Genomic DNA, 72,089 nt, shown 5'->3' with positions numbered 1-72,089 from the left:
AAGTTCTACTCTTCCTCTCTTTCTTAGGAGACATGTTCCTTCTCGAATTGGGATAATTGTTAGGGTTAATTTCAATATTCTATCACAAACAGGATTGTTAGACTTGAATATTTCAACTTGTTTTGTCTAAAAGTGAAATTGATTCATAAACTCATTCGTATGTTCATTTAAGCACATCTTTCTCTCCCCTCCTTTAGTTAAGCTCATGAATATAAACGAATCTCAGCTTCTCAAATATAATTGCTACTAGGAGTGAAAACCAAAAAAAATAGAGGAAGGTATTTCCATCGGTACCAATTCATACAAAAAATTAATAAAACATGAATTCTGAAACTCATTACTCAACATTGAATCTCCTAGGTTCATTTTTGCTTATATTTAGATTTGCCACTAGGCTCTAATCTGGAATAGCCGAATTGGCAAGCATGCGTTTGATGGCTAGTTCAGAATATTAGACTCTGCTATCTGAAATTATCGTAGACCGATGGTATGACTTAGATCACATAACCAAGGTCATTCATATAAGTCTATTAGATGTACATATAACAAACACTACACACCATTGCCAAACACATGATGATATGGAGTTATTTGGTAACACTCCAAAGAAACCAAATATTGTGGCAATCATCTTAGTTTGCACATTTAATTATCAGTTTTGAATTGGCAATTTTACTTAAGGGTTTATGTGCATCTTAGTTTTCATATATGAAAGTATACTACTCCAGAGTTTTATTGTTGGTCTTAATCCAATTACAGATATAATTTTTCAATTTTCAATTCGATATAGAAATTGTATTTAAATAAAAATAAAAATAGAACGATTTGAATTATTTTTAAAAACCCTATATACACTCCTTTCCTCCTCTAATGGTCAGTCACGAGGAGGCCTGCAACAGACTAGACAAATGCCAAAAATTACCTTACAAAACTTAATTAAGCCAAGTCTTCAAAGTGATCTCTACATCAAGCCTCAAATGAATCATAACGGAATACAAACACCAAAAAATGGTCATATTCTTGAAAAATTACAAAGTTTCACCTTGCATATTTGATTAAATTGGTAAGTGGTTGTGCAAAAAAATTATAACTCATGAGTATCATGACTTTATGTGTTTCAATTCTGTAACCTTCTCAAAATACTGAGGATGGAAGTTTCTTTCTACCTCCCAAGCCAATTGTTACATACAATTAAATGTCGACTTCGCACCTTTTTCATCGGTGACTTCTCTAAGGAAATGAATGTGGACCTAGAATAAGCCGTAGTTAGGAGAAAACACTCGCATATCCAAGCCCAGGCGATCCACCCATATCATCTTAGCTTCTGAGTCCTACAATGGGAAACCAAATGCATTAAAAGTTAACACAACAAAACTAACTTATTGGTCCCCAATATTGTTTTGAAGTCACGTTTCTATTTAGCAGTCACATACATCAAGTAATTTCTATCTGGATGTTGCATAAACACGGTTAAATAGCTACATCAGGCGCACTAGTTAAATAACCGGATGATAATGAAATAAAAATGGACAAAATGTTGTTGTTCATGGCATGCATGAGATGAAAGAGAAAAAGCAAGGGTAGTTTAGGCATGCGAAATCCACCCAAAAAAACAACAGAAAGGAAAAGTACCTGGAAATTCAAATCAACAAAGACATTACAAAAGCGAGTAATGTCTTTCATATTATTGGTGTTAATTTCAGCGAGTAAATTCTCCGCAAACTCTCGAAGGGGGTCAGGTTGAGCATTTTTGTAGTCTAAAGAGGTGAACCACACACCGTCGTGAAAAATACAGCCATAGTCAATTTTATATCAGAAACCACCAACTTGCAAGGTTAATAAGCAACTCAACCGGGTCAAGTCCCCACCTCCTGGACTGGAAGTCATCCAAATGCAGCACCCTATCTACAGCTATAATATACGTAAACCTCTTCTTCCACAAAGAAACAAGCCGCTGCATAATGGCAGTAGAGCTTTGGTTAAACAGATGTAAACAGAACACAAAAGCGTAGATGGTTAATATTGTTGTATGCAGTTACAATTTACAATTGAGTGATGCCACAGGGCCAGGTTTTTGAGTTTTTCATACACAACCACATTTGCCAATCGCATTTGTTAACAAACTTTCATATTGTCAAGATTTCATCGTATTCACAATTGCAATGAGTAAATGACCAGTTTTGCCCTTGAAAATGTATATAATTAACAAAATTCAAAAATTGAAAAACCTCAATCACATTAGCCCTTTTGAGTTAGTCAATAAGATTGCTGCAGTTGTCCAAGACAAACTAATGTGGTATATTTTTGTTGTCTTAACCCTCTGATTCCTAGAGAAAAGGGGCTCTGGATATCCAAAATTCAGTTGGACGGTAAGTAAAGTTGGGCCAGAGATTGTTCCAGTCAAGATTCGACCTTAAAAGAGGTAATTAACCACTTGAGCTGAACCACTTTCAAACTAATGTGACATATTTTGTAGATCAAGTTGAAATTTTGTTAATTTAAGAGATCAAATTGTTTGAAGCCTACAACTTCAACGACTAAGTTGATCATTCATTACAATCACAATTCGAAAAGAAAAGAAAAAAATAACTATTTATATACCTATACTGACACTAATTGATTACAGATCATTGAAATTCTAAAATGATTCTAAAATCGAAAATCCTTAATCACATTAGTCCTTTTAGTCACTCTGAAATTGTCCAAGACAAACTAATGTGATCTGGTTGAATTTTACATATCATTTTAGAATATCATAAATATAAGAGATCAAATTGTCAGCGACTAAAATGATGATTAATCACAATCACAAGTTTGACTAAACTAATGACGCCAACAATTTTATGTGAATTGTGGTCATTCATTCGTTGTTCGTGTACCAACGAGCTACTTCGGAGTTCATCTGCATTCATGGAATCTAGATCATGAGATTATTCAATAGAACATACTACATAATCGTACCTGGAGGTTATTGAGCGAGAAGAATCTTTTCGATAACAGTAAGATTCGACATTTGTTCACCATGCATTCTTATCTTGTTTACAATTGTGACAGTTCGAGCAAAATAGTCGATAATTGATTCTCCATTCTTCATCTGTAAAATCTACCAGTCACGTCACAGGGCCTGAAGCTGTGCTCGCTTCCCTCTAGCAGTGACTTGGTATTACTTTTTCAAGGAACCTGATCTCCTTCGATGTCTCGTTTTTTAAAATTGTTTCAAGCACAACTCGATCAATTGCTTGAAAGAGGTGATTTTTTGCCTTAAAAATCTTACAACTTTAGCTCATCCAATGTTTTCTTCTCGTTCTCAGTCAATACAACACCGACGGCTTGTTGAGGAATCCCTGGATATATAAGATTCCAATACTCCTTTGATGCTAGATTAGCTATGATGCTAGATGTTAACACAGAAAACAAATTGGAAGGGAAAATGCTTTGTTTTCACTTATTGAATGAAAAGGCCAAGTTTATAGACTTAGCACTACAACTGACTGGCTACAAAATAGGAAACTAACTCACACACATCCTAAACACCCGTTTCATTTGGCAAAAAATTCGTCAATAAATATAAACCTTTTTTTTATTTTTTTAAATGCATTTATTATTTTTTTCCAAACATAACCATAAGTAATACTACTGAATTCGTTTGAAATATGAAAAATCAAATTTGAACTACAAAGGACAAAATAGTAATATTTCGACACAAAATGGACGCATTAGTTATGCTACAAACTTTTTGTAATATATGTGAAATTTGCAGTGGAGACTTAGGCTTTGTTTGCGAGTTTGGAGGGGAAGGGAGGGAAAGGCTTGGTGAAAAAGGACTAAGCAAGTGGAAGAAATAGAGGAAAATAGGAGAGAAGGGCTTTGGGGTTAATTTTTCTTCATAATACAAAACCCTCCTCATTTGGGGGAACTCAAAATTGTATTGAAGGAGGGTTTTGGGGGGTTTTGGAGGGTTCATAAGAATTTTTCAAATTTAATTTATGTTGTTATAATATATTTAAAATTAAAAATATAGTAATCAAATGCATTAATTTATCATTCTCTAAAAAACTACTCTTTTAAAAATTTTGAAAGATTTCTCAATTTTCCCTAATATTTTCCACCCTCCCAAGCCTTCCCTTCCCCTCCAAACTACCAAACAAAGCCTTACATTTAGGGATGGAAGAAGTACTGTTTTTTAATGTGTGTAAAATAAACAAGTGTGTCACTCATTGTAGAACGGATAAGATAAATATTTGTCATGATATGATTTCAACTTGAATAATTGATATTGTGAAAACTAGTTACTATTGTACGAACTAATAGTTGAAGCTCCTGCTGTGAATTCATAACATAAAGCACAACGAGTGCTAGGAGCAGGAAGTACATAAAATAAAAAATACCCAACATAAAAGGTTTTATAGAAAAATAAGTAGAGCAAAACAGAAAGAGTTTAGAAATCACATAGCCAAACAAAACTTCAGAAAGCAATAAATCGAAACAACAAACGCTGCCACCTGCCAAATTCTTTGACATCTACATTCCCCTATGTATGTAGCATGACTCACAATTCAGCAAAACCAAACCAAAGTTGCATTTACATCTTAAACTCCATTTAGCCTCTTCAAATGTCTTCCAATAAATTTTGAGTCCCTGCACTCATGTCAAAGGAGTCTTAAATTTCGAGTCAATTAATAGAACATATTATTATGAAAAACCTCCCAATAACAGATATAATATGAACAACAATCACCACTAGTAGGCAATGAATGATAACAAAAATAGCATAAATGAGAGACCTCAACAATCCAGAATCAAGTTGCCCCAAGCAGAATCAACAAGCAACAACAAAGATTAATCAGAATCAAACAGAAACAACACTTAGTCTGGCACACAATAAAATATGATTTTTTTTAGTCCATAAATTGAACTTTTGTGGACTGCAGAGAAAATAGAGTAGAAACAGGTTAATGAAAACATAATCAATTGTGCCCCAGAGATAACAAGAGAAACTACAAGAACCATCCCTCATACTGTAAAAAAAAAGGGGCAAAAAGGGCAACCCGGTGCACTAAAGCTCCCGCATACGCAGGGTCGGGGAAGGGGTCCCGCCATTTTTTGGTTTATTGTGCGCAGCCTTACCCTGTTTTTTACACAAGAGGCTGTTTCCAGGACTTGAACCCGTGACCTTTCAGTCACATGACAAAAATATTCTAAGGTATTTTTGTTTGTAACTTTAATCTACAGGTCTTGTGTTCCTGATCAAAAGATAGGCAATCCAGCACAACCAGTAATTGTAGATAAATAGTTGTAAGTTGTTTGAAACATCCCCACATTCTTTTCGCATATGGTACTGCCTCTGCAAGTGAGGCTTTTGTCGACTCAACTCATTAAAATATGTCTTGAGAATTTATACAATTAATTCAATATCAAATATAATCTTTTATATTCACTTGCTTATAGACTTCGATGGCATTTCTCTAAGAAAAAGGTGAAGTCTCATGAGAAAGTTGTGTCCCTCTCTAATATTACAGGCATATATAATCATATTAAGACATACATCGGAACATGTGTGAGGCTGTACTGCTGTAGTCATATACTTGAGCCAGTTAGTTGGTTGCATTCCTTTAAGTGTGAGGCTGTGGTCGTATACTTGAGTCAGTTGGTTAGTTGCAATCCTCTAACCGACTCAACGCGTATTTAGGGAGAGGGAACTAACAACCTAACTAACTCAGAAGCTTTTATAGAGAACTTTAAACTAGTTGACTTGGTACAAGTCTAGCATTCTCCCTTACAGGTGGAGGGTGTCTCAACCAAGCTAAGCTTTTCCACTGGTAAGAGCATGGACATGGAAAACAATTAAACTTTTGTTGAGTACTTTCTCTCTCAAAAAATATCAAACTCTATGTTTTGTACGACTGTGCAGAATTGGATAATGAGCTAGATAAACAGTGCAAAGATTATCACAAAGAATCTTAGGTGTTTTGAATTTGCACTCTAGCTTAGTAAGAATTAAGAAGTGACTGAATTTAGAGCATTTCTGCTGAGAGATTAGCTAAACTCCTATACACACCGCCTTGGCACTGGAGTGTGCTATACCAGGGTCTGCTTCTTTGACCACCAAGAAACTAGATTAGGACCCAAGGTAAATGCAGGTCCATGCAGCATCAGAAAAGCCAATTGAGGAGAGGGGATAATGCACATGAGCTAACTACAGAAGTAAACCACTTGAGCATGCCACAAATTATATAACTAGTGTGTGAGACACGTGCATAATTATTTGAACTCGATGCATCAACTGTTATTCCGTATTGCAATAAGTACGAAACAAGAATTTTATCCAAGTTATATAATACAGGGCAAAGCGATGAAAAACATTACAATTTAAACTTAGGCAATATAATACACAAACCGATGAGCAAATACACATTTGTAAGTTGACATTTAAAAGAAGTAAATTAACTTTCTCGAAGAAGTAAATTTGTAAACAAAAACTTCTTACATTTTAGAATTCAAACATCAGGAAAGCTTTTCCAGAATACTAGTCAATGATGCATCCATGACGTAAAAAGAGTTCCCTCCTTTTGGCACTGGAAAGATAACGAGGTGGAGCAACTATTGGAGCAACTATCTTTCTCAATGATGGCCTTGAAAATACCATTGGGGCAACAACATTATAATGCACTTTATTACAACCTCTTAAATTGATCTCTCTCAGTCGTGTGCAGTTTTTCACCACATGCTTCACTCCCGTCTCTGTGATACCTTCACAATTTTGCAGTAATAGTTGCAAAAGCCCACAGCAACTCTTCGAGATCACATGAAGTGCTTCATCGTCGACTCTTGTATCTATTAAGCTCAACACCTCAAGTTTGAGAACTCTAATGTTCATACCGTACAACTTCACTCTTGAGCAGTGGGCTAAGTTCAAATGCCTAATCTTAGACCATCTCTTTAAAACTTGACAGATACTTTTGTCAGATATGTTATCACAATAGCTCAAATCAATTAGCTGCAAATTCGGGAAAATTGAAGCAAACATTATAAGGTTTTCATCTCTTAAGCATGAATTGTGAGCCAAATAGAGAGATTTTAATTGAGGGTTCACAACAAAGTCCAACAAAGAATTGGAGTTCTCTACACATTGTTTCCCAATACTTGTGTAATTCATTTTGATCTCACTAAGTGAAGGACAGTTCTTAACAAGTGCAAACAAGGATAAATGTGTGAGCATTGAACATTTGCTCAAGTTTATAGACAACAAATGACCAAGAAACAATGACAAATCCACAACATGTTGATCATTGAGGAAAAGGGCATCTTGAAGATTCAAATGTTGTATCCATTTACATTTGGATAACAAAGAAAAGATTCCATCATAGCCGTAGCCGGTACAACTACGGAGCACAAGTCTCCTTAAAGGAAGACCTTGAATTGCAACAGAGGACAACAAGTTATCAGAGACATTAAAACGTGACAGCTCGAGGCATGTCAAACTCATCAAACACAACAACGAGTCAATGAAACATGAAGTAAAAGTCTGATCGTTGGGAAAGTCGTCGGAAAAGGATATAGAGGTCAATGTTGGTCTCTCACGGAGAGCAGAAGCAATACCTTGTTTGGTTATGCGATCGCAATTAAAGATGATAACCTCTTGAAGAAGCTTACAGTTTTTGAACAAGTGGAAAAGCGATTGGTCATCCAAGTGACTATGAAGAGAGAGATCAATCTTGCGGAGTTGGAAAAGTGAGTCTGAAAGAGCCTTTATCCCATCACCATCAATTAAGTCACTGCAAAAGCAAGGGCCACTGAGGTCGAGTTCTTCAAGCAAGGGGAAACAGTTGGCAATGAGAAATAAGTGAGAGGTCTTGAGGGTAATAATTCCGTAAGAAATGAGAGAGGTCAAAGTTGTAATCCGTTTAGAGAAATCTCGCAATCCCTTAGAGGGAAAATGAAGTTGATCGGAGATATTAAGAGTTGTGAGTTTCTTCAATGGGAAACAAGCAATTTGACGGAGAAGAGCATCAAGGTCGCCGTGTTTGGAGAAGCGCTTGAGGTCGAGGTAGGTGAGGTTGGTAAATCTACGGAGGAGGCGAGGGAGGAAAGGGAGGGTTTGAATACGGACAGTGAGAGAGAATCGGAGATTGTTGGTGATGGAGAGTAACTGTTTTGAGACGGCGGAGAGAGATTTCAAGCAGTTGTTGTTCTTGTAGTTGCCTTCGACTGATACATCAGTATAATCATTTTCATCATCAAAATCGAAGAATTTGATGTAGCGGCGGTTGTAGTCTCCGTCCTCTTTGAGGGATCTGAGAACAAATTCCCAACAGCCATCGGGTAAATAAACATCAGCCATCCGCCGGTGAATGATTGGTAAAAGGCAGACTTCAAGGGTAAGGGTTAGGTGTTTGATGTGCGTCGAAAAAGTACTCCTGCTTCCTTCCTTTTAAATATAACCAAAAGTCAAAATGTATTTAGACCAAATTAAGACCCAATACATTTTGAGTTATGTTAAGCTACTGGGTGGGTTTATTATTGGGCTTTTTTTTATTTTAAACAGTATGATTTTACTTTTTCCACCCTATCATCTTCTTTCGCGTCCTATTTTTTTTTTACAAAAATATTCATAGAGTTTTTAGATTTTATAATCCGAATTGAGTTTTTCCTTTGTTATGGGATGAAGAAAATGAATTTTTCACTAATTCGGATCTTATAATCCGAAAACCCTAAAAAAATTAGGGCGGCAAATAACAATTCGGATTATATCATCTGAATTGTATCAACACAAATTATGAACATGTTGTTGGAACAAAATGTGTTTAACAATAAACCTTAAGATTTTTGATGATAACAAGCTATTAAAAATTGACAATTGGACAAGCTAATATTTGTTCAAGTGTACATGACCATAGACATAAATTTAACATCTTAAAGAATTTCTGATTGGACAAAAGAGAGCTAAGGAAACTACAAAAGGAAGCTTTAAAAGTGCTCCTGAAGATGAACTGCTTCTGAAGACAAAAGCGCTCCTGAAGACAACCGCTCCTGAAGAGAGATGACGTCATCAGAAGCTGAAGCTAACCAGAAGCAAGTTCATCATAAGCTGAAGATCACCAGAAGCTGAAGTTCAACATGGATTCAACATCTCAAGTTTCAAAGGCTATTTTATGGATTCGAAATGTTCATAGAGTTTTTAGATTTTATAATCTGAATTGAGTTTTTCCTTTGTTATGGGATGAAGAAAATGAATTTTTCACTAATTCGGATCTTATAATCCGAAAACCCTAAAAAAATTAGGGCAGCAAATAACAATTCGGATTATATCATCTGAATTGTATCAATACAAATTATGAACATGTTTATAACATGGATAGTCATTTTAAAGACCATATTAATATTCATAACTCTCTTCTAGGGATGTAAATGGATCACCAAATGTTCACATAGTCATGTACACATCATCACATATAATCACATAATTGAATACATAATTCTCATATCAATCCATATGCATGCAATGTTCTAGACACGGTTCTACATGCATGTGTACCATTTTTGGATGTCGGAGTTCTATTATCGATTGATCTCATCGTCACTTATAGTCACTTAACATCATCACTTGGACTTGACCATGCATGCATGAACATATGACTCAACAATGTATATATGCATACACTATAACACACGTCATCAACATCGTCACTTTATACATATATATATTTTCATCGTCACTAGTCAACATCATCATTTTTCATCGTCACTTTATATATGTATACTCGTCATAAAAAATCACCATCATCACCGATTATCATCATCAAAATAATCATCATTATAATCATCATAAAACATATACTTCATCAAGTAGGTAACATCACTTCATTTAGCACAATTAGCCTTTGAAACGATTAATCATTTACGTCTAGCTAATCCACATTTCAAGTATGCATATCATAGCTAAATTAATCATCATTCATCATTCCATCAATATCACGTAGTCATTTTCAAATTATCATAGCATATATCGTTAATTTCCAAAGTCCGTCTATTTTCTACATTTGTCAAAGTTCGTTTATTTTCACAATTTCAAAACATTCAATCCAATTCCAACCTAAGCTAGGTTAAACCAATCGTAAGTACTCAATTACACCTCAATTAACTAAGTTTAGGTGTTTGGGACCCATTCGTATGCGTTAGGAACCTTAAAAATGAGAAAAAAATTGGAGTTTCCTTACATAGTATGGGTTGCACGGTCGTTCCCACTGGCCACTCGGTCGTGCTGACCAAGTGCGAGTGGTACGAACGGTCCGTGCTCCCCAGGAGCATGGTCATGCGTGACCATCAAGTGGGGGAATTCTGCAATTTTCGTTTTTCACGCGAAACACCGTTTTTCAATATCGTTTTCGATCCAAATCACGCCAAATTCATCCCAAACACTTAAACCACTTATACTCTACCATTTAACATCATTTCTAACCCAAAACAATTCAATTCAACTTATCACAACATAGTTTATTTCACTTAATCACTTAAAACGGTTTTAGCTTAAAACCCCATTTTTCTCCAGTTCAATCCCACTCCCAAAAGTCCATAACCATAACAGAATTTCTTATCCATTTCATCACAATAACAAATTCCCCATCACAATTATATAATATAATTCAATTCATCACAATAACAGGATTTTCCGCTTGAATGATTAGCTCCCATTCCTCAATAGACATAGTTCTTCCTTTGATTTCATAAGCAGGAGTATCTATATCCATATTCGATGAAGAACCACCGGCAGAACTTGAAGATGCCATTGATTTGAAGTAGAATTAGGGTTCTAAGGTGTTTTGAGAGGTTGAGAGAATGTGCTTACTTACACAGAGGGTTGAGAAGAAATTAGAAAGTGTTTGTTGTGAAGTGAGAAGTGTGTGAAATGACTTAGTGTTTTTATTAAAACGTTTGTAATTCAGAGGGGACAAACAAACACAGCATTAATGACAAATTGGGGGCGCGTGTAAGTATGTTAAAAAGCGAATAAAAACATCATTGCCCTTTTTGTTATACTCCAATACAAATAGACCACGTCAGAGACTCTTCAGAAAACTACCTTTTGGGTAATGGGACAGCTGTTACATAAAGTAACTGCCAACGTTCCCACTAGCCAAGCTATTCAGAAGCAAAGAATAACACTTCTGAAGTTTTAGTGCTGACGTCATCTTCAGAAGCACATTTTCCTCAGAACCTCAGTTAAGAGCTTCTGATGAACCAAAATGCTTCTGAATAAACTTCAGAACCAAACTTCTTATTCAGAGGCAAGCAATTTTTCAATCAGACACAAAATGCATGTTCAAATTTTTCTTAATAAAATCAAATCTTTCAACAGACAAAGGTTTTGTAAATATATCAGCCCATTGATGTTCAGTATCAATGAATTGTATATCTAAAATCCCTTTTTGAACATAGTCTCTGATAAAATGGTGTTTGATTTCAATATGCTTGGCTCTTGAATGTAGAATTGGATTCTTTGACAAACAAATAACAGCAGTATTATCACAGTAAATGGGAATACTGTTAGCATTAATCTGATAGTCTTCCAACTGATGTTTCATCCAAAGTAGTTGTGTGCAACAACTTGCAGCTGAAATGTACTCTGCTTCTGCTGTAGACATAGCAATAGTTGCTTGTCTTTTGCTTGCCCAGGATATCAGATTCTCTCCCAGGAATTGACAATTTCCACTGGTTGATTTTCTTTCAATCCTATCACCAGCATAATCAGCATCACAGAATCCAATCAACTTATAATCTAGGGATTTCCTATACAGGAGTCCAAGATTAGTTGTTCCTTTCAGATACCTGAAGATTCTCTTAACTGCAGTTAAATGAGATTCTCTAGGATCTGATTGAAATCTTGCACACAAGCATACACTGAATAAAATATCAGGTCTAGATGCAGTGAGGTATAACAGAGAACCAATCATACCTCTGTATAGCTTCTGGTCTACTACTGTTCCAGTATCTTCTTTGCTTAAGGTGCAGGTTGGATGCATTGGAGTGTTCATCACTTTACAATCTTCTAGCTTGAACTTCTTCAGAAGCTCCTTTGTATATTTTGTTTGATGAACATATACTCCTTCTTTACTTTGGTTGATTTGAATTCCCAGAAAGAATTTCAATTCTCCCATCATACTCATTTCAAATTCATCCTGCATTAACTTAGAAAATTCTTTGCAAAGAGATGCATTAGTAGAACCAAATATTATATCATCAACATATATTTGCACAATCAAAATATCTTTCTTAAGAGTCCTTCTGAAGAGTGTTGTGTCAACTTGTCCTCTTTCAAAATCATTTTTAATTAAGAAATTACTTAGTCTATCATACCAAGCTCTGGGAGCTTGTTTCAAGCCATATAGTGATTTCTTAAGTTTATAAACATGGTCAGGATGCTTAAGATCCTCAAACCCAGGAGGTTGTTTAACATACACTTCTTCTTCAATGACACCATTAAGAAAAGCACTTTTGATATCCATTTGATATAATATTATGCCATGATTAATTGCGTAGGATAGAAGTAACCTGATTGCTTCCAATCTTGCAACTGGAGCAAATGTTTCAGTGTAATCAATGCCTTCTTGTTGACTGTAGCCTTGAGCAACAAGTCTGGCTTTGTTTCTGGTTACTTCTCCTTGTTCATTCAGCTTGTTTCTGAATACCCATTTTGTTCCAATAATGTTCTTCTGAGAAGGTTTGGGTACCAGATCCCACACATCATTCCTTTGGAATTGATTTAGCTCTTCTTGCATAGCTAATATCCATCCATCATCTGAGAGAGCTTCTTCAACAGTTTTAGGCTCAATTATTGAAAGCAGTCCTATTAAAGACTCTTCTTGTCTAAAATGTGATCTTGTTCTTCTAGGACTATCTTTGCTTCCAATGATTAACTCCTCAGGATGTGAAGATTTGTGCTTGAATTTAGGTTGAATAACCTGCTGAGTGTTATCTTGAAAGTCCTCAGAAGCACTTTCATTCTGTACTTTTGGGCTAGGTTCTGCTTCTGAATTAGACTCAGCTTCTGGAGTGATTTCAGCTTCTGGACAAGATTCAACTTCTGTATACTTTTCAGAATCAGAAGGTTGATCAGATTCTGATGCATCTTCAGAATCAGTTGTACCTGCATTACTTTCACTTTGCTCTGAAGTTTTACTTCCAGGCTCTCTATCATCAAATTTTACATGCATAGATTCTTCAACACATTGTGTTTCTGAATTATACACTCTGTATGCCTTTGACCTTTCAGAGTAACCTAAAAAGATTCCTCTTTGAGCCTTGGCATCAAATTTCTTCAGATAGTCTTTAGTGTTTAAGATGTAACAAGTACATCCAAACTGATGAAAGTAAGAGATATTGGGTCTTCTTCCTTTAAAGAGTTCATATGCTGTTTTCTCCAACATAGGTCTGATATAGATCCTATTTTGAATATAACATGAAGTATTGACTGCTTCTGCCCAAAAATGTTTAGCTAAGTTGTTTTCATGGATCATGGTTCTGGCCATTTCTTGTAAGGTTCTGTTCTTTCTTTCTACAACCCCATTTTGTTGTGGAGTTCTAGGAGAAGAAAACTCATGGAGAATCCCATGTTTTTCACAAAAAAGTTCAAATGGCTCATTTTCAAATTCTCCACCATGATCACTTCTGACTTTCAAAATTTTCAATTCTTTTTCAGATTGTATTTGAGTGCAGAAGCTGCTAAACACTTCACATGCATAGTCTTTACTTTTAATGAATTTTACCCAAGTCCATCTGCTGTAATCATCAACAATGACTAATCCGTATTTACTTCCATATAAAGATGCAGTGTTAACTGGACCAAAAAGATCAATATGGAGTAATTCTAAGGGTCTGGAGGTTGATACAATGTCTTTAGATTTGAAAGAACTTTTCACAATTTTCCCTTTCTGACATGCACCACAAAGTGCATCTGAATGATAATCAATGTTAGGCAATCCTTTGACCAGTTGTAACTTGCTAATTTTAGAAATTAATCTCCAATTAGCATGTCCCAACCTTTTATGCCATACCCATTTTTTATCATTCATTGACAGAAGGCAAACTACCTTCTGATCAGCCAGATCAGAGAAATTTATTTTATAGACATTCTCAACTCTCTTTCCCTTGAATGTAATGGATTTGTCATCCTTGTTGACTAGTGTGCAGTTGGTCTTACTGAACGTTACATCATACCCATTGTCACAAAATTGACTAATGCTCAATAGGTTATGCTTCAGACCATCTACTAGCCACACATTATTAATTGAGATGGAGGAATTACCAATAGTACCTGCACCAATGATCTTTCCAGTTTGGTTGCCACCAAACTTCACTTCTCCTCCATCTTTCATTGTAAGGGTAAGGAACAAAGCTTTCTCTCCAGTCATGTGCCTTGAACATCCGCTGTCTAGGTACCATGACCTTTGTTTCTCTCTTGCCCTTAAGCACACCTGCATTTTTGGCCAATTCAGATTTAGGTACCCATATCTTCATGGGTCCTTTTGGGTTAGTTTAGGAGGTTTTACTTTTCCTCCCTTGTACCTTAGGGTGAATGCTGAGTGGCTTCTGATCATTCAATACTTTAGGTTTGACACCTTTTGGTATTGTTTTCTCAGAAGCAGTAGCTGCTTTGTTCTTCTGATCCTTTTGTTTTGGAATTTTAGATTCTGGTTTAATCAGATTCTGATGAACAGGTTCTGATCTTTTCAGAATTTTAATCTTTTGACTCTTAGGATCAGATTTTGTCATTACCTTGATCTTAAGATTCTCTGGCTTTGATGTGATCTTAGCCTGTGAACCTGAAGCTTCAGGTTTTGACTGAACAACAGTTATAGCATTTGTACCTTCAGGCACAAAGGTGGATTTCAATCCATCCTTGATACAATCACAGTAGCTCTTGAGACTGTATTCTTTGGATTTCTCCTCAGAATATCCAATCCCTTTGCCTTTGTTCTTGTATGTGCTGTAGATCATAGAAGCAACTTTGCTTCTGTCTATTCCAGCCATAATAAAATCATCCAAGGCAATCTCATGTTTATTGCCTGAACCTTTATCACATTTTTCTTGTAGCTTCTGACAAAGACTCTTGAGTCTATCTTCATATGTTGTTGATATGAGGTTAAACCCTTTGAGTTCTTCTTCAGAAGCTTTCAGTTCCAATAGAGTTGATTTTTGTTGTTTCATCAAATCAACATATTTTTCTTTTAAATCTGTCAACTCATTGGTTCTGTGTTCAAACAGTGATAAAAGTTCTTTTAGAGAATCAACAAGTTCTTGTCTAGGGATTTTGGAATATACCTCATTTTCATCTTCTGAATCTGATTCAGCTTCTGATACTGCTTCTGATGATACTGTTGCCACTAACCCAACGGCTGCCTTAGCATCATCATCAGCTTCTTCTTTATCAGAACCAGATTCACTATCCAAATCTTCCCAGGTCGCCATCAAGCTCTTTTTGATTTGCTTTCTGAATTTACTGGAGTTGAAGCTTGATTTCTTGGATTTGCCTTTAAACTTCTCCTTCTGAAGATCAGGGCAATCAGCAATGAAATGACCAGGCTTCTTACAATTGAAGCATCCCTTCTGATCTTCTTTCTTGAAGTTCTTGTAGCTACCTCTCTTGCTCAAAAATTTCTTCTGCTTCCTTGCCAGATACTCAAGCTTGTTGGACAGCATAGCCATCTTTACAGATTGATCTTCATCAGAATCTCCATCAGGTGATTCTTCTTCAGATTCACTGGCTTTGTAGGCTTTGGAAGACTTTGAGGTCTTTCCTTTAGATGGTAAAGCAATGGATTTACTCTTCTTAGAGGTTTCATGCTCATTTAAACTCATTTCATGCACTTTAAGTGAGCTAACAAGATCTTCAACACTTAAAGTATTTAGATCCTTAGCTTCCTCAATAGCAGTTACTTTGGGTCTCCATCTTGAAGGTAAGCTTCTCAAAATCTTACTAACATGATCAGAAGCAACATAGCTTTTCTTCAGTATCTGCAATCCAGAAACTAAAGTTTGAAATCTTGAGTACATTTCTTCTATACTCTCATCATCCTTCATTCTGAAAAGTTCATACTGATGAACTAGCATCAAAGCTTTAGCCTCTTTTACTTTCTTGCTGCCTTCAAAGTTTGCACATAGAGAAGCAAACATAGCCTTCGCAGTAGATTTGTCACTCATTTTCATGTATTCGGTGCGAGGTATAGAAGCCACAATGATTCCTCTTATCTTGTGATGTTTCTTATAAAGCTTCTTCTGAGCAGGAGTATGTATTCTTCTGTCTATAGCAGCTCCTTCTTCATCCAAATCCAGATCATCAACTCCATCTTCCAGTATATCCCATAGCTCTTCATCCAATCCCATGATAAAGCTGTACATATTAGTTTTCCACCATGAAAACTCTTCTGGATCTCCATTAAACTTTGGAGCTTTTCCAGAGTCTGTTTTCTTGTCAGCAGTATCATAGTCATGCTTGACACTTGTGTATTTTGTAGTAACTGATTCCTCATCTCCAGACATGTTTTTCTAATAGATCTTGAACTGTAACACGGTTAAGTGCTGTGATAACAGAGCAAGCTCTGATACCAATTGAAGGTGAAAAACACAAGAAGGGGGGGGTTGAATTGTGTTTTCTTTTTCTCTTAAAAAAGGATTCTTCTTCTGATAAAACTTCAGAAGCAGTTTGATTGCTTCTGATGAAATGATCAGAGTCAGATTGCAGCGGAAAAGAACAGAGCAGAGAAAAGAAAGACAAAGACACAGGCAGTTATCCTGGTTCCTTCCACAACACGGAAGTAGTCCAGTCCCCCTTGCACTTCCAAGGAGATTTCACTATAATCACAAGATTACAACTGCTCAATACTTTCAAAGTATGAGACTTCACAAAACAATGCTCAAGCACACACGCAAGAGTCTTCCAATGCTCAAGCACTAAGCAAGAGACTTCTAATGCTCAAGCACGCAGGCAAGAGACTTCTAATCAAACAAAAATACAGAGAATTGAGTTTGAATTGAACACTTGATATACAATCAGTGGTGTTCACAATACAATACAGAAAAGACTCTAGACTTTGAATTTCTAAGATGTATCAAATCAGTGCAGAAATTCAGTGTGCTTTTTAGAATCAAATTGACAGAGTTTTGGCGCTTTTAAACTTATGTATCTCTCTCTAAAATCTTCAAGTCTTCATTCCTTTATATAGAGGTGTGAAAGAGACGTTGAGATAATCAGCACGTCTAAAGAGTCGTTTGAAATCCTTTGATTATCCACCAGTGATCCTTTGCCTGATTTGGGTGTAGTCCTTTGAAGAATAAACTTCAAATTCATTCCCATCTTGAGTGTACAAATTCTGCAGGCATGGCTGTTGTTTTGTCTTGTAGCGTAGACAGAAAACAGAGTAGTGGAGGTAGTGGTTGTACACTTGTACTTTGTCAACTCTATTAATGAGAGACAAGAGCTCAGTGCTATCCATATATCCGTTGATACCTCCCTTTCAATTCTTCGTTCTTCTTTGATAAGACTGAATTGAGAATCAGCTACTTTGAATCTTCAGTTTGATTAAAGGATCAAATGTAGCTTCTGGTGAAGATATTGCTTCTGATGAAAACTTTTGCTTCTGATGACTTTCTGCTTCTGATGACGTCATCTCTTCAGGAGCAGTTTAGCTTCAGGAGCAGTTTTCTTCAGATGCTCAGAATTTCTTTTTCTTTCCATTGTTCTTCCAAGACCTATTGAAATAACTTGAGTAGCCTTTGGTCCTGTACACTTGAACAATTATTAGTAATAACCAATTGACAATTTTTAATACCTTGTTATCATCAAAACTCAATAAGGTTCATTGTGAAACACATTTTGTTCCAACAATATGTTGCATTGGTCTAGTGCAAGCTATTCCTAACTCATGGTCCTTGGCTGTTGTTTTTGCCATATTTTTTTCATTTAATAATTCATCAACCACTAGACTATAATGTTTGGTATGTTTTATTAGTTGCAACATCAACATAATTTTTTTGGTGTACAAGGCGAAAACAAGAAGAAGAAGAAGAAAAAAGAACAAAAAGAGAGCTACTCTCTCAATAAGAAAATTCCAGCCGCAACCACTGTTTGGCATGTTTTATTAGTTGCAACATCAACATATATTAAAAGTTATTTTTAACGTAAATTACTTCGCTAAAATAATTTGCCACACTAGTAATTTTATCCCAGATCCGCCCCTGATTATAGATAGTCTTGTCTTGTTATATCGATGAAGTTATTCATGTCTTTAGTTAACCCTATCCTATCTAAAGTTTTGCTACATTTTATTATTAAAATAATCAACTTATTATCTAAGAAATTGTGCTGGAAGCTCCTCATCCATCATCATTGCTCATGGCTGATGCAGGTGCAAAGTTTTGGCTTACCAATGGTTAACTAAAACTGTTTTTGGTTATATATGCATTACTAGAAACTATCGATTTACCTGCTGATTTTTCGTGGTAGTTTAACCGCAGGAATACCTGAGGATTTTCATGCGGTTATCATTATACCGTGGTCATTTCCTGCGGCTTATCTTATGCTTCAATTTCAGATTTAAATCTTCGTTTTCTCTTGTGACCAATGTTAACTTCAATTTTCAAAATCTAGCGTAATCAGGTTGAAGCATTTATGTAACTTTTTTCAAAATTTATATTCTTGAGTAATCATTGCCTTCAATTTCTTTGTTGATTGTGTTTTTGTTCCTTCTTTTGATTTGCAGGAAGTTGATTTGGGCATGGAAGTTGATTTGGTTATGGAAGTTGAATTGGTATATTCAACAATGAAGTTTCTATTAAATAATTAATTATTCTGAAATGGAGTATCTAAAAGTTCTTCTTATTTGGTCTCGTGCTACACTAATAGAATTTGTCATTGTACCTGCGGATTTTCCTAAGGAAATTAATCAGAGGAATATATTAGGATTTTCCTGCGGATCCGTACCCACAGGTATAACCACAGGTAATTCTAACTTTTGCTGAGGCTTTTCCTGCGGAAGATTTTGGAATCTTTTTGCCACTTTGCCTGCGGATTTTCCTACGGTTATGTTTTTTTTGGTTTCTTCAAGAAATTTTTAAAATTAATTTTTGACGGATACTACTCACACCCCAAATAATCCAAGTTTCACCCTAAAATTACCAATAAACCCTTTAATTAAAATAAAAATTTCGCATTAACCTCTTATATACATACGTAAACTGAATTTACATTAACCTAGATTGAACGTACATAAACTTAATTCACACTAACCTCTTATATACATACATATACTGAATTTACATTCACCTAAATTGAACATACGCAAACTGAATTCACATACAATAACTTCTTATATACATACGTAAACTGAATTTAAATTAACCTAAATTGAACATAAGTAAACTAAATTTATATTAACCTAGATAAACTGAATTTACACTAACCTCTTATATACATACGTAAACTTAATTTACATTAACCCTAAATTGAACATACGTAGACTTAATTTACACTAACATCTCATATACATATTTAAGCTGAATTTACATAACATCTCAAATTGTACATACAAATTTACACTAACCTCTCACTAAGTAAAATCAAATTGCAGTTAACACAAGCATATCTCATACCAAAACAAACAATAAACAAATAGAAACTCTTAAAAAATGAAATTCATGAAATTCACTAACCTTAATGAATAGAGTACAAATCAATGGCAAAAATGTTGATTCTGATATTGGTTGCGCATCTATGGTGGGTTCAGAATGATCATAAAAGATGAGTTTTTAGAAATTTACATGAAGAGAACAATTTTGATATTATTGTAAAATTTTAAATAAATTTGGATGTAACTAGAATTATATGAGGTGAAACTAACAAGAAGTCTTAATTTTTTTGAGAAACTTATTTTTTTTTTCTTTTACATAGTGAAATGGACCCTATAGATTTAAATTTAAGTCCAAATGAAATGTTAAACTATTTTTGTCGAATGCAATTATTTCTTTTATACATATTCAATGTTAAAATATTTCTTGTATGTTCTTTTTAAAAAAGAATATATTTATAACTTATACAAAAAATAAAGAGTTTCATATGATTTTTAGCAAATTTTTATGTGACAAAAACAATGTTAAAAAATAAAATCCACTGAAGTCTAAAAAACACAAGCCTATTTCTCGCGCGCCCTATTTTTTCTCAAAATTACCCTCGGAGCATTTCGGATTTCATATTCCTGAATGGTGTTTTCCTTTGTTATAGGGCGAAAAATGGAGTTATGAGTTTTTCCGGATTTTGTAATCCAAAAACTTCAAAAAATAGGGCGCGTTACATGATGTTTCCGGATTGCATAATCCGGAAAACCCCCTAAACACCTTTTTTCAAGGTAAAACAGTTCGATTATATAATCCGAACTGTATAAGCACAAATTCTAAACATGTTTGTAAAATGGATAGTCATTTTATGGACAATATTAATCTTCCTAGCTCTCATCCTTCTGTTTTGGGTCATTGTTACATGTTTTTATTCAAAAATCATGTTTTCGGGCTACTTGATCGGATTGCTCCCATAGAAGGGACTTCTTACGGCACTCCGCCCCTCAAAATCCAAAATTCCATCGTTTAGACCAATTTTTAATTTTTTTTAATTTTTCATATTCTCAGAAAAAATCCGAAAAAATTTGCATTAGTTTTATTTGATTTTTAGAATTTTTTGGTGGTATTTTTATATTTTAATGACTTTATTTGACAGATTTTAAGCATTTTTTACTTAGTTTTTTTGTTGTTTATAAAAGCAAAACTTAAAACTGTTAAAATGTGATAGAGTCTGATGGCTGATTATACATAAGAATTGTCCAGATTATAAAATCCGAAATAGTAAACATCAATCCGGATTTTAAAATCCGAAAAGCAATGGCATTTTTGGAAAAATTACAGGGCGCGGGAGAAGGTCATAGGGTGGGAAAAGTAATAGTCTTAGATTCCTTTAACAAAAAAAAAAACACATGCCCATTTCTCTAAGCCTATTCAATTCCTTTAACAAAAAAAAAAAAAAAAAAAACACAAGCCCATTTCTCTAAGCCAATTTAGGAAAGTTCAATCTTGATTATGTTCCTTCCTTTAGCATATCGTGTGTATGATGCTGACTCACTGTTCTTGTTACGCAGTGTTGATTACACGAGTCTAATGTTACATCTTTATATCATGTCGTTTGAAGCAAGCAATGCCATATTATCTAATCATAAATCATGTTTAATAACGAACCATTTAACTCAACCTGGAATTACAATTCTGTAAGCTTTCTTACTTCTTGCCCTTCTTCATAATATCAGGAGTGTCATTTGTAGTAGTTTTTTCCTACTTGTGGATTCCGGTACATATCTTTCGTTTTTCATATGTTTTATGGCTTCTATTTTCTACACTTTTATATTCTAACTCAATATAATTGTTTAAACAACATGTACGAAACACTTCACTAACACCATGGTACCCTCCATTTATGTATGCTTCTTTTCTGCATTGCGTTGTCTATTGTTTCATTGTGTATGCCTCTCACCTAGTTATATTTTTTTGTCGAGAAACTGGTGCATTAAGTCAAACAATTGATCGTCGAAGCAGTGTAATAAATTTTATTCTCTCCTCTACGTTGTTCAACATACCCACCATATTAGAGGTATGCCTCAGTTTTCTTTTCTTGTTGCTTAGTTGTGTCATGCTTTCAACTAGTGTAGATCATTTAGGATCATGGAGGATATTTAGTGGAATTGTATCCTAATTTTGACTTCCCGGTATCTATGTTTTTCATTAACAATTTTCTGTGTTGCTTTAGCAATTGCATCTTAGTTTGTTGCTCCTATATAATAATGATTATTTGGCTAATATATATCAGGAGACACACATGATTCTGTTAACTAGCCTTTTTTTTTTTTCGTGTACATTATATTCTGGAGTTAACTTTTCTAACATTCTAGATGTTTAAAATGTAAGATTAAGAGAAATTAGGAATCTTTAGTTGATGGACTTGCTTCATATGATATGTTGAAACTATAATAGTTTGTATTTTGAATTAAATATCTTCAGGCTTTGGAAAATGTTTGGATGAGTTTTTCCTGAGAAAATATTGGTGGTGCAGGTAGTTATTTGTGTTAGTAATTTCAGACCTTTGAATTAAGATTTTTCTTGTTTGAAACACATTTTTTCAGGTTTGATCACCACACATTGGTAGTTAAAGAAATTGCTCACATTATACGCTCTCAATTAGAAGAGGGAAAACCATCATGGAAGCAATTACCAGGAAAGTAACGAGATGATTTCATTGACTCATTCATGGTAATTACCAACTACGTTTCTGATTATGACATGTTTTAGTCACATGATAGGTGAAGAGATGCGGTACCAACATAGTTGGGATGTCATTCCTGTCACATGATGCGTTTGCACTCTATTTTGTTAAAATAAAAAAAACTTTACGCACATCTGACTTCGATAATAAAATCTGCTTCCATGTGTAATGATTCTAAGTTTTCTGCTCATTACTTAATCTCCTAAGCATTTCACACTTTAGTCATCCAGTTATTGTTTCTGTTTATCACTTATTTCAACTTCAGAATGATAGTTAAGTTGTATAATTAAAGTGAAATGTGGTCAAATCACATGTTGTCTCTGTATCACGTGAAGTAGAAACTGTATCTCATTCTCTTTTTCTTTGTTAAGAATTGTACTTTTTTGTTCTAAGCTTGAACTTTATTTAGAAGATCTCAGCCTCTCTAAATAGTTTTCACATGGTAGAATATGAGATATAGTTATCTTACATAATTGAATTTTTCTCATAGTATTTTTTGTGTCTGATCAATCATATGGTTTTGTAGATTGAGTCAAAGTTGAAGGAGGCAACTACAAGGATTGAGAAACAATTGGCAGAACAGCAGAAGACAGGGCAGGGCAACTACAGTTGCTTTAGTTTTTCTTCTTTCTCCTGTTTCCTTTTTCCTTTTATTTTTTCCTTTTCACCTAAAAAAAAAAACTACAGGTCTGCAAGACTTTTCACCTAAAAAAAAAACTACAGGTCTGCAAGACTAAGAGTAGAAGTCAGGGCAAAATTACATTGTAGTTTCTTCCATAACATGAATCATGTTCCCTAATATAACTGGATTGTTTCGTCACATTTTAATGTTTGTTATGCATATTTTGCACCTTCATATTGAGGGAGACTTTATGTATTTTAAGACTAATCTTTTTGTTACAATAAGTAAGTTTATTGCCATTGGTTTTTTTTGAGTGGATGCTATATTTGGATCTTTTACATCTTATATGTTTAAAAAAAAAAAAAAAAAAACATATGCTATGTCCTAAATTTGACTCAATAATTTCTAATAAACATCATTATCAAACCAGTAATTAAAAATGACTTTTAATATGGCTTTTCGCATTCATTAATAGAAAATAAATAAAATTCCTAATGATCCAGTTACTTTCCTGCAGATTAGTTCAGTTTCCTGAGGATATTCCTCCGGACAGGGGCGGATCCACACTGAAACATGGTGTGGCAGTTGCCACACCAGATTATTCCCTTTTTTTTTTTTTAATATACTTGACTTAAATTATTATATATATAATATAAATCACAAACATATCAGAACTTCTTTCTTGGCTCAGTGGTTTGTGCGGATGGATAAATTGTGAATGTGCTGAGTTCGATTCCTGGCATGTTGCTATTTTGATGTTTTTTTTTAAATTATTTGTATCTAAAAAGGGTGTTGCTGGGAATCGAACTAGTAACAACAAGGTTAAACGCAGTCACCCAAACCACTTATCTATAGCATTTAAGGTATTAATGTTTTACTTTGTTAATATATATAGTTGATTTGAAAGTTTTGCCACACCAATATCATATGTCTAGATCCGCCCATGCCTCCGGAAACAGCTTTGCTTGGGATATTCACCTGAGTATTTGTCTGACGAATTTGCTGCGGAATTACCTGCGGTATCTTTGCAGGAAACATTCGCGGGCAGGGGAACTTCTCCCGCTCTGACCAAACTCTTTCCTGCGGATATTGTTTATTTTTCCTGATGAAAATTTCCACAGATAAGTTTTCTGCGGATCGTAAAATCCTCAGGAAACAATTACCCACGAAGGTTATATCTGGGAACCTAAATCCTTAGCAAAATCCGTAGGAAATGTGTTTGCTACGGATTTTAAAGCTAAATCCGCAGGTATTTCCGTTGGAAAATTGAGAGTTTCTAGTGGTGATGAGATCGAATGATGTTCTCATATGCCTCTTGCTTTAAAAGTGTTATTGAAAATTTACATGTAACACTGTCCTTAGGAATTGTGTGTGTAATATATAAAACAATGAGAATTGAGAATTAGCCACACCAATAAACTTTTACTATTTTTAGAACAAGTCAAAATTGAATGTATTTTAAAAGAACCAAATGTTCTGCCTTGCACAAGATGTGCCGGCAAGAACATCAAAAGTTAATTACATAGACTCTAAAAAGATTTCGCAGGAATAGTTAAAATAAAAGAAAAAATACAAAGTGAATCCCATATAGTAGGATTAAGCCACCAAACATGATAATCAAAGTAAAAAATAGGATTCTTCATCTTCAACTACCAATAAGATTGTAGCTTAATTTTATCGAACAATTGAGGCAGCTGAGCTTCTTTATTGTCGAAAATTATACTATTTTTTCTTCCATATTGTCCAAACACAAGACAAACAAATCAGATGCATAAAAGACCTAAACTTTTGCTCTACTTACAAGTTTAGTTGTGATTAATTTTCATTGTATGTGGTGTTGAAGTATTATTCATATTCTAATGTTAGTTAGTTAGTAAGGGTTAGTTTAGTTAGTATGGTTAGTGGTTAGTTAGTTAATAACTAACTATTGCATAGTACTATAAATAAGAGTCATGTAAAGTGTAATTGATATAACTCATATCTCTCTCAATAATAAAGAGTTTTATTTTTCCTTTGTAGTTTCTTCTACGTGTGAGTGTGTAGAGATCATTCTGATCATAGTACAGAACCTTCTGAAGTAACCAGAACATTCTAATCTCTCTCAATTATGTGTGTGCATGTTCTACCATGTAGATGATAAATGACAAAAAATTCTTCAAGATACCCAAATAAGCCCGGAAAAAAGAAGTATTATCGTTGAAATAATAAAATTAAATATGTTAGTTAGTTGAAATTCATTTGTATTTGAGGTCACAAAATATGATTATTTTGTCAGTTACCAAAGAAAAAACAAATACGCTAGAAGTCATGACTTCATGACTATCATCACTTTGTTACAGCATGCAAAAAGGAGTGAATTGATTACCTTTTATCAATCTTCCTATTCCACTTCTTTCTACTCTTCTACTAACAATATATGAAAGTTGAGTACAGTAAAATTTCATAATCATCCTCTTTAAAACTCATTATCTCCTTAATTTTATGTGCATAATGGTCATTTTGCAAAATTTAATTATTTTTTTTAAATTATCTACTAACAATATCTGAAAGTTGAAGTACAACAAAATTTCATAATCGTCCTCTTCAAAACTCATGATCTCCTTAACTTTATGTGCATAATGGTCATTTTGCAAAATTTAATATTTTTTTTAAAATTAATTATGGATAATGATAATCACAATGTAACAAATTTCCACATCCTCTAAAAAAAAACAAATTTCCACATATAACTATGAAATTAATTAATTTGTTAAAAAAATTATAGATAATGGTCAACACAAATCTAACAAATAGAATCTATTTTTTTGTTTTTTTAAAATATGACTTAAATACAAATACTATGGAATTATCCACGTATATAACAAATTTTCACGCATATTTGTTTTTTGGGATGCAAAATTAAAAAGTCTTTGAAATACTTTTAAAATTAATTTTTTTAGCCAGTTATTTTTTCTCTACAAAAAAAAAATAGTAACTAATTTACACTTCCACGGATATGTGAAAAATTAATAAGTCTTTTAAAATATTATTTGTTTTTTCGTTCTACTAACAATATATAAAAAAATTATTTTAAAAAATAATATATAAAAATCAAAATCCAACAAAATTTCATAATTGTCCGTTTTAATAGCCAATATATTATTATGATAATTACGGATGTCTATCTTTTCATTTGATTTTGAATATATAAGCAAGTAAGTTGTACAATGAGTGCGGTGTATATATATAATGTTGTTTTGGAGAAACAATACAGTAATGTTGACATTTTGAAAATAGTCATTAGTTTTTCAAATTTGATCGTATTGACTATCACATATAGTTGCATATTTTTTTTTTGCATATATAAGCATTTTAAATCCTTAACGAGTGTGGTGCAAATATTTAACGGTATTTTAAATATAAAATAAAAAGTTATTTAATAGAAACACTACATTGATGTTGATATTCTGAAAATAATCGAGTTTCAAAAATATGATCATATAGATTTTATCATATATGTACATAAAAATTTATTAATGCATATATGAGCACATAAGATCTACAACAGGTGCGGTTCAAAAATTGAACAATGTTTTGCATATATAAAAGAAAAAGTTATTCAATAGGAATACTATTTTAATGTTTATATTTTGGCAATATTAGTCAGTTTCCACAATTTTATCATATCAATTTTCTCATATATTTACATTAAAATTTGTTTCATCAGGGGTGCCGTGGAAACTTTGAACAAAGTTTTGCATATAAAAGAAAAAATTATTTAATATAAACACTACGTTGATTTGATATTTTGAAAATAGTCATGAGTTTCTAAAATTTTATCATAATGATTTTCTCATATATGTACATAAAAATTTATTTATGCATATATAAGCACAAAAAATCAGCAACGGGTGCGGTGCAAACATTGAACGGTGTTTTGCATATAAAATAAAAAGTTATTCAATAGAAACACTATATTAATGTTTATATTTTGACAATATTAATGAGTTTATACAATTTTATCATATCAACTTTCTCATATATTTACATAAAATTTGCAACGGAGACGATGCAAACAATAAACAATGTTTTACATATAAAATAAAAAGTTATTTAATAGAAAACATTACATTAATTTTGATATTTTGAAAAATAATCATGAGTTTTGAAAAATTTATTTTATTAACTTTCTCATATATGTATGTAAAATTTTGTTTTCCCCGTACATAAGAAAATAAAATCCACAACATTCGCGATTCAAATATTTAACATATTTTTCTTTATATAAGAAAAAAATATTCAATCGAAACATTATATTAATGTTGATAATTTTCATTTAATATCTTTAAACATTTGACAATATTAACAATGAAATTATTTTTTATATGATTACCGGAATGTTATGCGACCTATGCGGAAGCACGGGTCTATTACTAGTTATTAAACAAAATCAAGAAAAAACATTCGTACGGAAAAACTAGAATCAGGAACAAAGCAAAAGACACTTGGTGCTTTGCTCAACCAAATTAAGAAGAAGCCACTGTTTATTTATTTTTCAGGTTCGTTATTTTTCTTCAATCTTTTCAATATTGTTTATACTATATTTTGGTGCATTATATTAGATAGAAAGTTTGTATTGTATTTCTTATCTTTAAAATGTTGAGTAAGACATACAATATATACAACAGAATATGATAAGCTATAAGAAAACATAATTGCTAATTATGTATAAGATGTGCTGACTTGATATGCAGATAATTGTTATTTATAACTTGATGTGTTGACTTGATATGATCCAATAATTAAGGGATTGTGTCTCTAACACCCCCCTTCAAACTGGTGGTGAGTGAATCACACCAAGTTTGTGTCTTAGTTGACTGAAACGTGTGTGACTTAATGGCTTGGTGAGACAATCTGCAATTTGATCCGTTGTAGGAACATAAGCCACAACAACCTTATTTTGTAGTACTTGGTCTCTGATGTAATGAACATCAATTTCAATATGCTTAGAACGAGCATGCAATACTGGATTAGAAGCTAGTGCCTTGGCACTCAAGTTATCACACCATAGTATGGGCTTCCTTGGCAATGGGAGTTTCAGTTCAAAAAGTAGTGAACGAATCCATGCTATCTCAGCAGCTAGGTCAGCTAGTGCTCTGTACTCTGACTCTGTGCTTGATCTTGATAATACTTTTTGTTTTCTTGAGGACCAAGAGATGAGTGTTTCACCAAGGAACACACATTGACCAGCCATGGATTTTCTGTCATCAATACTAGTGGCCCAGTCTGCATCAGAAAAACCTGTTATATCCAAGTCAGTGGATGGCTTGATGTGCAGGCAATAATTGATGGTGCCTTGGAGATATCTCAAGATTCTTTTTATACCTTGCCAATGGTCAGTGGTAGGTGAACTCATGTATTGACTGAGTTTATTAACAGAAAAGGCTATGTCAGGTCTTGTGTGAGTTAAATATTGCAGCCCTCCTATGGCTTGTCTGAACACAGTTGGATCTTTCAATTTCTCCCCCTCAACTGTGAAATGTCTTCCTGTTATCATCGGTGTTGGACATGGTGAGGCATTTTCCATCTTGAATTTCTTCAGCAAGTCACCGATGTATTTGGATTGTTTAAGGTACATTCCACTTGCATCTCTTTGTACTTCTATGCCCAGAAAGTAGTGTAAACGACCCAAATCTTTGAGAGAGAAGACATCATTAAGTTGTTTGATGAAAGCTTGAAGGAAATTGTTGCTGCTGCCTGTGACTATTATGTCATCCACATATATAAGGAGAAATGTGATATGATCTTTACCTTTTAAAAGAAAAAGAGAAGGATCACTTTTTGTGTTTTGAAAGCCCCAATTTAACAATGCAGTTTTCAGACTATCAAACCAAGCTCTCGGTGCCTGCTTCAGCCCATAAATTGCTTTAGATAGTTTGCATATGTGATTAGGCTTGGTAGGATCAACAAATCCTTCGGGCTGATGCATGAATACGGTTTCTTTGAGGTATCCATTTAGGAACGCATTGTTGATGTCTAGTTGCCTAACTTCCCAATTGAGGTGTACTGCAATTGAGAGGATGACTCTGACTGTGCTAGCTTTGACTACAGGACTAAATGTTTCTTCATAGTCGATTCCAGCTGTTTGTTGAAACCCCTTTGCAACTAGTCTGGCTTTCCTCCTTTCTATGGAACCATCTGACTTGTATTTGGTCTTGAAGACCCATTTTGAGTCAACTATGTTTTCTTGATCTTGGTAAGGGACTAGTATCCACGTCTTGTTGGACATGAGAGCTTGAAACTCCTTTTGCATTGCTTCTTTCCATAAGGTTCTTGTGAGAGCTTCCTTGACATTTGCAGGTTCCACTGTGTCTTTGTAAGTCTCAGTGATTCCAATGTAAGGTAGCTTCGGCTTGTGAATGCCTGACTTACTCCTTGTGTGTATTGCATTACTTGTATTTGTGTCCAAGCTTGATTCACCCACATTTTGCTGCTGAACTATGTCTGGTGTCTCTTCATGAGTGGTGTCACCTTCTAATGAACCATTGTCAGTTTGTTCTGTGTCACTAGTAACACCTTGAGAGTCTTCTTCGTTTGTCTCATCTTGATTTTCTTCTTCAATGATTGGTATGCTAGCATCATTGATAGAATTACCTGCACTGCACAAAGGAAAAGAAGTAGATGGATTGTTAATTGTTGTTTTCAAAGGACTTCTTGTATTGAGAAACCCCTCATGGAATGGAAAAAGGTCTTCATTAAAGATGACATGTCTTGATATGAAAGTCCTTCCATGAGAGTTGAGACATTTGTAACCTTTGTGGGAGTTGCTATATCCCAAGAACACACACCTGGTTGTGTGGAATTGTAGCTTGTGTTGGTTATACGGTTTGAGGCAAGGGTAACACGCACAACCAAATGGTTTTAGCAACTTATAGTCAGGTTCTTTATGAAATATGAGTGAATAGGGACTCTCATTTTGAGTAACTTGGGATGGTAGTCTGTTAATGAGGTATACTGCAGTAGAGAAGGCTTCCCACCAATAATGTAAGGGCATTTGAGCTTGTGCAAGTAAGGTTAAGCCAAATTCAGCTATATGTCTGTGTTTCCTCTCGGCTCTTCCATTTTGTTGAGAGGTATATGGGCATGACATTCTAAATTGTATACCAGCATCTATTGCAAGTTTCTGCACAGGTTTGTATTCACCACCACCATCACATTGAATTACTTTGATTCTTTTATTGAACTGGTTTTCAGTTAGGTTTTTAAATTGAGTAAAAGCCTGCACAGTTTCAGACTTTTGTTTCAAGGGATAAATCCAGGTAAACCTACTGAAATCATCAATAAAGTGCACATAGTATTTAAAACCAGAGGAAGACATTATTGGTGCTGGACCCCATACATCAGTATGGACCAACTCAAGTGGTTCCTGGGCATGAGAAGAAGAAGACTTAAAAGGTAAAAGGTGCATTTTGCCATATTGGCATGCCTCGCAAAAACTAAAATTATCACTAGGTGGTACTTTGACATTACAACTTTTCAAGACTTTGTCTAAGACCTTATTATTAGGATGACCAAGTCTCCTATGCCAGCTTTCCTTGACAGATACAAAAGCATATGGGTTTCCTTTGGTGCCTGAGAGCTGGTATAATCCATTTTTAAGTAGCCCTTTTAGTATTACCTTCCCTGTCAATTTTTCCTTCACAAAGCAACAATTTTTATCAAACTCAACAAATATGTTGTTGTCAGCAGCCAATTTTGAAACACTTAATAGATTTTTGGTAATGTTAGGTACATATAAGACATCATCTAAATTGAGTGACTTAAGTTTTGAAGAACCTGTGGCCACAATCTCTAATTTATCACCATTACCAACAACCAGAGAATTCTTACCATGGTGCTCAGTCAAGTCTTGGAACTTGTCAGTTTGATGTGTTACATGATTGCTTGCACCGCTATCAAAGTACCAGTCATAGTCTTCGACTGAGTTCTGAGAGGCTATGAAGGCATTGTGAGATCCTTGCTTGTCACTGTCTGCTGAATAATTGGATCTTGAGTAGTTTTTGTCAAACCTGTGAAAGCAATTTATTGCAGTGTGATTAGTCTTGCCACAGACTTGGCATGGTGCTTTGGATGACCTGCCTCTTCCTCTGCCTCCTCTCCAACCTCTGAAGTTGGAACCTCTCCAATTGTTGTTGGAATTGAACCTGTTGTCTCGGTGATCAAATTTGTTTGCAACATTTGCTGTTGCATTCAAATTAAGATTGGTGAGGTTATTCAGTTGCTCAATTCTACTTTCAAAAGTTAGTAATTGAGCTTGTAAATCCACCCAGCTGAGTGTAGTATGATCGGACAATTTTACAACTATAGGATTATATTCAGAATCCAAACCATTAAGAGTTTGAATGATCAGATCAGAATTTGAAATCGGATTGCCGGCAAGTTTGAGTTTGTCAGCAAGGTTCTTCATTTTGATTAGATAGTCTTCCATTTTCATTTCCCCTTTTCTGATGCTGTGAAATTCAGACTTGAGATAAATGATTTGAGACCTTGTGTGTGCTCCAGCCAGACTTTGAGCCTCATCCCAAAGCTGTTTGGAGGTCTCACAATGCAGCAGCTGAGTTGCCATTTCAGTAGCCATCGAGTTGAGCATCCACCCAAGGAGGCGTTGATCATTGGCTTGCCATTCTTCAAAGGCAGGGTTGTTGCTCTTGCTTGAGTCCGAAGAGGTAATGAATTCTTCAGGACACTTTTTCGTTCCCAACATATATCCATCGAGCTTGCATCCTCTGACCACTGGTAGAACTAGAGATTTCCATAGGGGATAATTGTTTCTGTCCAGCTTGACAGATACAGATGATGGTAGGTCATTTTTGTTGTTGTTGGCAGCGGAAGCCATGTTTTTCTGATGGATCAAGAGCTTTTCAGCTTAAGAGCTCTGATGCCAAGATAGAAAGTTTGTATTGTATTTCTTATCTTTAAAATGTTGAGTAAGACATACAATATATACAACAGAATATGATAAGCTATAAGGAAACATAATTGCTAATTATGTATAAGATGTGCTGACTTGATATGCAGATAATTGTTATTTATAACTTGATGTGTTGACTTGATATGATCCAATAATTAAGGGATTGTGTCTCTAACAATATTTGTCTATGTTTGATTGCTTATTATTTTTGCGCATTTATAATCAAATTGATTATTTCCATAATAGAAAAATAATCAAGTTGATTTTTTGGTTACAAATAAAGAAATATGTGGTTTCATACATGTGGTTTTATACATGTGATTTTGTAATCAAGTTGATTACAAAATAAGAATATCCGCCAATTAAAGTGGTTCAGATGGTAAGTAGTCTCATACATGTGGTTTTACTGCTACATGATGACTTCTTTGGTGTATAATTTAATATTGAGGAGTGGTGAGGAAGCCTTCTTGATCTTCAATTTTCTTTAGGTCACATGATATAAACTTTTTTAAATAGACGAAATGCCAATAACAATTGGATACCTACATACAAGTAGAGGAGTAGAAGTTTGAACCCTATTTAATTAGTGGGTTTGATCTATCAATTTTGACATTTTTGTTAGTTATGCTAGGATTTGTGGACCACATGGTATAAATTTTACTCATTAAGTTTACTAAAAATTAATCAAGCCGTAAATGATGTCTATGACGGTTGGCTGGAGTTGGCGATATGCCCTGGAGCTCAACTCACCTAAACTTTTTCTTATAAAAAATTGATCAATCTTTCGAAAGTATTTAATATTTATTTTTGTGTTTAATATTACAAAAAACAAATTATCTTGAAAAAGTCTCTAATTTTGTTGTTAATATCTAAAGGGTCTCTTTTCCAAATTTCATTTAAGGCCTCTAGATTTGTTGGGCCGACGGCTTGGTGATGAACCCGACTCAAGTCAATTAAAATTCGAAACCCTCACTTCAGCTCTGTCGCCGCAGATACAACGGTATGCCCCTCCTTGTCTTCCTTCATTGTAATCTTATTTTCATGTATTTTATTTTTCATTGTTTTGAATTAAACTGAATTTTTCTTATTTTCTTAATCATGATACCTTTCAAGATGAAGAATCTCTCCCTTGGTGATGCATTAGGGTTATTCTCAGCATTAAAACGTAAGTTTGGATATGAGAAAGGGGGAAAATATGAATCTTTTCTACAAATTATGAAGGATTTCAAGGCTGAAACAATTGATGCTAGGGTTGTCAAATTAAGAGTGTACGAGTTGTTGGATGGCCATGAAGATTTAATTTTGAGATTCAACACCTTCTTGCCAGCTAAATATGAAATCAAACTTCCATTGGATCGTGATGATGATGATGAAGAACAAGATGGTCGAATGACAGAGACAAATATCGAAGTGCTAAAGAAATATCGAATCACACCTTCAGTTCAGCTGGACACTGGTTAGTAGCATACCATTATTCTACTTCACATGTGTTGATTATTTTATATATTTATATATTTCTTCTTATTTATGCAGTTTTTTGCTATAATCTACCATATATAGCTATATAAAGTGTCAATAAATTGGTCCATCGTTATTGTATTGAGAGAAGCGAGTGTAAGATTAAGGGATTAAGTTTGTTACAGTACTTTGCATTTGTTGAGTATGGCTCATAGTTTAACGATAAGTTGGTAGGGTCCCTTAAGGTTTAGGGGAAATCTTGTCAATTGGGTATAGTATTTAAACAAAAATTGTAATCTTTAACCCCAAGATTGAAATTTAATAATAGAAAGGTACATGATTGGCCAAACTTTGTGATCAAATTTCGGGTGTTCTTTGTTTGTGTTTTTCTATTTGTTTTCTTTTGTACAAGTTGATGATATATTTTCATGTATCAAACAGATGAAGGCTATATCTTTGGATAATTAAAAGTAGGGGTTTGGAGTGCATGCATTTTATGTCCATAGGAAACTAATGTTCACTTGTAAAAACTGTCTTGATTAAAAGAAAATATAGCAGAAGCTCCTTGCATCCAGAAAATATTTTGTAAACATTCAATCGAAAAAAATAAAAGTACTTCAAGAAGAAATTATTATATAACATTGATCAACCTTAAGATTCTCTATTTTATCTGGTTTCCAACTCAGCATACTTCTCAATCATTTATCTTGTAATCTGTAGCTCTAAGCAAGAATTCAAATAATAGAAAGCATCCACTGTGTGTTTTTTAGTTTGCGTTTTTTTATTTCTTTTATTGTGAACATGGCTGCCGTTCTAACAACATTGTTGAAGAGATAAATTTATGATAGAATAGAAATAGTTCATGTAACAAAGTACTAAAAAATTTATGGAGGGTATATCTTTGGTGTACTAAAAATATTGTTAGGGGTTCATGCATTTTATGTCCATGGGAAACTAATGTTTACTGATAAACTCTGTCTTGATAGTTTCCTCTGAAACTTTGGAATTAAATTAGAAATTATCGTTGTTAGTCTCATCCTTTGGATTCCCTCTTTTATAGTTTTCCAACTCAGCATACTTCCCATCCAGCTCATACTCATATGCCATTTATTTATCTCCTATATGAGTTGTTGGCCTAGTTTCAACCAATATTACTATTGAAAGTGTTTAGACGCGATAAAAAATATTTCTTTCGACCTATTCTGAAGGTAAGAAGACGACTCATATTGATAGAATATTAATTAATAATTTATGCTATCAGTTAGAATGTTAATTTCCCTGTGAGGGTGAAAATTGCTATCTAATGTTTCAATTGCTATACATTGGCGTGATCCCGAAAATGGGATAATAAACTATTCACATTAAAGTGTTGGTCTCCATTTTTGTTTGGGAATATAATGGGAAATAAATATTTCTTTATCTTTCTGTTTTTAATGATAGTATACAAGATGAACAATAAAAAAACATATATTTTGGAAATATGAAAAAAGCATATGTTTTTAAATCACCTAACCTTGTCATTGTTGTGATACACAGGGGAAGCCATGAATAACATAGAAGATAATTGTCCATTTTCCTGGGATATGCTTGATGTCATTTCCAGAGATCTAGATTTCGATGACCTCTTTCAATTTTCTGGCGTGTGCAAGAATTGGAGGGAGTTTCATAAAACTTACTGGAAAAAGTTCTTGGCATCCCAAGAACCATTACTTATTAAAAAGTCTTACCATGATAAGAAATCCTTTTCCTTCATCAGCATAGCTGACCGAAAAGTTTATCACTCGAAGACGATCAATCAATTCTGGCACTTTGCCTATTTTGGCAGTTCTAGCGGATATTTGATCATGAGAGGGGACAACAATTCTTTTCTGCTATTAAATCCATTTACAAGAAGAAAGAAGGTAATCAATACATCAACCTTTAAAGTCAATTCTACTTATTTTGCTTACCATGTGTTACTTGCTTTTGGCAAAGGCTCGGAGGAATTTGTCTTAGTTGCTTCATGTAAAAGTTCTAGCAGTTTGTATGTCTATCAGTCTCGAAATTTGGGTTGGGTTACATATTTAACAATGGGAAATGCATGGAAGGTTGTTGACTTTGTTGTGTTTCATAATACTATATATGTTGTCACCAACGAGGCCATCATAGGTGTACTCGACTTGAATTCCTCAAATATAAAATTTTTAGAAATGAAGAGTATGCCCGATGTAACATCTATGTCACACCTAAGGTTGGTTTGTTGTGATGGACAACTTTTAGTGGTTCATATTGAGTCCGAGGAAATATTGAATGTTTACAAGATAGACTTCTCAACCATGAATTATGTCAAGCTGGAAACTTTGGGCGACATTGCCTTATTTTATGCTTCGGGGGAATACTTCTATGCATTGAACAACCCGAGGAGGTGGGGTTTTGAAAGCAACTCTTTGTATGCCATCAATCTTTCATCGACAACATGTAAAGTGTGTTTAGGGGATGATAACAGACTGCCAAAATACATTAAGCATGATAGAACTCGAGTTCCTCCAACGGAAAATGCCTACTTGCTGGATTGGTGCTTTAGACATCAACAATATGAGGTGGATTTTTCTCCAGATGAGTAACATGGTTATTGTACACAATGTAGCTTGTGATATTTGTGTTTGGACCATGTTCTTTATGATGCCCTTTTGTTTTCCAATAATTTGACTAGACTAAAAAAACATGTCATGGTGTATGGTTTCAACATTAGAGAACTATTGAGATGAATAGTTTTGAAATGGATGCTGATATTGTTAAAACCAGTGTACCATCTTTTGTTGTTGTGTTTTGGTTTGAAAGCATAAATTTAACATTTCCTTTTATTTTCTTCTTCTGATTTGGTTCATAATTAATCATTCTTTTGTGGAAAAATTCTTTTCTTTTGTTGTTGTTGTGGAAAACCGTATTTTAAAGTTCTAACTATGCCTGCAAAAAAATTATGAAAAAATTCAACCTCCAAATTACTATTTTGGACATCACGTATATTAGAGGGTAAAAAATAGAAAGAATCTCAAATTACAGATGTAGAATATATGTCTTTATTTTTATAAGATCATTTTGAACAATTAACCCTAATTTTTTTTGGCATATCTATAAGTAAAAAAAAAAGTATTAATAATCTTACGCACCTAGCTTGTACAACACTGGTATAAAAACCGAATTTGGATTCATTGCAGTTGAATTCCTTGCAGTTAGGTGCAGTCACATGTATAAAGAAGGGGAACCTTTGTGAGTAAACTTCAGGAACTGTAGGAAAACACAACTTTGCAAAAGCCTCACGCTATTACGTTTTCTCCTCCTTCGTTTCTCTCCATGTGACCGACGCTACAGGTGCTTCATTTTGTGAACCTCGACGTTGAAAAGAACGAATAAGGTAAAACTTATTAGTTCTTAATGGGTGAAGGATTAGGGTTTTTGTCCCTCTTATTTATTGAGGGTTTATTCGTGGGTTAGATTAGAGATTTTTGGTTTGTTTGTGGGCTAGATTTTAGAGAGTTTTGAAGGAAAAACATTGGAGGACTAATCTTATATTTTTATATATATTTAAAATTTTAAAAAATATGTGAGTATATGATATCAAGTTGTTTATGGTTTAGCCCTCCAAAGACCTTCCCCGCTAAACCCTCCAAAATCCAATTTGCAAACACATCCTTAGGGTTTAAGGTTTAACACACTCCAAAATCCAAGTCGCTTCACTCAAATCTTCTTTTTATCAATTTGTTTTGTACTGAATTATATTCAGTTTGCTTTATTTTGTTGATATTAATAAGTATTCCCTTCAAGATGGCGAACTCCTTTGAGAATGCATTAGCGTTAATCACAATAAAAGATGAGTTTGATCAAGATAAGGATAGGGAAAAGTATGATGAGTTTTTAGAAATTGTTAAGGATTTCTTGGCTGCAGCAATTGATAGAAATGTTGTCGCTACAAGAGTGAATGAGCTGTTTCAAGGGCATAAAAATTTAATTTTGGAGTTCAAGGACTTCTTGACAAAGAAATTTAATTTTGGAGTTTCAATCTTAGAGAAGTATTGAGATGAAAAATTAGTTGATTACATTCTCTATTATGGTATCTTTGTTGCTTAAAAAAAATAAAGATTACAATGTCTTTCAGTTAACATTTCTTTTTTGGTTATGCATTCCATTTCAATTCGTTTTGTTAATTTTTTTGGTTCTGCGTTACATCTAGGAGTGAAAAATATATCTATCTTTAACAACATGTTGAAGATAAAATGTGGACCACTTATAGGAGATAGTTTGGATAGTTGTCTTCTCCATATATCTATATTTAATCACACTCTAATGTTTACAAAAATGAAGATGAAAAACTATATGTTTTCAAGTCATTTTCGTCACATCTAGCAATTCTTTTGGTTTTTAATACATGTTGAATCACTCGTCACTCATTTTTTACCAACATTTTTCTTTGAATAATTTCTAGACCAACTTTAGAAAATAAGTGAAAATAAGTGAATATGTTAATTTGGTTATTATTTCAAATGTTTCAACTGACATTTTTAAAAATTAATCAAATGTTCTAGAATCATCATGGGTTGAGTCAAGTAAGAAGAGGTTAGACTCTCCTACACGATTACTTCCGGTGGAAGAAACCTATAAATAAAAACAAATAGTAATAGATATACCAGAAACTAATTTTTTCCAAATTATTATCACAGTGGCATGCCTTCTTATATATTTTTACAGAATTTAAATTTAGATTATGGGAGGGGCACCTCTGATCATAACAACAATTTACAATGAAATTTATGTATAATCTACCAATTCGAATCCAAGTTTCAGATAGTGTAAGTGAATATTTTTTTTTTTTAAAACCTTATCAGTAGTCATTTGTTATGCTATGGGAAGTGCTTGTGAAGTGCTAGAATAAAACACTTGAAAAATTTACAAACACTTATTGGTTTATAAATATCTTCCAACCTCAACACAACTTTATATTTAGACAAAAGTTCACTACAATCTACTGACACATCAAAACTGATAATAATTTGACAAATATGTGTCAGTGCCATGTTGATGTTGGGCACTGGGCACGCATTCGATAGAGATCAAAATGCTCAATACAAAACTATTGTCTGATCTCAAGTTTGTATATAATGTTAAAAGTGTTTTTGCAATAACTCAATTTACTAATTCAATCTGTCAAAGGAAGCCTAGCATGAAGTTGAGGAACCACATCACCAACAACCTATTGTAAAACAACAGGCAAGACAAATATCAGATTTCACAGTGTTTTTGCTGTTTTTTAATCAAAAAATTCAAATATCATAAACTATCTTGATTTAAAAAAGGTAAAAGTCCTTTTGTTTTGACAGCAATTTTGCTTTTTTTTTTCTTTCATAAACTATCTTGAAGAGTTTATGGAAATAAGCTGAAAATATCATATGAGCATGTTATAAGTTGTTTCCATAAGCCCTCCTAACAAGTGATTGTGCCGGAAAGATTAAAAAAAAAAAAAGTCAATTATTAAAATGCAATGTTGTTTTACATTGGGAAAATTTAGCACATATGATTTATTTTCTGCGCAGATACGTTATCATGTGATTCAAGATGCACACATTTTCAATGAGCTAGAAGCTTTGTCAGAAGCTTTGTTTTTCTTAGGGTTTTGATGCACCTACAGCTATAAGTTCCTTTTCAAGAAGCCATACTTGCCCATCAAAATTGGCGCCGTGGTCCCAAGCCAACACTACCGTGCCAACCCAAGTGGATTTCTACGAGCTATAAGTTAATTCAAACTACTCTTACATGTGACTCAAGATGCATGCATGCACACAAACACACACACATTCATGGAAAATCAATTTCATTACCATTATGCACATTCAACCTATCTTTTCTTACTTCAATTCTTTAGCTCATCATATAAGGGTTTTTCTAAATTTAATTTACATAAACAAATAGAAAAATAATCTTGATGTATAGGTAGAAGCAAAAAGATTAAAGATGCATACATCAACATTAATGCACTGCACACACACACATTTGTTTCTCTAAAATAAGGGTTGCGTAATTTATCCATTGAAATTACTAAAACAAAAAATATATTTTAAAGAGTTGTTGGATGCACCTTTCACTTATAAGGGCTTGATGAAGTCAACCTTTGCCGATCGTGAGTTTTGAAGCAAAAAGTCCACTGTTTCGGCAGGTATGCTTATAGGTTGGAACACTTTTATTTTCAGTGACTTCAAGTTACACAACAAGGAAGGGAGCTTAATCTTCAATAAATCAGGAAATAAGAAAATATCCTATAAGCAAACAACAAGTATTAGGATCAGTTGCAAGTCATATTTTTGATAAAAATTTATAAATATAATCTAAAAAACAGCATTAATTTTCAGATATAAAGTACCGTAAGGGCAAAGAAATTGATGGTCAATGATTCGATATTAGCAAGTTCAACCAGCCAGTTGAATATAATTGATGATTTCTCCCCTGATCCCATATAACGCGATGAATGAATATTTACATGTTTGATAGAAGAGAGAACGCTCTTGCTCCCAACAAGTTTTGGAATATATTGACCACAACTATAATTAAAGGTATGAACAGTTGGAGCATATAACTCAATTCCGAAATAGGTTCTGAAATTGTCCCTAGGATCACCATCATACATACATATAGTTAAACTGAGAAGCTTGGTACTTGAAATGCAAAGGTTTCGTGCATCCAGAAGTACACAGCAGTCAATGATCAAAGTATCCAACATGTTAAATGCGGAAAAGGGGTCGACACAATTGTGGAAGGTGGTGCAACGGCCATAACTTGTGCTGCGACGAAAGGCAACGTACTTTAGAGACAAAGTGGTTAATGCTGGGAAATTGAGAAAATTTGGAAATATTTGCATCGAGCCAGAGTGTAACAAAAAACTACTAGAAAGATGAAGGGACGTTAAAGTATGAGATGAAAAGAAGCGTGGTGGAAGGTCTTCAATAATAGCATAACTGATTCGAAACTGTTGGACATTGTGTGAAAAAGCATATTCTATAATCATTCGGTATAGGCTAATCCCCATAAAATGATTGTAGTGCAACTGCAAGCAGAGAGTATGGATAGCTGTTGAGTGATCTCGAAGCGACAAAATATGATACACGAATTGTTCCAAACTTCTTTGGGTCCTAAAGTTTGAAGAACTTAAGGTAAGCGTGGGAAGAGTCTTCCAGAGATTGATCCATCTTTTGGATAAAATACAAGTTTGAACGGCCTCTTTGGCGTTTAAAAAGGAGAGTATGAGATGGAGAACGCAACCGGATAAATCACTGATAAGGTCGTCTTCATTTTTGCTGTCGTCCTTGTGATGCCTCTTGTGTCTTTCCATTGTTGTCTTCAAAATAAGGAAGAAATATTAGTCTTCAAAATTGTTTGATAAGTTTTTAGTTTATAAGAATCAAGAAATATAACACAACAACAATTAACAAACATATACAACGCTTACCCTTATGTGATGTGAGCAGCTGCCTCTCGTGAGTGGGAGGATGATTGGTATTTTGAAGCATGCATTTGATTTTATTAGGGTTCTGTAACTGATTAGTGGGCTTGGGCTTTATATTTATTTCTAGGAAGTTTCTTTTTACACTTCCTTTGCTTCTCCCGCACCCTCTATGTTTCACGCTTTACCGGTTCATATTGTATAATTTGTACCAGCCTTTCTAGTGCGAAAGCAAGATAATTGTAAAGTCTGTTGAGGTTGATAATACATAGTGTAAGAAACCGATCTAGTGTGATCAAGAATAATAGGGTTGCTCAAAACGTTCTGGTAGTTGTACGATGGTGGAAAATTTTACACAGTGTAAGGACTAGACTTGGCCACATTAGGAAAACAATAATAATTCTTAAACACAAATCACACACAATCACGTTCATAATATTGTCATGACATTATCCAAAATGATATGATCCTTATTAAATTAATTGCATAACATCTATTCATAATAGTCTGGTTCTTAGTAAATTATTTCTAGTTCTTATTAATTTAATTGTCTAATATTTATCGTTATGCTATCTAGAACGATCCAGTCCTTATTAATTTAATTGCCTAATATTTATCATTATACTAACGAGAACAATCTAGTCATTATTAAATTAATTGTCTATCCTCTCCCAAGAATTTCTTGAGTACAAAAGTTTTGTAAGTTGCAGGACTAAATGTTAAAGTTGAGGAATCTCAGCTGACCTCGAATAAAATTTAGCTTCCATCAACAAAACGGTAAATATAATTATTATTTTTTTAGGGAAATAAATATGTTAATCACTATCTATAATAATATGTTAGCATAAGAATTTACTTGAAGGATTTTGTGGAAATCATTATGGTTCTAGGACCATAGCTTCGAAATTCTTGAGATTGCTAGGAAACAATGCAAAAATGCGATAAATATCAGGTAGTCATAACATGGCCGGCCTTCAACACTTACAGACTTGACATCCTTGAAAAATGTCATATATATGTCGGCATGGACTTCCCATGCAATTATCACACACAACATAACCCAATTTTAAGCCAAATGTTCCAACAGGCATGTGAGCATTTTAACATCGATATCAATGGGAACACATAATCCCATTTTAACATCGATATACATATATACTCTATAGTTACATCCCTTAAAGAAACTAAAATAAGGTGTATTCATTTTTTTGTGTATGAATATTCATGCACTTTCATATCATGCACCTATACAATTTATGCTTTCTCTACTCATCATAACAAACACATTCTGGCTTGGCGTAAAAGATCAAGTACTTGGAGCATAACAACAATCTGAGCGTTAGCATATTTAAATCCCAAATAACAAAATGCGGCATTCCTGACCAAAAAAAAAAAATGCGGCATATAAAGACGGTATAACATCATGTGGAACAGAAAACCATAACTAGTTTAGATAAGTCCAATGCTTTGTGCACCATCCATCATTGAGTCAACAACATAAGTGACGATTTTTTGGCAAGTACTAAAACATCTTCAAAGTAATAAACATATATATGGAAAATGCTGAACACAGCGACAAAACAAATCGCGAGAACACCAGGAAGTAAATTTAGTGCTACACAGTTGAAAATCCAACCTCAACTATACCCCACCACCCCCATGTTTGTCGGCCAGTCTCTTATTTCATTGGATAGAATACAGTTCCCGAAGATTTCGTTATAACAACTGTCGCTGCATATAGCATTCCTGTAAACATATTAGTTCATCTCCAATGGGATTGGGATACTCATTCAGAGTTGTTTTGAAAATTAAAGTAAATTAAGATTAGATTTAGAAGTCCACTTAGGTTGGCCTCGTGGTATTGATTTGAGGTATGAGAGTGTGCATCTCCTTGAGTCTCAAGTTCAATTCACTCCGGTGTCAATTTAAGTGGGCTAATTTAGCTTCTTCAATAAAAAAAAATTGGATTTAGAATGATGATGGTGATTAGGATTTGTATGAATCCCCTCTATGTTCCTATTTGCTAATTTGAGGTCCGGAACAATAAAATCCGAGTTCCTATGATCATCGCAGTTTAAAAAATAGATCAAAATCAATTTCTTAGCTTAAGGTCTCTTATACATCACCCTATAATGTCTTAGACAAAAACTAGTATTATCAAAAGTTTGATTGAACATTAAACTATTACTCACACTGGTTGATTTCCTATGTGTAGATAAATTAACCATAGAACACTACACCAAGTTCTCCAGTTACAAAAACCATAGAACATACACCAAGTTCTCGGGTTATAAAATCTAGTGTTGATAGTGAATTGTTCCTTAAAATCATTTCAAAGTTGATCAAACAACGAAAAATATTGAACAAAATAATGAATAAAACAAGTCTCATATAGGACACTTGAAAAATTTACAAACACATGTTGGTTTGTAAATTCTTCCACCTCAGTACAATTTTAGAACACAGTAAACCAAACACCTCATCTCAATTTGGTTTTCACAAACAATACTAAAGAACAAGTGATTCATGAATTACTGGCACAAATGCCAGACACAACATTGACATATCAAAACTAATAATAATTTGAGAAAATAATTTAACTGAATGAAATTATGTGTCCATGTCATGTTGATGTCGGACAAGGAAAATACTCAATACAAAATCATTGTCTGATCTTAACTTTATATATAAATGGATACAATATGAGGTGTCATGATAACGTTCTTAAATTTCAATGTCAGATCATCTGGACCAAATGGCTGTGTCTATGCAACATCGATCTTTGCCTGCCTGACCCTCGTAAATGACTGGATTCACCGGAACATCCGGAAATATTAGTTTATTATAACTGTTTAACTAGACAACAAAATAAAGATATAGCTATTTACTTCTGCAATCATATCTTGATCAATTATATATACTCTTGATCAATTATCATATCTGCTCTATCTAATGTATAAAATTACAATTTGTTTATGCAATCATATCTTTTCAAATTATATATGTGGCTCTGATCGGATTATAAACAACTTAAATATACACTTATAGCGTACGCCCTTATCATAACAGTTCTTACTTCCAAGCTATTTCTATAACAAAAGTTTAATTAAAAACAAAATGTTTTCACAAGCTATTTCTATATCAAAGTTGTGACTACTCATACATGTGACTCAAGATGCATACATGAGAATGCATGCACACATATTCTTGGAAAATCAATTTCATTACCATTATGCACATTCTAGTTTCTCTGTTTCCTCAACATATAGGTATTAGTTTTTCATATTTCTATCATTTATTTTATAGACCAATCTTATTATGTCCAATGAAGCCAAATTCAATTTACTTAAACAAACATGTATAGTTGTGGAATGGTTAGAATCAATGAATTAGAATTGTATAAAAAAAGCGCCATAGAGAATAAAAAAAATTAAAGCTTTTTGATTCTGTGAGCTAGAAGTTTATTCTCAAATAAGGGTTTTGTAATTTATCCATTAAAAGTTATTATAACTAAAGACATTGCGGGAAATAGAAACATAGAAGGATGCAAAAATGAAATTACTAACCCAAAAAACTATTTTAAAAAGTTGTTGGATGCACCTTTCACCTTATAATAATGACTTGCTGAACTCAACCTTTGCTGAGGGTGAGTTTTGAAGCAAAAAGTCCACCAATTTGGCATGTGCCCATGGTTGGAACAATTTTAATTTTAGTGACTTCAAGTTACACAACAAGGAAGGGAGCTTAACCTTCAATAAATCAGGAAACACTAAAAGATCCTAAACAAACAAGATCTATTAGGATCAGTTGCAAGTCATATTTTTTATAAAACTTATAAATACAATCTAAAAATATAAAATACCGTAAGTGCAGAGGAATTGGCGGTCAATGATTCGATATTAGCAAGTTCAACCAGCCAGCTGAATAGAATTGATGTTTTGTTCCTTCGAAAACTCAATAAATGAATACTTACATGTTTGATAGAAGAGATAACACTCTTGCTCCCAAAAAGTTTTGGAATATATTCACCACCACTATATTCAAAAGTATGGACAGTTGGAGCATATAACTCGATTCCGAAAGAGGATCTGAAATTTTTCCGAGGATCATTATCGTACATACATATAGTTAAATTGAGAAGCTTGGTACTTGAAATGCGAAGGTTTTGTGCATCCAGAATTACACATAAGTCAATGATCAAAGTATTCAACATGTTAAATGTGGAAAAGGGGTCGACGCAACCATCATCATCACTTGTGCCGCAACGAAAGGCAAGGCGCTCTAGAGACAGAGTGGTTAATGCTGGGAAATTGAGAGAATTTGGAAATATTTGTGTCGAGCCAGAGCGAAACAAAGAATAACTAGAAAGATGAAGGGAGGTTAAAGTATGAGATGAAAAGAAGCATGGTGGAAGGTGTTGAATACTATTATAATTGATTCGAAAGCGTTGGACATTGTGTGAAAAAGTGTATTCTATGATCTTTTTGTATAGTCTAATCCCCATAAAATGATTGTAGTGCAAACAGAGAGCACGGATAGCACTTGAGTGATCACGAAGAGAGAAAATCTGAGACAGAAATTGATCGAAACTTGTGCAGGTCCTAAAGTTTGAAGAACTTAGTGTAAGGGTGGGAAGAGTATTCCAGAGATTGATCCATCTTTTGGATAAAATACAAGTTTGAACGGCTTCTTTGGCGTTTAAAAAGGAGAGTGTGTGAAGGAGAATACAATCTGATAAATCACTGATAAAGTCCTCTTCATGTTTGTTGTCGTTCTTATGTTTCGTCTTGCGTCTCTCCATTGTTGTCTGAGAAATTAAATTGATTAGAGAAAAAACTAACTATTAAACAAAACATAGAAATATTAGTCTGCCAAATTGTGTGTAAAATTTTTGTTTTTTAAGAATCAAGAAATGTAAACTAATAACAAACATATAGAAAGAGGGGGAATACCTTGTAATCACGCTGTAAACCTAATTTGATGTGAACACGCTGCCTCTCACGAGTGCAATGGCATTTTGAAGGATGCATTTGATTTATTAGGGTTGTGTAACTAATTATGATTAATGGGCTTGGGCCTTATTAATTTAATTAACTAAAATTTATCATTATAAACGATACCGTCCTTATTATTTTAATTGTTTAATATTTATCATTATATTATCCACCACAATATAATCCTTATTAAATTAATTGTCTAATTTATCCTTACAAGACTAAATTTTAAAAGGATCACAATTTAAAATATCTAACAACCATGTATTTTATCAATTCTGCAGAACACATTATATTTATTCATTGTCAAATCTGGCTACAAACCAAAAGCGAATAAAATTGAAATAATTGAGGTTGAATACAAGTCTTAGATCAACTGGGAAATGCTGAAATTGCAAGGTCGGACGTCATGATCCGGGTTCGAACTCGGAACCTCACAGTTGTGTGTGAGTTTAATTCAGTGAATTACCACTTCATCTAAGACTAAAAAAAAAAAAAGTTATGCTAATAAGTATCCTTAAGGCTCTAGTTAAGGATTCAAAAACATAAACAATTGCGAAATTTTACATAGAAAAAGTTACTTTTTGGTATTTCAATAAATCAAATATACAATTTCTAAGATAAGGTTTCTACTTTTAGTTTCTTAACAAATGCCCCAAGGGCTCTTGTTAGCATTTTCCATAAAAAAAATTGCATGATAGCAAATGACATCCGAACACTAAAATTTACGGTAAAAAATTCAACAAATGATACCCAAAAACTAACAACAAATTATCATAATATTGAGACTTTTGTGGGAGCCTACACTAAGTTGTATCATAACATTAAACTAAGGTCAACCACAAGTGAAATTGATATCAAATTTTCATCTAAAGTCGTCTTAAGACATTGGATATATGGATCACCTTACTTATCTATTATGGGTCATCTAGCAGATATTTAATCATGACACCGGAGGATAATTTATTTGTGCTATTGAATCCAAAGTAATCAATACATCAACCTTTGAGTAAATTTTTATTATTTTGCTTACCATGTCTTCCTAGATTTTGGAAAAGGCAGAGAGGAATTTGTCCTATTGGCTTTATGTAAATGTTTTGGCAGTTTGAATGTCTATCAATCTCAAAATTCTGACTGGGTTACTTACTTGATAGGTAAGGTTGTTGACTTTGTTGTCTTGCATGATACTATATGTGTAATATGTTGTCACTGACAAGGCAGACATATGTGTACTGGACTTGAATTCCGCAAATATAAATTTTTTGGAATTGAAAAGTATTCCTATTTTAACATCTTCCTCATACATAAGGTTGATTACTTGTGATGAACAACTCTTAATGATTCATATTATGTATAGGCTAAAATATGGTTTTGGTCCCTGCAAATATGTCTCGTTTTGGTTTTAGTTCCTGCAAAAAAAATTTGTTGTTTTTGGTCCCTGCAAATATGTCTCATTTTGGTTTTGGTCCCTGGCTCCACTTTTGTGATAATTTGCACACGTGTCACATGATGACTTAATCATTTATTAGAGAAATAGTCCCTGCAAAATCTTTTGATTTTGAAAAAGGTCCCTGCAAAATATTTTGTTTTTGGAAATAGTCCCTGCAGGGACTATTTCCAAAAACAAAATATTTTGCAGGGACCAAAAACAACAAAAAAATTTTGCAGGGACTAAAACCAAAACGAGACATATTTGCAGGGACCAAAACCATATTTTAGCCTTATGTATAAGGAAATATTGAATGTGTACAACATAGACTTCTCAATAAAAAAATTTCATAATGTAGGATATATATGTGAAACTATTTACTTAGTTTAAACTAGATTAAACTTCTCTTCAAAAAAAAAACTAGATTAAACTTTTCATGATAGTTTTTTTTTTATTACTACTCCGATCTCTATTATAAGAGAATTTATTTTTTAGATTTATTCGGTAAATGATATACTTGATCTATATTAAGAACTAGATACATTATTTACTCAATGAACATAAAAAGTAAACTTTATCTTATAATAGAGACCTGAGATAGTATTACAGTAAGCATGGTGTTGTATAAAAGGCAAGAAATTATATGTGATCAGTATGGATTTGACATGAGGGATAAATGGTTTGAAAAGATATTTTCAAATTTAAATGGAATCTAATTCTGCTAAATACAAATAGTAAGTGAAACAATCCTAAAGTTTTCTTAGTTTATGATTAGAGTTAGTCACCCGACTTTTATCAATCAACCATTTCCCGATTTAATATGTTACATATATTAAAATGAAGAGGAACACTAGGGTCACCTGACTCTAACTCACTCTTAGGATGTGCCTCCAATAGATGGGAGTGTGCCCAAAGGTGTGTGTTAGAGGATGTGACCCTAACCTTCCTCTTCAGACGAAAAAGTATGTCTTCAAGCCATTTTCATTAGGTTTTTAATGCGTGTTTAATTACTCATCCAAATTAAAGTTTACTAATTGTTTTTCCCCCCTTCACACAACATTAGATGTGTTTGTATATGTCTTAAAAAAACATTATATTGTGTAAAAGTAAACTTTCATTACATGTGGTTTTCTAGAAAACCAGAGGACCTCATCTCAATTTGATTTTGTGAAAGTAAACAAACTGAGATAAATAACAGGTAATAATGAGACAAAAACCATTCGTCTTATTTGGTTTTCGCGAACAATAGAATCAAAATGATCAATACACACCAACCATTGCCTGGTCTCAATTTTATAAATAATGTTAGAAGTGTTTCTACACCATTGAAAATGATCATAAACTATCAAAAAAGTACAGGAAGTTTATGAACTTTTTGCACCAATTCAATTGACTAACTCAATTCCTGTCAAAGGATTTCCAGCATGAAGTTGAAGAACCACATCACCAACAACCTATAGTAAAATAACAGGCATGAAAAGTATCAGATCTCACAGTAGTTTTGCTCTTTTTTATTTTATCAAAAAATCAAAATCAATAATAAAAATTTTAAAGTACAAATGCACTATAATTCTGGAATAAGTGGAATATGAAACAGCAACACAAACCTTAGCCATGGATCTATAGGAGTGTTCTGTAACGCCTGCAATATGAGGGGTCATGATAACGTTCTTAAATTTCAATATCCGATCATCAGGATCAAACGGCTCCGTCCATGCAACATCGGTGCCTAGCCCTCCTAAATGTCCGGATTCAAGGTTTTTGACCACAGCCTCATAGTCTAAAAGACGACCTCTAGCAACATTCACCAGAAGGGCACCCTGAAATATATATACTATAATTGTTTAACTAGACAAGAACCCACAACTTAAAACTATTTCAAGAAAAATAAACTTTCAGTTATTTACTTATACTGTTCTGCAACCATATCTTGATCAAGTATCATATCTTCCCCAATCTAGCCTATATAAAACAACGAGACACTTTTGCGATCACCACCAGGGTCAAACGCAAGTGGTTGGTGCGCAGGATGTGAGTGTTGAAAACTACGGGATATCGAGTTTGATCCTAGTCCTACTGATAAAAAACAAATCAATTCTGCAATTGTATCTTTCCAATTATACATTACTCCTAAATCTCAAGATAGTATTTTTTAAAGAGTCCCACATCGGATAGGACTTAGGAGATGGCTTGACAATGTGTTTATAAGTGGGGGCAATCCTTACCTCACAAGCCGGTTTTGTGGGGTTGTGTTAGGCCAAACCACGATTTCAAAGAGCACTAATTGCCCTTATCTTGATCAAAAGTCTCTTCTGTGACAATTCATATCAGACAAATTCATTCAACATGTATCATCCTTAAATGAGCATGTGACTGAAACCTCACCATGTCCTCCAACTTAAAGCCTTGGGCTATTAATTTTAATTTCCTAAAGAAAAGGCTGTCATATAAACTATGTCTAGTTCTAAAATGTAAGCTAATTAAAATAAAAGAGAATATAATCAAAGGATAGTTCATAGGGAAAAGCTATCACGCTGAAATTTTAGCAACTTCATTAAGTAAACATAGCCACGGCTCAATTGTAAAGGAACATCATAGGAGGACAGATTTTTATCCTAGCGCAACTCATTTTTCAGTTAAACAATAAAATCACTCCATTATTTTCTCTGTTTCCATTGTGTTCCTAAACACACAATGGAACTTGACCCTACATATATGTGTGCATGTGTGTGCGCACACTCACCAATGAATAAAGACATAGACACAGTTCCTATCATCCTGTACATACACTATGAGCTTATCTTCCCTAAAAAGTGAAATAAGTAAATTTGAGGGGTTTATCTCGGATGGTACAAACCTTTTTCATGGAAGAAATGAAGTTATTGTTGACAATACCAGCCTGAAAAAACATAATATCTAAGTCAATAAGTATGCATGCCAAAAATTCCAGCATACTAGGCTTAGTTGATGTTTTTTTGAAAACCAAAAGCAAATAATAATGAAAAACAAAGATGCAAACAAACTAGCTGGAAGTAACAGAAGAAGTAGAAGCTTGGAACTTCACAAAAAACTTGATAAATAAAGGATTGGAAAAAGTTAAACCGTTTCACTGTTTAAGTTTAAGCAGCAAGCAACAATGTCAGCTTTCGTCGCGAAGTCATATATATCTTCATGACTACCCTTCACATCAACAAGATCATCAACATCATCTTCAACAAATAATACAGAATACGTTAATAAAAAGAAGAACAAACTAGTCTTATTAAAAGTAGTAATCCACGAGAACAGGGAAGGAAAATACTTCTATTTAATTCGTTAGTGTTTTGTGCATATGAAGCCCAACTCCGCTTTGTAGCAATAACTTTTACACCAAATGGTTTCAATCGCCGTGCTAAATCAATTCCAATGTTCCCGAAGCCCAATATGAATATCTACATTATCATGAAAAAAAAAATATAGTTTTCCACTGTTTTAGTTTTTGCAAATACTAGTACTACCAACATGTAAGTTGCACCACATGAGGGGAAAGAAACAAATGTAAAAAAGAGAAAATATGATCTTTAACGATTGTTTTTAACTGAACAGGTTAGGCCGGTCATTGGAGCCTATGGCCTAGCATCAGACCTAGGTTAAGCCAATCTTAGTTACTGAATCAACTAGGTTTAGTTTGACTCGACCTATTTACAACCCAACTAAGCATAATTGTATCGCCCCCTACTCATGTGTAGCATACCTCATTGCTTGTTGTTATTAGAGATAACTATTGAAATTAATATCAAAATTCAAGCAATGCTCTGAGGAGATTTCTAGGAATAAGTTACATGTTAAACTAAATTTAGATCTCCTTACAAGAATTTCAGAGCCTCTCCAGACACAGCTGAGAAGCACATGAATAGTACATTGCTTCTGTAATTTGTTTCACACAACATTGTTTAGCCAAAAAAACCTAATTCAATCAATTTTCACGAAACGGGAAATTCCAAAAGTAAACTATATATATATATAGCATATGTTATTCATAATATTACTGAAGTCCATCAGACACCTACAAATATTATTGCTTGGATCATGTACCCACTTCATGCTCCTTTTTAAGGTAGAAGTATGTATTTTATTTCGGTAGAATATCTTGAGATCCATTTTAATCAATGCATGCAACTATCCTCATGCATCTAACCATCATCAAAAGCAATGTCTCATGGCATATAAACAATAACAGATAGTAAGAGATACAGAATACTAAACAACATCAATATACTCACAGTTTTCCCAAATAAAGTATCACCGATAGGCTCTCCAAGCTTCCTTTGTTGTATGGAAATCTGCATTTCATTCTGCACATACGAACTTTTTATTTCAGAAATTAAACAACATTCAATGCAAATATTTTGATATAAAAATTTATATAGTACATATACTAAGCAAGTTGAAACTCAAACACAAAATTGATGCATGACAGATTTTTTGTGTCCAGGTGCACAAAAGGGAAATGTAGTTGTAACCAGGTGCACAAAAGGAGAATGGCGAGAAGAGAAAAAGATGCAAGGTTTAGTGTAGTTTAATCAACAAAAAATCACTATGTCAACAAAGTTTAGATGAAGACACAAATTACTCAACCCAAGCTTATGCCAATGCAATTATGGCTTTCCCATACCCAAACATGAGGACATGTTAGATAATGTTAGAGGATCCAGTTTCTTTTAGTTGACCTGCGAGGTGGTTACCAAAAAATTGTATTGGCGATGAGTGAAAGACCGCCTTTAAAACTGAACATGGTTTCTACAATTGGTTCGTTTCTTTTTGACATTTGATTTGTTCAGTGCTCCTGGTTTTGTCATGGAGATTATGGCATATCTCTTGTGCCCCTTTAAAAAAGTTTCTAGCAGTTTAGATTGACGATACTATAAACTACAGTATTCTGTCGTAAAACAATTGAGTCATCTCCATCAGGATAGCGTAACTGAAACACATTCTTATACATCACCAGGCTAAGTATTTTCTTCGCAATTATATCCCTCTTGCTTTCAAATATTTGTCAATAAAAATGTGGACAAATAGTTATTTTCATCGTGCAATCTCATTTAGAAATAATGGACATTTTTTATTTCTAGATTGAAGATGCTATACTTGCTTACGGAGAAGACCCAACATTAGATATATGGCCATTTCAGCACATGCAGTTGAATTTCCAGTACCACCACTGGGGATCCTAGCAACTTTGATTCCATGCTTTGTCGCAGCATCGATATCAACACCTAAGAGGAAAAATAATAAATAATCAGAGGAAAAAATGAAACTTTCTGAAATCCATCAATAAAGCTCGACTGACAATAATCACGGTACCTTCCAGCCCAACACCATACTGCATTATAAGCTTCATCTGAACTGCTCGAGAAATTATGTTTGAATCTAGCTTCATCATTTTTACTACACAAACATGATAGTTGGCAATAGCCTTGGGAATTTCTTCCAAAGGGAGAACATCAACCTACAAATGCAATAGACAACTTATTTATCTAACGAAAAATTAATTGGAATGAAACTTCATCCAATTGTAATACATAAGTGGTAGGAATAACTGCAACTCAAGTACAATCTAGAGTCTAAATATTGTATGTACCAGCTTAAACTGCATTGACAAGAGTAGCAAGTACATTTAAATGGATAGTGTAAAACCACAAGCCCCATGATAGATACCAATTTAAATTAAGGAAATAGAACAGAATAACGATAGCACTAAAATGAACATATGATAAATATTAGATACCAGTTTACATAATTCTATCACTTATTACGTCCTAAAGGTAACTACTACTGAAACATTGCTTCCTATGTTGTTGGCTGATTCTATCATTTCCTGCACATAAAAATCAGCGCTGTCCATAACCACTATTATCCTCTCTACTCTACTCTTCAATAACTTTATTGCAATCGTGAAACTGCTACCACCATTTCTGCCTCTATATCTCTCTGCCTAATTGCATGGCCTGAAGTTGTGACTGAGGCTAGAAAGTATACAGCTTTTGTTTAATGTCTGGTTGCAAGCCTCCTACGAAATAACCCAATAATTGTTCCTCCGGTGGTTTCTTTACTCGAGAAAACAAGAATTCAAAAGCTTCTATATAGTCATCCACAATACCGGCTTAATTTAAATCTTTCAACTCTTCAAAAGGATTTTTTTTTTTTTGTGAAGAAGCTAAACTAACCCCTCAAATTGGCACCACTGAGACCTTGAGGAAGAGCACACTTCCAGGTTCCAAGCTAACACCGCTAGGAAAATATTCAGTTGTATTGGTTATTTTGTTTCTAATTGTCTCTAACTAAACAAATTCTTGGAGTTTTTGTTGATAGGTTGAATTGATAAAGTGAACTTACACTCGAGAAGTTACGAATGATTAATTCAAGCACATAATTGAAGTCTTGAAGCATGAAAGACCGATGAACAATGTTGAACAAGAGAATTAATTCCCAACGCATGGCTGAACCTATTGTTCCTATGAACACCGCTATGGCAGAAGATATGTTCAAAAGGATTTTAAACATACCTTCTTTCTAATCTTGCAACTAAACTCCTTAAAATTTTCCCAAGAGAGTCTTCTGTTTCTCGCAGCAAGTTAAATTTCTTGCACAACAGGATTTTCCCCATCAAAAGCTGGTAATTCCACTATCTTAACTGCCATTCTGTATTCATCACTCCTGCTGCTACAGCTCAGTTTTGGATGCTGCAGTCTCCTTTCCTTTATCATTATAAATTCCGTGCCCGTCTGTTTATCTTTGACCAAGCCGTTTTTGCATCTCCACTAAAAGTCGCTCTGAATTGTCCTCCATTCATTCCACTACTCATGCCATCCCAGAAGCTAGCCCTTCAACATTCTTCTCCAACACCTCCATTTTCAACATTATTCACCCCTCCCCTTTCTTTCCCTACTATCATATGTAAATAAATAAAATAACTGCAGAAGATATTTTCATACATAACTGCCATTGCATAACCCTGCCACTTATTACGTCATAAATACTGCTCCCGTAACATTGTTTCATATGTTGTCTGACTGATTCCATCACACCAGTTCCAGTGATTGTCAGATTGGCATCTCATCCGTCATAAAGCAGTTCAAAGGAAACCACCAAAGAAACTTAATTCAATCTAGGTAATATGTTAACCAAATTGAATAGTACAGTCACAGAACTTTGGCTTTTCATTCAAATATATTGTCAAAGTAGGAATTGGATTTCCTCTGGTTCAAGAAACACATCCTTCTTGTTTCATAATTCTACGGTGTGGGGTAATCTACTTTACTATAAGTCAAATAGGAAGCCACTTAACGTAACAAACTATGTTTTATATTCATCAAATCTCTGCTATATTTAGGCTTGAAATAACCTAACGACTGAGAGGATGATTCCATAATTTCGTTGGTTATAGCTCTTCAGTTCACAAGGCCTTGGTAATCTGAAGTTCGACTTGAAAGTAAGTAAAGTCTAACTAAGGATTGTTCCAGCCATGAATCGAATTTGGGTATTCTCAATCGATTCAGCCTTAACTGAAGTTCATTAATCACTCGAGACCACCCACTTGGTTAGAGGATGATCTCGTATAAATAACCCAACAAGACTAAAAATGAACGGGGTGAAAAAAAGTTGCAATATGTACATTACCCTTATAGAGATGTACCTTGATAGATGAATGATTCTGCAAATACTCTGTTGTATATAGATGAGAACATGGGAACTGAGGTCCACAAAACAAAACACGAGTCGTTTTTCTCTCAACATCATTTATCATGCTCCCGTTTCTCTCCATCAGATTTTTCCTACACAGCACCAAGATTGAAATTATAGCTTAGAAAATATGAAATAAAAACTAATTAAACTCCAAGCCTAATTACATTGAATTTAGAATTTTGTGGGCATGCACTGACAATGTAAAGTAGTTTTACACTGTCATCCAATAAGAAACCATCAATCTGGCATGTCATACAACTAGGGCCTGTTTGGATTGGCTCATCAGAGCTTAACCACTGACATAGATTTTGTGAGACTGTTTGGGATAACTTACAAAAACAGCTTTTAACATTTTTCTTAAGCTTTTTTTAGCTTATTTTCATAAGTTCTCCAACATAGCTTATGAAAATTTATATACAAAACAATTTAACTTTATTTTACATTTTGCTTAAGAAATAGATTATGTAAGCTTATGCATAAGAGCTTATCATAATAAGTGCTTGTACTATATTAGCTACAAATAAGGTGTTAATCCAAACAGGGCCTTAATCTCAAAATATCTTGTAATTTTGCAGAATACAATATGCTCATTGGATGTCAGTGTAAAACTACTTTACACTGTCGTGCATCTTCTATTTTCTCTTGTGAATTTCAAACAAAAAATCTAAAAGCCTCGTTGATTCATCATCGTTCATTCAAACCATTATATATATATATATGAAATTGAAACTGAAATTTGACTAATTACAACAAGAACAACAATGTTAAAAGAAACAGAGTAACGTACGAACCTGGAATTTTGAGTTGTTGTAGAGAAGAGAAGAGAGTGTTGGGATTTTCGTTGAAACAAAGATTTGGTTCTCCTCAACAAGTACAACACACTTTCTCTTCTCATTTTCTTTTTATTTTATTTTATTTTATTATATACCAAAATAATTACTATCTTACTTTCTTAACTCTTTCTATGCGCATATGCTGGTGTATATGAACAGAGGAGAGGAGTTCATGAGAATAAAATTGTAGTATATATTTTTTTTCTTAAATGCAATTTTACCCCTTTTTTTTTTGTTTAATTTGCATTTTATTCTCTATATTAAAACTCGGAATTTTACCCTCTATTTTAAATTTTTCAGAATTTTTACTCTCACTATCACATTTGAGTTTTTTTTTTTACCAAACATTTGAATTCATTTTCGCTCAGGGTTAATATGACATATATTATATTATTTTATTATGTAAAAAATGAGTGAAAATGAGTGAAACCAAAAAATAATTTTAAATTTTAAATATAGGGGTTAAAATTTTGAGTTTTAAAATAGGGCGGTAAAATTCAAATTAAGTTAAAATAGGGAGAAAATTGCATTTAAGTCTATATTATTTTTCATCTTTGATAACATATTATTATGTTGAAAGTAATTCAAGAAATTGATGCTTTTCTTTTTCATGTTCGATTTTTTTTTAAGTATAACAATCAATTTATACAAAAAATCACACATGAGTGGAAAACAAACACGTAGTAAGTTGCGACACTAAGTCTTTTTGAATGGCAAAATCAATATTTGTAAACACAACATTCATGAATCTATGAAACATAATATTGTTATGCATGACTTTATGAACTATATGTAGAAGGTGGTCAACAAGATCCAGTGCTAGAAACACCCTTTCAACTTTATGCATGACCTTTTTATTGTTGTTATGCATGTTGATCGTTAGAACTCATTTTCTCGTGTTTGACCATTTTATGTGATGTGGCTTTGAGGGTTGTCTGCCCCCACCGTACAAGTTTTGGTCCCTAATCCCATAAGTGGTGAAACCCCAGTCAAATCCATGCATGTTTTTCTTCTACCCACATGTACACGATAACATATGATGGCGTAAGCATCGATCTTCCATCAAGTGCGTCAGACAAGAAGTTTGCAGGTGCCTCTTTCTTCACATATACCCCCGCTCGTTTGAATATATTAAAAAGGACATATCTAACAAATTCATGCCTTTATTTGAAGTCAGAAAGCTTCTTACAACAAACTACATGCTCTCTAAATGTATTATGGCACTGCTTTACGATAATTTAGGCACACCTCATCAATAGGGTAAAAAGCGAGTTTATATATTGAAAAAATAAAAAGTAAATTTTTAAGATGTTGGATGCAAAATTTTCAATATCAATTTCTAACAATGGGTATGGTAGTGAGTTTCACCAAAACTAATTCAACGCAACTCATGAAAACACTTATAACTATGGTGAGTGTTTCTTTTTTGGCGTCCACAAATACAAAAAAGAATATTATGTTTCAAAAGATAACTCCCAAAAGTTATTTTTCATGATAAAAGAAAATATGAGAGTTTTTTTTAAAAAAAAAAAAAACTTCCTATTTGTTTTTTATTCTAAAATATACTAATTTATTCAAATAAAAGTATTTTTTGGTTGTACCAGTATAATTATTTTTTTTCACTGTTTGAATGCGCATTATCGATTGTGATAATTTTTTTAAAGGTCGTCTGTGATATATTTGAAATAGTAAATTCATCATAATCAAATATTTTTTAATCATAGAATAAGGATAGTAAAAGCAATCTTTTTTTTAGAGGATACTAACTTCGTCTTTAACACACAAATAAAATAAAAAGAGTGCTCACTGGTCACTTACTATTGGAAACAAAAAAAATAGTTTAACAAAACTTAGCTCCAACAGTTAAACACAATTTTATTTGAATTAGTAGGCATTTTGGCCTTTAGCCAAGAAAAAGATAAAAGTTTGATGTTATCTCTAATTGATCCAATTTGTCGCTTCTCTAGATAAAGATCCTATTATTTCTTTCCTTTCAAATAGTCCAGACACTAGCATGCCAGATTATTGTCAAATAGGAATATGTCACTCTCGGTACTGCTAAGTGACCAAATTGATGAAAATGAGTTGTAACGGACGCTGGAGCCGTGAAAGAAATGTTTAACCACTGATAAATATGATGTCACACCATGCCAAAATAATCACACCGAAAAAAAAGGTGATCTGCAGTTTCACCTGAACCGCACCTACCTGTGCAGAGAACATTATCATGCTGAATGATTCTTCTTCGGATGAGATTGTCTTTAGTTGGTAATCGATTACGAAGTAGTCGCCAAGCAAACACTGACACCTTGAGGGGAATTTGTTTCTGCCACACACCTCCACACACCTTCAAACATTGACACGCCATGGTCTTCAAGGACAGTTGTTGTCGACATATAAGTGTAAACTCCCTTCACATAATAGCCATGAATAGGATCCAGACTCCACCTCCATCTGATCAATAGTATTATCCTGCAAAACAACATTATGCAGTTAAGATGCACATTCGGACACCGTCTCTTCCTCCTAAGCCAAACGGCGCCTCCTCCACATCCAGGCACCTCCACCAACTTCCCAGCCACTCCTCTCCATATCCCGCACTGTTACCCATTTGTTTTCCGCTAAATCAAAAAGGCGAGGGAATTGCACCCTTAAAGGCACGCCTCTACCCAATTATCGGACCAAAAAAATGTACTACCACCGTCACCAACCACCCTACACAAATTATCTTCAAACCAACTCCCCTCCGACAATCCCACACCGTGACGGATGCTAGAAACCATCCGCCACCATGTAGAACTGTCCCTCCCACCCTCCTTCAGCCGCCCCCCTTCCTCCCCGTACCTTGCCTTTAAAACTAGATACCAGAGACCCTCCTTGTCAACTAACATACGCCAACACCACTTCCTCAATAACTCCACATTAAATTCCCTCAATTTTCTAACGCCTAAACCTCCTTCCTCCCTAGATAGACAAATAGAGTCCCAATCCACCCAAGCAATTTTCCTAAAATCCTCACAACCCCCCCAAAAAAAAAAAAAAAGATTTGATGGAAGAAATTATACCTGCGGCGGCCTTGAAGAAGGAAAGAAAGTAAACCGAAAGCGAAGACAAGACAGATTTCAAGAGTACCAGACGACCACCAAACAAGAGAAATTTACTTTTCCAGCTCGACAATCTAGAGGTAATAGTGTTCAAAATCGGATTCCAAAAGTCCAACCTCCAAGGATCCCCTTCGAGGATTCCAAAAATTCAAAATATATTGTATAAATGAACTTTTCTTTCAAGAAGTATGTTAATAGAATGAGAAATGATATTTGTACAACCATTTTGTGACAACTTTTAGACAACTTTCTCTCTCATACTCACGTTATATTCTTATTCTCTCTCTTCCTTTTTCTCTATCCATTGTTTTTTATCAATGAAAAGAGAGAAAAGAAAGGTTGTCAAATAGGTTGTACCAAATGGTTGTTCAAATATCATTGCTATAATGAAATATGTTACTTCTATATAAAAAAAAAAAAAAAAATTTGCTGCTAGTCAATCCTAAGGCCGACATCTTACAAAAAAAAAAAAAAAATCTTACGATCGGATATGGAGTTCTAAAAAAAAAAGTTTTTGTTGGCCCTTCTTGGGGTACAATGATAGAAGGAAGTTGATAGACCAAGTTCTATTGGGCTGACTAATGGCTTATCTTGATAAAACATGAGAAGAATATTTTATCGCCTTTCAACAGTCAACCTTCTTGTGCTCCTTCCCAATTTCTCATTTTGTCCCGTTTGAATTATTAAATCTGAAAAAGATTCAACAACGTGAAAAGGATTCAGCAACGCGGGATGAGAAAGTACAATTTCAGTGAGTTTCAAATTGGGATAAACAAATAATGCCAAGGTGAAATCGATTGCTAGATAAAACTTAATGAGTACAATACTTTAATAATAATAATAATAATATAATCACAAGCTTTATCTCAAATACTTTATTACAAATAGACTATACTGAGCATAACCGTGTCTAACCAATCACTCAGACGTGAACAATCTTAAGTAATCGGTTCTTCCAATGTAGTATATTATAAACCACCCTTTGTAAGTGGCACCCCACTGATGTAGTACCAAAAGTAAGTATGTTTTTATATCGTCTCCTCATAGACTAGTGCGATAACATAAATCGTTCAACGTCGATTATCATTCTAAGTTAAGATTTGATTGATTGATTGTTATAAAAGCTACGTGAACTAGAATACGGTAATGAAAACGGAGAGTAATAAGGAGTAAAAGCGTTGGGATTAGAGTTCGTCAATCAAGCATCGAGAATACCTAATGATCACATATATGGATTCTAGCTTTTTATCGATATTACCACGCATCGCCCGACAACATCATTCATGTCTAAATGATATTGTGAGATCAATCGTATCGTTTAATCGACGATTTCTCGATCTATTAAACGATCCGATAGCAATATGTTATGATACATTGTGTGATTATCAAAACACAAATCCTATGTCTAGAATCTTTATTTTGATAGATGATTATTCTAACCCTAGATTCAAAAGTATTTTTCAATAACATTTAAATCAAATTTTAGAATGAAATTCAAGAATAAACTCAATATCACATAAAATGCTAGAATCGTCTATTTCAAAGATCAAAAGATTACATCTAAGCTTGATCAAGTACCTCTAATCCCAGCAAAGAAGATTTAGTTGATCATTGTCATGACAACATTGCAATAATGAAAGAAATGATGAAGATTCATGCTAAGATATTGATTTCTCAAAGTTTCTTGATGAATCCACCCTCTAACACTCTTGCCCTTTGAAGTACTGTAAATTTTGCCCTAAAAGTATGATAAGATAAGATATATTCTGAAATGAAGAAAAATGCTTTTATACTTCTGCATAATTTCATGAACTCACCAGGAAGGATATTCTCGCCATGGCGAGTTGACCTTGCTTCGCCATTGGGTTTTTGCCACGTCACCATTCAGTGTCCCAAAACCGCGTTCTCTCGCCATACAAGATTTTCTCACCATGGCGAGTTATGATCCTCTGAAAACCTGTGGTCTATGGAACTTTCTCACCCTTTGCTCGCCTTTCCTTCACCCTGGCAAGTGAACTCTCCATCCACTTGATGTGGCGAGCTTGGGTGCAAGCTGAAAGGTGAGCTTCTGGAACTATTTCGCAGTGGCGAAACCAACTCGATGTAGCGAGTTTGTCTTAGTCAATCTTTCACGCTTTCTTTCTTTGACATACTTCATTGTACATGACATAAGTAAATACTACAAGTTTATTTGCATACATTACTTTTTCTACACAATGCAATGCATTGTGTTTACTTATCTCATGTTAGATTCTCTTCTAGATTAAGCTTCATAATCACAATCAAAATACAAATTAATAACAAAATGATATATGAATTCATCAAATACATTATGTGCATACAATTCTACAAAATCAGTCCAAAAATTCAGTTTTACAATAATCTGAGTTCAACTTTGCATATTTAATTAACATAGCAAACAGCGTGTGAATTTAGAAAACAAACATTCCGAGGAAAGATTAGAATGAATAGATTAGAAATATAATTTTTGTTTTGGGATATCAATATCTAGTGCGGAGTTTTCATTTTTTGTTCGTTCTTTGAGTGTTTTCCTTCTCCAACTTGATCTTGGGTTTTAGAGAGAAAAAAAAATTCAACTTTTAATATCTTCAAAACCTTCTTGAACATTCAACTTAAAAAAACCTTCGTGAACATTGATAATCTTCATTCCATGTCTTCTAAAACTTCTGTGAGGTATTTTGCTTGTCGATTTACATGATTTGTTAATTAAAATACTCAAAATAGCTATGAAATATTAATATAAAGAAAAACTAGCTAGTTAACTATCTAGTAAAAACTTTGAATATTTTAACACCTTACAATCTCCAAATACGATGCTAAAACTTGATGCAATGCAAAATATAAGTGCAAGTATACACTGTCTCAAGTTATAATATAAAAAGATCATATCCACATGGATTGTGGTGTTGTTACTTTCACCATAATTCCAAACAGAAAATTAGGATGTATAAAAATAAAATAAATCATTTCAAATGGTATTTAAATTTAAAAGGGTATTTAGATCTCAATGGTGAAAAGTGTGGTTAAAGATATAACTTAGTTAAAATAGAGGTTTGCACCTAATATGATATTACAACATTGAATAGATTCTTGAAAACTAAGTGGTGTGAGGGGGTTTCTCAACACAACCATCATGGTTAACATAGGTCTACTACTTTCTCAAGGTTCACAACTTTCTCAAAGGTTTTTTCAACGTTTGTAGATTCTAACATGAGTTCACCCCAACATTACAATTTTAGTATTGCAAAAGTTCTTCCGGTTTGAGTTTTTCTGGAAAACATTAATATGATATTTGCAAAGCCCGTCATCTCCATCGAAGTTCATGATCAAACTTTAAATTCTCTAGCAAAATCAAAACTTTGGATTGGAGAAACTCAACCAAATAAAGAGGTACAAAACAACTTTGAACACACAATCAATCAAAACATTTATAATCACCGCATTAATTAATATTTTTAATTTACGTGGGTCAAAAGTGGCGATTCTAAATGTTTTGATTGATTGTGTGTGTGAAGTTGCTTTAGACCGTCAACCCACCATCATTAAACTTTAAATATATTATATATTATTTATGATAAGTAATAGTTAGCTTAACAAACAATTTGATATTATTAAGTTGAACATTTTTATCCAGGTTTAAAACCAAAACATTATTGTTGCGTGTGTAAATTATAGTATGATACTTGTCATTTTATATACTAATAAAGAAAAATATGTTACCAATTTTTTTTATATATTATATGTGAAAATTGAGAAAAGAGCTTATAAAGGGAACGGAAATTGTATTATTCACTTTAGTCTTTAAAAATAAATTACCCACAATTGTTGAAATTACCCATTTTACCCTATAAAATGAATTAGATCATTTTAAATATTCTTTTAAATACTAAAGAGTCTCTAGCTAAGGAGCACAAAGTAAGTAAACCATGTGGCTAATATAGTAATATTATTGTTGTGAATTCGATGAAAATCACACCAATAACAACTTGATGTGTGGAGCAAGGGATAATCAAGCAACCAAAACAAAGCGTATGAAAGTTATAAATACAAGCCAAAAGTAGAAAACAACGGCGAGAAGAACACAAAGAAGAAGAAGAACACAAAGATATTTGTTGACCCAGTTCGGTCCAACCTGACCTAGTCTGGGGGAGAGAGCAGCCCTCCAATCCACTATATGATGAGTTTCGTTACAAAGAGAAATCAATGGGTTACAAGAATAAGTCTCCCGCCTAATTCTACCCAAAGTCCCAATCTCTTCCCGTAACCAAGAGACTCCAATCCTAATAGTGTTTCCCAAGGTGAATCAACCCACAAACCCTAGTGTTTGCTCCTAAGAGACAAACTCTATACAAACCCTAGTTTTGTTGTTGCCTTTCTAAACCCTTGTTTCAGCCCCCTCTATCTCTCTCAAGGTTTAGCCTGATACAAGGTCTATATTTATAGTAAAAGTATAACTCATAAATTTGGAACAAATACCACACTGAAGATACGTTTTTTTTTTCTCCTTCAGTGAAAGAATATTTGCATCAAAAATATAATATTCCCTTTCAAAATATATTTGCATCAAATCGTTCTTCATACGATACAAAAATATATTTATTGTCCACAAATATATTTTCAGCACAAAATATATTTGAAACAAATCTTTTATATTTTTAGCAACAATATTCCCCATCCATCAAATTTTGAGTCATACTACAACATTCTCCACCTTGACTCTAAATTAGTAATGATGCCAATCATCAACCTCCTTGCTGCTCAAACCCTTGCTTCCCACTACTCCAAGTAGCTCCACAAGTTTACACTCTCAACCTCTTCAGCGATCGGAATGTCTTCCGCCTTCTCGAAGATGCTTGTAGTCCAACTACGCTAGGAATTTCAGGTAGTTCTACAAGACTATACCATAACCTCTTCAATACGAGATATCTCCCGCTTTCCTTGAAGATCTACTTGTACCCAATCACCCTTGGCTTTTAGAGTAATCCACAAGTATACACCTCAAACACTTCAGCCATCGGAATATCTTCCGCCTTCTCGAAGGTCCTTGCAGTCCAACTACACTAGGAGTTTTAGGTAGTCCCACAAGCTTTCACCATAACATCTTCAACACAGAACATCTCCTACTTCCTTGAAGATCACCTTGCATCCAATCACCCTTGGCATTCTTTTAGAGTAATCTTGCAAGCCGTGCTACACATTCTCCAACTTCATGAAGAAATCCCTTGCTCACCATAGAGCATAGCACCCAAGGTCTTCATAGTCGTACCATTACCGGTGTGTTCAACTCCACCTCACGCTGAGCGTACTCTACCTCAACTGGCAAATGCATACATCCCACTATGTCTTCAACCTTGAAACTCCACCTCAACAGGTAGATCATGAGTATTCTTACCACCGCCTCTCCAGGCTGATGTTGAGTGTTTAACGTCTCTCCAGACGACCACCGCTCCACTAGGCATCAATCCCAAGGTGAGACACATCACCTTCTTCTTCCTCCAAACAACACCACACCATCAGAGCACCCGCATCCTCATAACCCTCAGAGACAATTTGTGCGGAGCTACCATTAATCTCCGGACAATCCTTCTTGAAGTGACCCATCTTGTGACAGTTAAAGCATTCAAGCCTTGACTTGTTACCACTCTTTCTCCGGTTACCTCTACCTCCACCATTCCCTCTTGTGACACTTAGGCCCTCACCGTGTTCATGAGTCAAGTCCTTGGACTTGGTCAACTCATTGGTTCTCAAAGCCGCTCGAACTTCTTCCAAGGTAACAGTGCCTTCCTTGCCATAGAGCATGGTATCTTTGAACGATTCAAAAGATTTCGGTAGAGCACACAACAAGAGTATAGCTTTATCCTCGTCCTCAAGTTGCACCTCAATATTCTCCAAGTCATCTAGGATTTTGTTGAACTCCGTAAGTTGCTCCATGATGGCCTTTGACTCTACCATCTTGAATGAGTAGAGTTGTTGCTTTAGGAATTGCCGATGAGCCAAAGACTTTGTCATATACAAAGATTCCAACTTTGCCCACATCGATGTCGCGGTTGCTTCCTTTGCTACTTCTCTCAAAACTTTATCTCCGAGGCACAAGACAACGGCACTCCTGGCCTTGTCCACCATCTCGGTCTTCTCTGCTCGTGACATGGTGACCGGTAACGAACCTTCACCCTTCAAAGCTTTCTCACACTTTTGCTGTATTAACACCGCTTCCATCTTTACCTTCCATAACCCAAAATCGTTATCTCCGGTAAACTTCTCGATATCCCACTTTGAACCCATGGTACTTAATTATCCTTCGACCCTTGCCCCACGGTGGGCGCCAATTGTTGTGAATTCGATGAAAATCACACCAATAACAACTTGATGTGTGGAGCAAGGGATAATCAAGCAACCAAAACAAAGCGTATGAAAGTTATAAATACAAGCCAAAAGTAGAAAACAACGGCGAGAAGAACACAAAGAAGAAGAAGAACACAAAGATATTTGTTGACCCAGTTCGGTCCAACCCGACCTAGTCTGGGGGAGAGAGCAGCCCTCCAATCCACTATATGATGAGTTTCGTTACAAAGAGAAATCAATGGGTTACAAGAATAAGTCTCCCGCCTAATTCTACCCAAAGTCCCAATCTCTTCCCGTAACCAAGAGACTCCAATCCTAATAGTGTTTCCCAAGGTGAATCAACCCACAAACCCTAGTGTTTGCTCCTAAGAGACAAACTCTATACAAACCCTAGTTTTGTTGTTGCCTTTCTAAACCCTTGTTTCAGCCCCCTCTATCTCTCTCAAGGTTTAGCCTGATACAAGGTCTATATTTATAGTAAAAGTATAACTCATAAATTTGGAACAAATACCGCACTGAAGATACGTTTTTTTTTTCTCCTTCAGTGAAAGAATATTTGCATCAAAAATATAATATTCCCTTTCAAAATATATTTGCATCAAATCGTTCTTCATACGATACAAAAATATATTTATTGTCCACAAATATATTTTCAGCACAAAATATATTTGAAACAAATCTTTTATATTTTTAGCAACAATATTCCCCATCCATCAAATTTTGAGTCATACTACAACAATTATCTTGAAAAATATTTATTCAATTTTTTTAAAGTTTAAAAATTGTTCTTTTCAATAGAAAATTATGTCCTTAGTGTCCTTAACTAGTGCTCTTCGTGAGCAATAATTTTTTTTAACAAATTTTCCTACTGACTTAAGAAATGTAAAAAAAATATGTGCTAATTCAATATCATAATAAATTGGTCATAATAGTAAATGTTACTCATTTTACTGTGTAAAACGAATTATATCCTTTTCCTTCGTACTTAAGAAATGCAAAATATGTGCCACTTCATTATCTATCATAGAGTAGTTTACAAAATTAAACTTCACAACTCCGAATTTCATTCCCTATGAAGTTATTTTGCTATTTTATACAAATTCGGATCCTTTTGGAAACCATAAAACTCTCAATATTACTATTTCAAGAGTACTAACTATAGACCTGATTTTTGTATTTTAGCTCTTTGTAAACATAGTTAAAGCTGAGTCAAAGAAACGGATGGAAACGTTTAAAGCAAATTGCAAGCTTCTGTTTTGAAGTTCACATATTGATGAAATGGTAAAAAGATTGCGAAAAAAAAAATGGTAAAAAAAAGACAGTAAAAAATAAATGTAAGTATGCAATCTTTTAGCGAAAAATGTATCTCTAAATATAAACACTCTTTTAAATTACCATATATTTTTTATTATTTTTTTAAATATATATCATTTATTAATAATACTACTAGTAATTTATTTTTGTAGCTGAAAAGTCATACATTCACATATAAAAATATATTTTAGTAACATCCACACAAAAAATAGACACATTACATACACAACATTTTTTTTCTTAAAATAAGTTGAAATGAAAAAAAAATCTTATAAAATGCCACCAAGGTGGTAACTAATTTTTACTTTTTTTTTGGTAATTACATGTAGTAACTAATTAAGTACTAGTAGAAATAATTGAATGAAATTATCAACTAAGTGATTAAGAAAGTACAAGTGCGTAATGTAAACATGAAATTTATTATTAAAATTACCACCCATATTTAAAATTAAAAGGTTACCCCAATTTCTTTCTTTCTTTCTTTTTTTGACAAAAGTTACCCTAAATTCTTGAAATTTAACTACAAAAAGAAATTGCCACCGACCTAGTCAACTTTGTGACCTCATTTTCTTTTCCTTCCTAAGCAAGTTTTTCAACATTTTCATGGATTGCTTGAACTCCTTTTGCCGGCAATGTCATCACCCTTAACTGAGATCCCTTTTTTACGTGTCCTCTTTCATTTTCGTCTTCAATACCATTGAATTAATTCATAGTAACTTATGGTAAAGAGTTTTCTTTCTTTCAATAACACGCGTATTCTATTTTAAGGTAGCAAACACAACATGAAAATGTGGCTTATAGAGAAAAAATTTCAAAGTTCACACTTGGTAGTGGCACGTAATATGGAAGGAAATTGACTTAAAATTAATATGGTGGAAATGAAAACGATTAATTTTTCTAACCGCTAGGCTACCTGACCAAAAAAAAAAAAAAAAAAAACGATTAATAACCTAAAAATATGATAAGTGACAAAAATTATTGTTAGTGACTAGGCCCCACTTATTCATAGCATTTAATTTGATGATGCTCTTCATGCACTATAAATAAGAGTGTTGTAAGAACATTTTCTTTCATCCTTTTCTCAAGTATTGTTGTGTTCAGTTTACTAATTAAAAAAGATGAAGTTCAAACCTTTTATTTTGCTGATACTTCTGTCTGGTGTGGTTCTCTCTGTAGGGAGTGCTTATGAAAAACCATCACCAAGCGGAAAGGATGAAGAGCTTATGGAATATCACAAGAAAGAATATGGTAACTTTATTTTTATTTTCTCTATTTCTGTGTTTAGTTCTAACGGTATTGATAGATGTCATGAATGATAGTTATTTAAGTCAATTGTGCAATATTATGCAGTTATAAGTGGAAGGAAATTGATTTTGGAGCCACTTAATGGTGGAAAAGATAAGGTAAAGGGAGGTGGCGACTATGGTGGTGGATCTGGTGGCAGCGGTGGAGGTAGTGGAGAAGGAGGTGGGAGTGGTAGCGGTGGAAGTGGAGGAGGTGATTATGGTGGTGGAGGAAGTGGAGGTGGTGGTAGTGGAGGAGGAGGTGGCAGTGGTGGAAGCGAAGGAGGAGATTATGGTGGTGGAGGAAGTGGAAGTGGAGGAGGAGGTGGCAGTGGAAGTGGAGGTGGTGGAGGTTATGGTGGAGGAGGTGGAAGTGGAGGAGGCGGTGGTAGTGGTGGCGGAAGTGGAGGTGGAAGTGGCGGAGGAAGTGGAAGTGGCGGAGGAAGTGGAAGTGGAGAAGGAAGTGGAAGTGGAGGAGGTTATGGTGGTGGAGGAAGTGGAGGTGGCAGTGGCGGAGGAGGTGGAAGCGGTGGAGGAGATTATGGTGGCGGAGGAAGTAGTGGTGGAAGTGGCGGAGGCGGTGGTGAAGGTGGAGGAAGCGGTGGGGCAGGTGGTGGAAGTGGAGGAGGCAGTTCTGGTGGTGGTAAAGGTGGTGGCAGCGGAGGAGATTATGGTGGTGGAGGAAGTGGTGGTGAAGGAGGTGGAAGCGGTTCAGGTGGCGGTGGAAAGGGAGGAGGCGGAAGTGGAGGAAGCGGTGGTGGAAGTGGAGGAGGTGGTGGCGGTGAAGGAGGTGGAAGCGGTTCCGGTGGAAGTGGAGGAGGAGGATATGGTGGTGGCGGAAGCGGAGGAAGCGGTGGTGGTGAAGGAGGCGGAAGCGGTTCAGGTGGCGGTGGAAAGGGAGGAGGAGGATATGGTGGTGGCGGAAGCGGTGGAAGCGGTGGTGAAGGAGGTGGAAGTGGTTCAGGTGGCGGTGGAAAGGGAGGAGGAAGTGGATCAGGTGGTGGTGAAGGAGGTGGAAGCGGTTCTGGTGGAAGTGGAGGTGGAGGATACGGTGGTGGAGGTAGCGGAGGAAGTGGATCAGGTGGTGGTGAAGGAGGTGGAAGTGGTTCTGGTGGAGGTGGAAGTGGAGGTGGAGGATATGGTGGTGGAGGAAGCGGAGGAAGTGGTGGTGGAAGTGGATCAGGTGGTGGTGAAGGAGGCGGAAGCGGTTCTGGTGGAGGTGGAAGTGGAGGTGGAGGATATGGTGGTGGAGGAAGCGGAGGAAGTGGTGGTGGAAGCGGGGGAGGTGGTGGTGAAGGAGGTGGAAGTGGAGGAGGTGGTAGCGGAGGAGGAGGTTACGGTGGTGGAGGAAGCGGAGCCGGCGGTGGTGCAAGTGGTGGAGATGGTGGAGGCGATGGAGGATATTAATTCAATGGTGACATCTACATTCTATGGCAGATATGGGATTAGAATATATACTCTCTTTAAATTAGTTTTATCCTTAAATGTTTGCCATAAGATTGTATCGGCTTTGTTTATGTGTAGTACTTATGAAATACAGGCTTTGAGATATTGACAATAATAATCAAAATTGCAAATTTGCATGATTCAGTACTTGCAATAATTGGCTTTCCAACCTTCTTCTGTTGTTTGGAAATCTATAGTCTATTCTCCATGCAAATTTATCTTGTTCAAAAATTTATAACATTGAATAAATAATTGGATGTAAAACTCAAATAGTACAATGCATGGATTAAAGCAAGTTGAAACTGATGCACACAAAATCAAAGCCTAAAGGATACCGAATCCAGAACTAATTAAGGGTGTATTTGATTCGAGAAAACTTTTTTATCTACATATTTCCGTTTCAAAAGTGATTGTTCATATTTTCAAGGATGTATACATAAAAATTTTAAAAAAAGAAAGAAGTTATTTTGCAAACTTGACTTTTGAAAATTAGTTGAGTTTGAAAATTTGATTTCATACAAGAAATGGAATTAACTGAAAACAGAGGGAGAATTCCATATTACAAGGGAAAGGATAACTAATGAACCTATTTCAAGAGGAAAAACATTCTATCTAGCCAGGGAAACATAGATAACTTTTAGAAATATTTGCTATTTAGGTTTTCTTTGTTTGAATTTGCAAATGCAACGTCCTAGTTGAAATACCCGCACGGCGCAACAAAATTTTGCTTCAAGTATATTCTTTTATACTAATTTTTTTTTGAGCAAATTCTTTTATTCTAATATGATAAACTATTGCATAAATACGCAAATTAATCATAAATATATGATAGGTAAAAATTTAATCATCGACAATGTGTTACCTGAAAAAAAATTGCACACTGTTTTTGTGTTTCCTGTTTAAATAACTGAAGTAACTAAACATTTGTAATGACATTTTATGTAAGGTCATGATAACAAATCACAAATATTGCATAACGATAATTTCTGGTATGAAAATTACAAAAGACTACTCAATTTTAAAAAAAAAAGTTAGCAAAAAATATTGTCAACAGTAGCTTGAACTTGAACGTATACTGCATGGCTCAATAGATACTTGATGTAAATAAATAGGGCTATGGAATCCATCTATTTAAACCTGTGTATCTTATAAGAATTTCATAATCAAAATGGGAACAGAGTGAATACAAGTTTAACATCAAAACCTATCTCAATCACAAAATGCGATCGTTTTATAAGAAAAATGTGTTCTTCGTGAAAATAGGGAATTGTTATACATTCAATATTTATTTTTAATGTCAACTTCCCAGGCTTTGTTTCAACAGTTAGTATCCTCAAACAAAATTTGAGGCACCAGCTGCAACAATATAGAAAAGAGGAGCTAAATCACAACAAAGAAATAAAATTAAAGACTGCAAATCAATAATCAAGTCAATTTTGTTAGCGCAGCTCACAAAGCTTGTTGAAAAAGTTAGGGTTTTCTAGGGTTTTGATTTAATTGGAATTGAGAGGAATAAGAAGAATAGAAGAATGAAGAGAATAGAGTTTATGAAATTGTGGATTCAGTAATTGGTGAATCACACTTGCAAAAACTTATATACATGGTAAATGTTAGGTAGCTTAACGAACAAGTAATCACTTAGCCCTAACTACTTTATGCTACAAACAAGCAAAAACGTAAGAAACTTGTAACCAACTAAAAATTAACTTGATTACTATGTGATCTTAAGCAAACAAATTGATTAAGTCACTAATCACTTATTCTAACTTGAATTAACAAACTAACATTTTAGTCAATTGTACAACACAATTTTCAAGTAAGAAATGCAGATATTGTTTTTTCAAGTTGAATTCCTTGTAGAAAAGTGAAAATAAGTGAATCTTGAAGCAAGAGTAATCAAGATTGTAGAAAAGTGAAAATAAGTGATACTTGTTTTGTCAGTTTGAGTTATATTAAATTGGATAGACTCAAATTGGGTAAACTATAAGGAAAATAGAAAGAAATAAATCATACAATGTGTATAAAAAATCAACCAATGGATTAAACCATAAAGTGTGTATAAAACACGAACCCCAGAAAAAGAAATATAAGGGAAAAAGTCGCCATCACCAAGTTCACCAAAAAATAAGTTATGGCATAAGCTTGTGCAAAACTTTGCGGTTTCTTGATTTCAGAATATGATTAAAAAGTAATACAACAAGTTATAACAAATTTTATGATAGATTTTACTAATTTCGTCCTATGTGTAGAATGAATAAAGTGAAGACTTAAATATGCGACGTATAAGAAATAAAAAAACTTTATCGTGAAACATGAACACACCGCAAAAATGAAATTCAGTTTGGATCCAAAATTATACATCCAATTTTTTATAATTTTTTTTTTCCGTGAAATGCTTGGCTAAAGATAAGTATTTGTATAACTATACATTGGTTGTTGATTGTGAAACTGTCAAAGATATAATGCATGGATGAGAAGCTATAATGAAGTCTGGATAAGAGGAAGCATATGTTGATTATCTTTCTTTGTTTAAAACTGTATGTGAAAACTTTATAAAAATTTTGAAATATGTGGAAGGTACTATATTGGGGCCGTTGAAGGAGAAAGTAGTAAGGGTTTTGGACGCATGAATGGATGGAAGTACATGATATCGGGGGCAACTGCCCCCAATTACTCCTTTATTCGATTGACATTTGTTGAGTAATTTTAATTTTTTACCATCAAAAACTAAGTGTTATAATTAGCCCCA

General features: G+C 34.1%; 6 protein-coding genes and 1 non-coding gene across 8 annotated transcripts; 2 read left to right on the top strand and 5 right to left on the bottom strand.

Annotated features, from left to right (window-relative positions):
- Positions 1-911: 911 nt before the first annotated feature.
- Positions 912-8,419, bottom strand: LOC25488448 (F-box/LRR-repeat protein 2). Its single transcript, XM_039832477.1, has 4 exons — positions 6,488-8,419; positions 2,962-4,638; positions 1,633-1,954; positions 912-1,331 (listed from the first exon to the last, which is right to left on the bottom strand). Exon 1 carries the CDS (start codon positions 8,339-8,341, stop codon positions 6,527-6,529), a length of 1,815 nt encoding a protein of 604 aa, XP_039688411.1. The 5' UTR covers positions 8,342-8,419; the 3' UTR covers positions 912-1,331; positions 1,633-1,954; positions 2,962-4,638; positions 6,488-6,526.
- Positions 8,420-31,244: 22,825 nt separating this feature from the next.
- LOC120579821 (small nucleolar RNA Z247) lies at positions 31,245-31,378 on the bottom strand. The gene has a single exon (XR_005645564.1). It is a non-coding gene; the product is annotated as a small nucleolar RNA Z247 (small nucleolar RNA).
- A 1,460-nt stretch (positions 31,379-32,838) lies between these two features.
- LOC120579674 (uncharacterized) lies at positions 32,839-36,181 on the top strand. The gene is made up of 3 exons (XM_039832338.1): positions 32,839-32,923; positions 33,037-33,379; positions 34,918-36,181. Exons 2-3 carry the CDS (start codon positions 33,037-33,039, stop codon positions 35,982-35,984), a joined length of 1,410 nt encoding a protein of 469 aa, XP_039688272.1. The 5' UTR covers positions 32,839-32,923; the 3' UTR covers positions 35,985-36,181.
- A 2,373-nt stretch (positions 36,182-38,554) lies between these two features.
- On the bottom strand, positions 38,555-40,738 carry LOC11427952 (F-box/LRR-repeat protein At3g26922). Its single transcript, XM_024780152.1, has 3 exons — positions 39,773-40,738; positions 39,522-39,668; positions 38,555-38,608 (listed from the first exon to the last, which is right to left on the bottom strand). Exons 1-3 carry the CDS (start codon positions 40,736-40,738, stop codon positions 38,555-38,557), a joined length of 1,167 nt encoding a protein of 388 aa, XP_024635920.1.
- Positions 40,739-44,171: 3,433 nt separating this feature from the next.
- LOC120579668 (uncharacterized) lies at positions 44,172-45,628 on the bottom strand. Its single transcript, XM_039832319.1, has 2 exons — positions 44,712-45,628; positions 44,172-44,628 (listed from the first exon to the last, which is right to left on the bottom strand). The coding sequence occupies exons 1-2, from the start codon at positions 45,351-45,353 to the stop codon at positions 44,458-44,460; spliced, it is 813 nt and encodes a 270-aa protein (XP_039688253.1). The 5' UTR covers positions 45,354-45,628; the 3' UTR covers positions 44,172-44,457.
- Positions 45,629-48,476: 2,848 nt separating this feature from the next.
- LOC11427950 (hydroxypyruvate reductase) lies at positions 48,477-55,960 on the bottom strand. Its single transcript, XM_003598025.4, has 10 exons — positions 55,789-55,960; positions 54,948-55,086; positions 52,616-52,760; positions 52,400-52,527; positions 51,535-51,606; positions 50,574-50,703; positions 50,375-50,481; positions 50,130-50,171; positions 48,880-49,092; positions 48,477-48,726 (listed from the first exon to the last, which is right to left on the bottom strand). Exons 1-10 carry the CDS (start codon positions 55,890-55,892, stop codon positions 48,658-48,660), a joined length of 1,149 nt encoding a protein of 382 aa, XP_003598073.1. The 5' UTR covers positions 55,893-55,960; the 3' UTR covers positions 48,477-48,657.
- An 11,701-nt stretch (positions 55,961-67,661) lies between these two features.
- On the top strand, positions 67,662-69,513 carry LOC25488447 (glycine-rich cell wall structural protein). Of its 2 annotated transcripts, XM_039832390.1 has the most exons (3): positions 67,662-67,859; positions 67,962-68,630; positions 68,715-69,513. In XM_039832390.1, exons 1-3 carry the CDS (start codon positions 67,730-67,732, stop codon positions 69,299-69,301), a joined length of 1,386 nt encoding a protein of 461 aa, XP_039688324.1. In that variant the 5' UTR covers positions 67,662-67,729; the 3' UTR covers positions 69,302-69,513. The 2 variants fall into 2 exon arrangements, with proteins under 2 accessions (XP_039688324.1, XP_039688323.1); XM_039832389.1 differs by having other exon boundaries at positions 67,962-69,513.
- The last annotated feature ends 2,576 nt before the right edge of the window (positions 69,514-72,089 follow it).

Source organism: Medicago truncatula, chromosome 3 (assembly GCF_003473485.1).
Source record: "Medicago truncatula cultivar Jemalong A17 chromosome 3, MtrunA17r5.0-ANR, whole genome shotgun sequence".
NCBI classification, from domain to species: domain Eukaryota; kingdom Viridiplantae; phylum Streptophyta; class Magnoliopsida; order Fabales; family Fabaceae; genus Medicago; species Medicago truncatula.
The sequence above is the reverse complement of the archived record's forward strand: the minus strand, read 5'-3'. Positions and strand labels throughout refer to the sequence as shown.

What these genes read in the sequence shown, in the direction of transcription:
- LOC120579674 (XM_039832338.1), top strand. Translation starts at nt 33,037, where the DNA reads ATGAAGAATCTCTCCCTTGGTGATGCATTAGGGTTATTCTCAGCATTA. An exon ending in TTCAGTTCAGCTGGACACTG is followed by an intron (nt 33,380 to 34,917) that starts GTTAGTAGCATA and finishes TGTGATACACAG; the next exon opens with GGGAAGCCATGAATAACATA.
- LOC11427950 (XM_003598025.4), bottom strand. Translation starts at nt 55,892, where the DNA reads ATGAGAAGAGAAAGTGTGTTGTACTTGTTGAGGAGAACCAAATCTTTG. An exon ending in AGAATCATTCATCTATCAAG is followed by an intron (nt 52,761 to 54,947) that starts GTACATCTCTAT and finishes TTGCATTTGTAG; the next exon opens with GTTGATGTTCTCCCTTTGGA. An exon ending in GTATGGTGTTGGGCTGGAAG is followed by an intron (nt 52,528 to 52,615) that starts GTACCGTGATTA and finishes TTTTCCTCTTAG; the next exon opens with GTGTTGATATCGATGCTGCG.
- LOC11427952 (XM_024780152.1), bottom strand. Translation starts at nt 40,738, where the DNA reads ATGGAAAGACACAAGAGGCATCACAAGGACGACAGCAAAAATGAAGAC. An exon ending in TCAATTTCTTTGCCCTTACG is followed by an intron (nt 39,669 to 39,772) that starts GTACTTTATATC and finishes GTTTGCTTATAG; the next exon opens with GATATTTTCTTATTTCCTGA. An exon ending in AAAACTCACGATCGGCAAAG is followed by an intron (nt 38,609 to 39,521) that starts GTTGACTTCATC and finishes GTTTTACAATAG; the next exon opens with GTTGTTGGTGATGTGGTTCC.
- LOC120579668 (XM_039832319.1), bottom strand. Translation starts at nt 45,353, where the DNA reads ATGGGGATTAGACTATACAAAAAGATCATAGAATACACTTTTTCACAC. An exon ending in CCAATTCCTCTGCACTTACG is followed by an intron (nt 44,629 to 44,711) that starts GTATTTTATATT and finishes TTGTTTGTTTAG; the next exon opens with GATCTTTTAGTGTTTCCTGA.
- LOC25488447 (XM_039832389.1), top strand. Translation starts at nt 67,730, where the DNA reads ATGAAGTTCAAACCTTTTATTTTGCTGATACTTCTGTCTGGTGTGGTT. An exon ending in ATATCACAAGAAAGAATATG is followed by an intron (nt 67,860 to 67,961) that starts GTAACTTTATTT and finishes AATATTATGCAG; the next exon opens with TTATAAGTGGAAGGAAATTG.
- LOC25488448 (XM_039832477.1), bottom strand. Translation starts at nt 8,341, where the DNA reads ATGGCTGATGTTTATTTACCCGATGGCTGTTGGGAATTTGTTCTCAGA.